The sequence below is a fragment of the Cibotium barometz genome, chromosome 30 (genome assembly GCF_041138505.1).
Source record: "Cibotium barometz isolate CiBa-2024 chromosome 30, ASM4113850v1, whole genome shotgun sequence".
NCBI lineage: Eukaryota > Viridiplantae > Streptophyta > Polypodiopsida > Cyatheales > Cibotiaceae > Cibotium > Cibotium barometz.
Genome location: NC_141075.1, coordinates 25748243 through 25820331, shown reverse-complemented (window position 1 = coordinate 25820331; position 72089 = coordinate 25748243). Strand labels below are relative to the sequence as shown.

Here is a 72089-nt window from a genome sequence, read left to right as displayed (position 1 = left end):
CAAATAGAATCACCACAGCTCAAGTACAGCTTTATCCAACACAAGAACACAATCTCATGACCCTAGAGCTATGGGATTTGTTAGGTCAACCAACACTCACGGCCCATCCTGAAAGAAATAAACTTTACACAAGACTTGAGCATGCCATGTTTGGGGTACTTTGAACATACAGTGTATATTGAAACTAACCCCCTTACTTGCAAGTTTTTTGTGGTTGAGTATGTGTTGGAAGCAGATTTAATCTTGGGGTATAAATAGCATGTTACTGCCCAAGCACCACTGTGCTTTGCTAGCGATAGAGTCATCGATGGTCAATGAGAAAAAGTTTGCAATACCATATTGCCAGGAAGAGGATCCAACTTTGATGGATTTCTATGATGCTGAACGCAAAAGGATACAAGCCTCTTCCACAAAAGCTTCTCTACACAATGACCTACCATCTACGTCAACAACCAGCTCCGATAAAGCCTCTACTCCCTCAACCCCATCCTCACCTACGAAGTTCAATGCCAAAACCTCACAATCAGCAGCTATTCTTGAAGAAGTTCCCAAAGCCAAACCATCTATCTCTAACAGGGAACTCAATGGAAAAGCCCCGGATCCTATGCATCTTCATCGACAAACCTCATCAAAGGAGACAGCCACATACTTAAAGGCCTCGTCATCGATAGCCACTCCACAAGAGAATCTAACCTCGTCATCATCAACAATTCCCATGAGTCTCAAACCCACAGCCTCAGCACTAGCCAAAGTCAAGGAAAGCCCCAAACCTTCCACATAAGCATACAATAGTTTACGCTTGTACATAGATGTGTTTACATTTTTCTTGCAAAAATCTTATATGCCCATTTTTGGGTCTCAATTGCAAGGTCAATCCTCTCAAGAAGAAGGATTACAACACGATATAATCATGAAGGTTTAAAATTTCCATTTGATTTGCTTTGTATGATAAATGTTCCAAACGCTCAAAGAATTACATTCAGGTACTTTTCTATACCTTTTTTTGAGAAATTTTACATTGATTAAGTGAGAATTTGGATTAACTTAGTTCTCTAGATAATTGTTGAAACCTTAGGTTTTATGATACACACAACCAATACTTACCACAAAGTAAATCTTTGTGTTATTGGATCATTTTCATTCTATATTGCAGTGGACAATTATATGCATTTGGCCTTGCTTATCCTCAACTTCTTGTTGTTAAAAGCATTACTTCCATTTGGTTGATATCTCTTGCACTTTACCCCTCCAATTTGTCACTCATGGAGGTGCTTCCCTCCAATATACCGTCCTCTCTCCCTCTTTACCTTGATTTGGTTGATAAATCTACCACTTTACCCCTACAATTTGTCACTGATGTAGGTGCTCCACTCTGATATACATGTCCTCTCTCACTCTCTCACACACACATGGAAGTAAAAATGAAATGCATAGTGCATAGTGTGTAATCACACAATCTCTCTCTCTCTCTCTCTCTCTCTCTCTCTCTCTCTCTCTCTCTCTCTCTCTCTCTCTCTCTCTCTCTCTCTCTCTCTCTCTCTCTCTCTTGCACACACACACACACACGCGCGCGCGCACACCCATACACACACAAGATAGAGCCAAGTGTGTCTTCTACTATGCATATGAGTCCCTCAATACAATACTAAAATTCACTTAATTACTATGGCTAACAATGTTCACATTGGCCACCCAAAAAAGTAAAATACTAATGTACAACAATATTCACATCATGCTCACATTGTGGCCACATTGTGCTCACGTTGTGGCTACCCAACAAAAAAAAAAGTAAAGTATTAATGGACTATGGCCTCATAAACGACTAGCCTCACATCTCTTGGACTTAAAAAGATTGTATGTACAATAATGCATTTACAAAGTAAGCCGTTAACATGCCCCCCTTCTTAGTGGAGGTTCTATCCTCATAAGCACATATGGGTGGCAACAATTGACTTTGCTCCCAAAGACCTCTATAGACATCAATTTGCTTCTAGACATTCCTTGTGGCTATGCAGAAGAAGTAGTACGATGTCCAAAAGTTGGAGTCGAACATGTTTTCAAAAGTAGTAAATTAGTGGGAGGCGCAGTAGCTTGCCGAGGAGCAGTAGCTTGCCCTTTTGAAATATGAAAGTATACCAATAAAGATTCAGGCCATTATTGACATCAAATTTGACATTATTTCATAATTATTCTCATAGTCCTCTTTGAGCCAATTTATGAGAACAATTATAAGCTTGAAGCATCTCTGATGACGGTAGCCACTATGTCACTAGCATGTGACTATCCTCTATGCATGTACTCTATCCTCCACGTATGGTATCCTTAAAGGTTGATAGCTCAAACAAGGGGAAGTTGTAGATAACATGGGGATCCATTTTCTTCATTTCTCGAAATGTCCACCACATAAAAAATCCAATGTTGCTCTAGTTGTTTAAGGAGTTTTTGCTCCCATTTGGCCTCCGATTTAGTGATAGGACTTTATTGTGCACTTGTGCCTTTGAGCGCACAAACTCTTTGGGATCTAGCATGGGAGCTTGCATGGGCTAAGGAGATATGTGTCAGAGTTATGGTACTCTTGCACAGGCTCCTTCTCAAAGAGGGTGTGTGTAGACCAATGGTCCTACCTCCTTTAGCATCGTTAAGGTAGTTGTTGATGTTTCAAAAAGAGGCTTAACAAAAAGAGGTTTGTTAAGCAATCTTGTGCCTTCCATTCATCCTTATGTTTTTCTTGTTGTGCCTGTTCACGAGCTCATCAACATCTAAAACATTATCAAAGTTGTATCCATGGCCTCCAAGGTCGAAAGAATGTTAGTGGGGATATCACTAGAAACATTGAGAGAAGTTGAACTGTTATTGTGTTGTGTTTGGGGGGAAGTAGTGTGTGATGGGGGATTTATTGTGTTGTGTTTTGGGGATCTTGTGTTGGTTATGGTCGTAGTGGGTTGAGGCTGTGCCATGGCCTTGAGTCGATGTAGAGGCTTATTGGGTGTGAGATCTCTTGTCTTCATCATCACTTATCAAAAGGGCTCCACACTTTTAAAACAATGTGCCGCAAGAGTGTCCCTTTTGTCATCACCAAGGTAGGAATCAAGGAAGGCAAACATGTGATGTCTCAACTGAGTAGACCTTCTTCTTGGTGAGGTTGGTTAGGAGTTGCTGATAAATATGATGATACAAGCCCTCAAATCATAGGTTATGCTATTGAAATTTATTAGATGATGCTTGATGCAACTTAAACTTGCTCTCTCAAGAGATCTTCAACAGTGGGCTTCACATTAGTGATTAGCTAAAAGTCCTCGGCTGGTAACATCAAGTAAGGCTTGAAGTGCTTGTACTCAAGACTATGATGTGCACGAAGCTCGTTTGTCCTTTGCACTCAATTTGTGAGTCTTGAACTTGTATGCAATACCTGGCTCCATTCCTTATGGAGTATTGGTCTAGCCTAATCAGGATATGTGAGTTATCTGCTATGATATGCCCTTCTTTTGTATTAGGGTCATATGTAGGCACAAACTCATGGGGATGTCCATCCCTATGGTAATGTGGAACAAGATGGAATAGTCCAATGTGTGTCATCACATCTTATATTTATGGTCTCTATAATATAGAGAAGCACTTCGAGCTATGGTACGATACATTGAAGGTTGGGCTAAATGGTACGGTTAGCTTCGTTTCCTTGTATGTACACCTAAGCTCCTTGATAAGCTTGTCTCTCCTTGTATGTACACCTAAGCTCCTTGATAAACTTGTCTCCAAGGTAGGAGTCAAGTTTTCCTCTCAATATTTTCTTTAACAACTTGAAGGATTTCAAGGGGAGGACTTCCTCATCACTCCACACTTCGTGCTCGTAAGAGTTATACTCTGACATAATGATAAAAGGATGAAGATGATAGAAGTGGTAGATGAGATGTGAAAATGAAAAACCAAGAGGAAAACTAAAAATTATGCTTAATTATCATTAATAAGATAATTGAATGTTATGTACCTAGTGCTAATCCTCAAGATTAGTGGCCTAATCTGACATGTTTAGGAGAGCCCTTGGATTAGGAGAAATCCATGGATACTAGTTGGTTATTTATAGCAGCGCTAGACAATATATAAGCAAAATATAGATTATTGTTGTCATAACCTCACTGTTGGTCTGAGTTCAACCAAGACTGTGGCCACACATGTAGCATAGCAAAGATCCGCATGCCAAAGGCTTCCATGGGGAACATTGGCATGGATCTATGGGGTCAAACCTTAGCCCTTGGATCGGGGTGGTTTGAAGTATTAGAAGGGAGGTGAGCTAGTATGCAGCCCTTTTGTCAAAGGCCTCTATGGAGTAGGGAGTCATATGGCTCGGAGGTGGTTCAAAGCATATGATTGGGAGCCTGCACTCCTCTTAGGGGGTTTGAGATCCACTTGGTATCAGAGCCACCTAAAGGGGAGAGTATCGCGACACACAGGAAAGGAGGTCTCAATAAGCTTTTGCTTTCCATGGATTTGCAAACAAGAACTAGGTATTCTCAACGCTTTTGTGCTAAGGTTGATTTGAGGCAAACTCTCTGAAGGTATCTCTCCATGCCATGCTTAAGTTTTCATCTCAAGAAAAAGCATATGCTTTTTAGGGTTCTGCTAACATGTAGGGTACATGGATTCTATGAGAGGGGAAACAATGTGAGAATCGTGTGTGAAGGAGATGTGGAGAAAGCCACTCATGAAACCCTAGTTTTCCCAAAGGGTTGTGATTTTATACTCATATGATACCCTTGACATGTGTGGTAGGAGAGGGGTTAGGGTTTGAGCCCTGAAATCTATAGGCGAAAGGCTAGTTGCAATCTGTTTCTTTTAAGACAAAAATAATATGGGCATATTTTTCTTGGAAAAAAAGCAAGAGGTTGACTCCTTTATTCAGTTCTCGGATAAAGGCGCTAGGTTTCGCAAACCCCCCTCCCTTTTTCGTCTTGCTCATCCTACTCGTACTTCCCCTCCTCCTACTAGTCCTCTTCTTCTTGCTAGTCCTCCTCGCCCTCCTCCTCTTGATGTTGCTCCTCCTCCTTTTTTCCTCTTCCTATAGCTCCTCCTCCTTTTGCATGTGCTACTATTGTTAGTCCTCCTTCTGCAGGCTTAAGAAAGCCTCGTATGGCCTTAAGCAACCTAGGGCATGGTACAAGAAGATTCACACATACTTAATTGCACATGATTTTGCAACACTCCAACTAAGAATACCCTCTATGTAAAGAGGAGTCGCGATTTATTCTTGGTCATTGTCTTGTATGTTGATGACAGGTCCTAACGTGGATCATATTTCATCGTTTAAGGTTGAGTTACATGTACATTTGAGATGTTAGTCTATTGCACGTTAGTCTATTGCACTATTATTTGGTCATTCAGTTTATCCAGCATGATGTAATGACATTGTTTTATTGCAGTCTAAGTATATACAGAAGTTGTTAAGAAGACTGTAAGCCTATGGCTACACCAGCTGAGACAAGTTCCATGCTTAGTCAAGAACTTAGAGATTTATTTGATGCCACGTTGTATCATTGGATGCTTGATTTATTTGTGTAATACAAGCCTAGATATTCAATTTGGGCTCTTACAATTAAGTAGGTTTATGCCCAGTTTCTAGGCATTAGAAGGCTGTTATGCAATTTTGTTTTGTTGCTACTTATAAAACACTTGGCTTATGCTATTCCAAGGGGGGGTGATTCACAACTGCATGCCTTTTGTGATTCAGATTGGACTGGTTGTTATGACACTAGAGCGTCCACTAGTGGCTTTTGTTTTCGTATTGGTGGATCATGTATATCATGGCTCAACAAGAAGCTGCCATAACAATGACGTGACTTCTAGCTATGACAAAGTTGAGTGTGTTTAGCGCAGACACCTTAAGGATGATTTGGGTGAAGGACAACAGACCTCCACTATTATCTTTACTAACAGTCAAAGCATATTGTGACAGGCAAGGAACGATATGTTTCATGCTCGCACTAAGCATATTGAGGTGCATTATCACTATGTCAGGGAGTAACCCTCTGCAAGAGAGATCAGCTTGGTATATTTTCCTAAACATGCTAACTTGGCAAATTTGTTCACGAAGGCACTTCCTCACACAAAGTTCAATGCTTTTTGCATAACTTTGGGCTTATTGCCTTTCGGGGATTGATCAACTATCCCTGTACATGTTCACTTCATCACTCTAGGAGGGATTTGTTGCCAAATGCAGGGGTAGTGATGGGTGAGCACTAGTAGGACAAACCGAGGTACTTTTTACCCTCTATAAGTGGGGTTTTTTTTCCTCGAGTTGATTTTACCTATAAGATTCACTTATATTATGCTTTCACACTTATCCAATACATTGCAGTTTGTGCCTTGTACTCTCTCACGACGGCTGTACTTCTGTGTGTGTCTATGCAAGTTCTTGTGCTTGTGCTTGTGCTTGTGCTTGTGCTTATGGTTGCACCTTCATTCTAATAGAGTTAGAGTTCCCTCAAAAAGACCAATTATGTGGCTTGCCTTGGTTGACACCAGGGCTAGCCATAGTGTTTTGTCTTAGGAGGCATGGACCTCATCAGTAGGCCACATACCCCTTGCACCATACAACTACCATCACTGAGGTGAACAATTCCCTATAAAGAATCATCGGTTCTTTTGAAGAAATTTTTTTGTTGGAACTAAACCTGTGTCTTGAAAGTTTTATTTTTTTTGTACCTTTGGAAGGGGGGGGAGGCCTTCCGAAGGTACAATAAAAGAGAGCATTATCCTCAAGAGGGGATGGGTTGCAACCATTGATTATGTAATTAATCAGTAGAAAAGAATTGCAACACTCGATCTTTTTGACCGATGTACAATCCATCCACGATGTGCAGCCAAATCAATAATACACCAGATGATAGTCATGTGAGATGTGGCAAAGGTCTCATCAAAATTAATCCCCTTCTTATGTTGGACATAACCCTGTGTGCAACAAGCCTGGATTTGTAGTTATCAATGCTACCATCATCTTTCCGTTTACTTTTGTAAACCCACTTCATACCTATGGCCTTCTTGCTATATAGCAACTCTGCCAATCCCAAGTGTCATTTTTTAGTATGAATCGTGGCCTTCAACAAATGATTACTTTCATATACTTATTCAAAAGAAACAAGTTCCTCTACATTACATGTACTAGCAATAAGAGAATGATCCACAAATAAACTAGATGCATGATGAGAATCTACAAGTGTTTGACTAGACAATGGAACATTTGATTTGTTGTCTCGTAATGTATCCAACAACCATCTAGGCACTCGTCTGGACTCCTATATTGATTGTCAGATAGTAATAGCGATTAACGTGGAAATAAACAAGTGCTAGGTGGTTGAGTAAACTAGCACTCAATGTAGGCCTTAAATAAAAAGGTTCCAATGTGTGTGAACAACCGCTAGTATGTATAAGTCTCTTGTGTGGGAACAGCCTCTTAAAAGGCATACACGGTGGCATCATATTTGGCATATGTGATGGCATTATACTCAACATATGCGGTGGTATCATGTTTAGCATATGTGGTGGCATCATATCTAGCATATGCTTTAGAATATGTAATAAGGTCTCTCTTATAAAAAGGACATACTTTTATAATGAATTTATGCTTTCCACTATATAGTCTACTTCCTCAATCCCTTTAAGCTTGTGCTAATTATCTTGTTAATCATCAACTCTCTCTCCTCCCCATTAATGTGTGGTTACGCTCTAAACATTAGACAACATTTGGTATCAGAGCACAACTACTGTAGCAGCAGCCAGACAAGCTCCATGTGCAAATAGCACCACGGTCTCAAAGCTCATCGCACTGCCGTTCAGAGCCCACCGTCGTCGCCATTGTCTTAGAGCCGTGCGCCATTGTTTAGAACCCGCCACCACTGTGTGCCACCCGCTACAAATCCCATCACACCCTCGGCCAGCAGGGGCGGAGCTAGTGCGCAACCAACCACCATCCTCGGTGGCCAGCCCGCATCTGCCATAGTCGTCGGGTTCTCCAACCAAATGGTGGTGCAACTATAGCACGCACTACCTCAATCGCACTCTGCCACTAGTCTCGCGCTCCGCCTCCAGCTCCGTCCTGCCCGTGCTTGCACCTAGTTTCACATCCGCCCAGCTAGCACACTTCCTTCGCTAGCTGCTCAGCAAGCTCTAAGAGTTTCTCCACCTTCAATCGGCTCTGAGATCCTCAACTCAGTGTCAGCCCTGCTCTCAACTCACACCTCAGCACTGTGTCTTTGAGGGAAAGAGGGAAGAGGCAGATCAACTCACTTCAGCATTCTGTTCACACAGGTTTACACATTTTTGGGGCTTTCTTTCTCATACGCTTTTTGTCAAGGTCAAAACCTTCGTACTATTCATCATCATAAAGGGAAGTTTTGTAAAGTGGAAGCATCCATAGGAATTCATGTTCTTGTGCAATACTCTTGGAGTCTGGTGTTAGCTCATTCAAGTATACACCCTGTATTTGGTATACTTCGACGGATCGCACCTTCAATCCCATCATAACCCGGTGCCTTATATGCACACTCCCTTAACTCTCTCTTTCTCTTATTTTCCCAAGAGGTCACATCAAGGGATGGCTTTCCTGCTCCTGAGTTCTCTCTCTAGCTTTGGGGGATCCCATACTACTACTGTGAGGATGTTGTAAAAGAGTTGCTTCCCACTGAACTTTTTGGGTTTATGACAACTGAAGATCGGCTTGATGGTCCCAACTACTCATTATGGAGTTTCATACTAAAGAGTCTATTAATTACGAAGGGGCTAGATTGTCACAAGGCAAGAGCCTCATTCTCCAAGCACACTCCTCGCACCTCCTCGGAAGACTAGGCCGATTTTGCCTCCCCAAGAAAAGGCTTTTCCTTTACCTTTTTGAATGGGAACGAATACATGATCTCCCACATATATACTACTCTTCTTACAAGAGCATTGCCGCCCTTCATCATGAGCCAAAGTGTTGTGGATATGAAATCCTGTGAATCCGGTAAAGCCGTGAGAACAATAAACACTAATAAGCTGTCCAGATAGGCCTCATCAATACATGCAAGCTGCTCTGTGAGATCTCTAATCCTTATGAGAGGAACTCATCCATTACATCTCCCTAATTCATATGCTTGGATTATAACTACTTATCTAAGTAGGCCACCTGTGCCTCATTACACATCTAGTAAAGTGCAACAAGCGCATCCCACGCCTGCTTGGCAGTTTTACATGAGCAAATCACCTGGCTTGTTCCACTGTGGGAGGTATGGGAGCCAGGTATACATTGGATACAATTACCTAGTTTTGTACTTTAGCTTAGTTTGGGGTTGATAATGTGGATTGACAGGTTGGACTTTCCACAACTAGGTAACCAAGTTAGATAAAGGAGAATACTTCTTGAAATTTATGAAGATTTTCTTAAAATACAACTAAGCAAGCATCATCCTTAATTTTAAGGTTAAAAAAGGACTCAATGGAGTTTGATATTGCTGCATGTGAAATATCCCTAGTGAATATATGAGCCACAATGACAAAATTAAGCCCAAAACTAGACTTTACCCTTGCCCGCACGTTATGTGCCTCTACAAAAGTTGTAAACAAAGGTTTAAGAAATAAGAGGATAGATATGTATTATATTGTGCTTCATTTCCAAGGAGAAATTTCCCCTTGATGGCACCATGCCCAACATGGTTAGAGCAATAAAGACCAAATATTTAGGGTGCTACACTATAAAAGGCCTTGGACTAGGTAGCCATAGTCATTAAAAGGCCTAGGACTAGGTAGCCATAATGATTAAAAGATTTTAGAATGCATTATAGTGTGTTTTTTGTTTTTCGAGCTGGGTCAACTAGGCACATATGTGCCTTGTTAAGTTTGAAAGGCCAAACGCTTTTGTCACTAGTTTCTACATATATAAATCTGCTTATTCCTGCTTTCTTAAGGAGGCAATTACCCCCATGAGACCCTATCTAGGCATGACAGGGACCAAGTAGCCCGAGTAGGGGTCCAGGTACTGTTGGATTTGCTATGAGGCTCTCCCAACAGAAAGCATTCAAACCAAGCAAGCTTTCGAATAGAAAATACTATTATTATTCCTTGGGGCATCATCTCATGGATGTATCCCTATCTGGCATGGGGATTCTTGCACGTCATCCCCACTTTATAGCATAGGTCACAAGAACGAGAATTTTCTTCATTTCCCATTATAACAAGCATGCTCATGACTTGAAGAATCTTATTACACATGCTACATGCCTTCTTTCACATAACTACATGTGTTTTGTCATGCCACCCTTGAACTTACCTTTTATTGGACTATTTTTTACATCTATTTTGGAAGCAATGATTCAATTGCTTTACTTTAGTTTACCATGTTTTCATGCCAATTTGCATAATGATGGATACATGCATGTATGAGGAGTGACCATGTTGAAAAAAAATATGCCACGCTAACTTAACCATGGTGATCGGTAGGAGTTGCCCATGCACTGGCTGACCAACTTATAGACTAAGGTGGTGTCTTCCACAAGGATTGAACAAAAGAGGGTAAGAGCTGGAGGTCTACTTCAAAAAACACATGGTGGCTTCCACAACAATTGATCCACATATTGAAAAAAAATAGGCTTGTGCAATGATTGAACAGAAAGACGCTTGCACAACGATTGAACAGAAGAGGCTAAGAGCTATGATCGAACAGAAAAGGCTAAGAGTGGCCTCTCCATAGCAGCAGAGTATATGCCATGGATTTGCAACTGAGAGAGAGAGAGAGAGAGAGAGAGAGAGAGAGAGACCTAAAATGAAAATCTATGGCAGCTAGAAACCAAATCCACATAAGGAACTACTTGACCATGAAAGAAAAGACTAAATTCATGAATGAAATTAGTGAGTTAATTACACATTGCATCAGTATCAATGGGACACTTTAGTAGGAATGCATAAGGCATAGAGTGATGGAAATTAGAGCACTCCAATAATGGCACCTAAAATGCTACTTCTACAAGCACAAGAAGAGGAGTAGTGGCTTGCTTGTGAGAAGAAGTTATGAATGAAATTAGTGAGCCAATCTCCACTTCATGCTTAGGCAACATTAGGTAGTTAAAGCCATAAGCCATGACCTCCTCTCAACTCATTAATAGCATGGCAACATGTAACACTGTTCAGTAAAATACTCTCTCGACTCATTAATAACATGGCAACATGTAACACTGCTAAGTAAAGTACTCTCTCTTTCTCATTCCTCTCTCTCTCTCTCTCTCTCTCTCTCTCTCTCTCTCTCTCTCTCTCTCTCTCTCTCTCTCTCTCTCTCTCTCTCTCTCTCTCTCTCTCTCTCTCTCTCTCTCTCTCTTTTGTTGATTCTCCTCTCTCTCTCATCGTGCGTCTCTTCTATCCTATGCACTACTTTTTTTCTATCTCCACTCATTCGGGTACTACTCGTTAACAAAAGGTTAAACAATCAAAAGCTATCGGCTCATGATGAATCCATTACATGTGTGAGGCCACCATACGTTCAAAGAATTTTGGATCCAAAGAGTTATCTAAAAACAGTCGTGTCTAGTCCCATCCCTTCTTGCTCGGGTCAGCTAGTACATTAGTGTTTCCAGATGTAAATCATATTTTTGTTTTGTGAAATATATTTGGGCTTATACTAGCATGCATGAGTCTTGCCTTCTCTTCCGGCCTCCTCTGTTCCACTTCTATCACTTTGGCATGTAAAAAAATAATGTTCATGGTTGACACTGCCATCTTGACAGTAAAAGCATGTGGCTCTATAAATTCTAGAGTAATTGCATCATCATAGTAAAGCTATTGTTCTAACTCCTTGGCTCTTCTCCTACCACCAATGCTCCATATTCGTACAGGAGAGCCGTTCAAATTTTGGCACCCTGCCGATTCTCTCTTACCCCTTTTTGCTAACATGAGTGGCACTAGCATTGTCACTCTATGCATGTGCTTTTGCCTCCTCACCCAAGACCGCAAGTCATGACATCCCACCACTCCCCCCACAATGCTCTAGATTGAGTGTTGCAGCTTTCATTGAGGGTTGTGGGTGAGGTAAGGTATGCGATGGACTTTTTCAGCCCTTGATTTAACCACTTCTTGCTCTTGGATTTGGGGGAATGTCTCCTCTACATGTTCTTTTATAAAATTTATTATATCCACCTAGCCTAATGGCTGAGGGCATCCATTGTGCATTGCATGGGTGGCTATGTGTTGCAGGTACTGGCATGCTTACCTTAGCAATGCTTTTTTTTCCTTGATTTCCTACGTTGTTACACTCGGCTCCTTGATTTCATTAACTTTCCTAATTTTGTCAACTTCTAGGCTCTGATACCATGTCAAATGCTAGAGCAGAAGCGCCGCAGCAGGGAAACACGCGCAAGGAGACGACCAACGTGAGGCAGCAGGGCAACACGCGAGGAGATGGCCAACCTAAAGCGGGGCCTCAGGTTGGTCGTCTCCTCGCATGTTGGCCGTCTCCTCGTGTGTTGTTGTTTTGTGCAGCTTCTGCTCTAGCTTCTGACATGGTATCAGAGCCTCTCCGGCCTCAGGTTCGTCGTCTCCTCGCGTGTTGCTCCAATGCGCTACTTGTACTCTAGCTTTTGACATGGTATCAGAGCCTGGTTGTGGGTTTGGTTCTACTCACCATTAACATCATCTTCATGTACAATTTCTCTTGCCTTGGTGGACAAGCCGTAATCATGATGCTTCTTGGGTTTTTGCCGCTGGGTTGAGGTCGTCATGCCTGTGTCCTAGCCTGGAGGAGCTGGTATCAAATAAATGGGGGATGTTTGCGAGTCTTTATCCTCCAGTTGCCACGTGTATGCTTAATCCCATAGGGTGTTATATCGTATTCTCAACCTTAGTATAAAGGGTGAAATGACCCTTGGTCTCTCTCATCCCTCCAACACACCTTTGGTGTGAGTGGGTGCATGGGATAGCAGGGAGAGAGAGGCCCGACCTTAGGTTGGGTTGTCTCCTCATGTGTTGCTCTGCTGTGCTGCTTCTCTGACAACTCAGATCCTTGATTTCGTTAACTTCCCATGTCAACTTCTCATGGGCCGGGACAGTTCCACTAAACTTCCTTAATTTTGCGAGCATCTATCTCTTTTCTGCCTACAATGCTTCCTGGGCTCCTTGCTCCCGCTTGGCATAGTTTTGGAAGTCGATTTGTTTGGAAGGCCCCGTTTCTCTAGTGGTCATTGCCACATTCAGCTTTTCCTTTATCATCTTTGACCCTTCCACGTCTTCCTCGAAGTCTTTCTTTCTCATACCTCCTTCAATGCTTGTATCATTTTTCCATCCTACTTATGTTGTTCTTTTTGAACTCTTAAACCAACCCTTCCAGTCCCTCCACTTGCGCCTTGAGTGCAGATTCATCATTTACTTTCACTTCAAGCTACTTGGTGGTAGCTTATTTAGAGGTATATTGTCTATGGATGTGCTGGTCCACATCATTATTTCCTTTACGCTTTTTATTAGTTCCTCTTGGATCATTGTCTTCTTCCCTTCTACTTTCAAATTTGTAAAATTCTTTTTCCAAACTTCTAGCTCTCAGATCACTTTTACATTCGGTGTTTGAAGTTCCTCCATTACCTGCTGTTACTCTTGCCCATCCAGCCTCATTCCTTTCCTGCCCTCCAGCTATCTTTCTATATTCTAATCAGGTTTTGCAATCCTCCCTTGTATTTCTTTCCCCCCATCCAAATTCTGTTCCTTTTTTCCATGGAGGACTAGTTGCTTGAAGGTGGTTGTGGAAGCCTCCTTGATAGCTTTAAACTTCTACAAATACTCCTTCCACACCCCCTTTAACTCGTCCATCTTTTCAGCATCGAGCCCGAAGACTTCTGGGCACTCATCTACATCTAGTACTGCAAGTTGTGCTTCGTCTTTCCTTAATTCCACCTTGTCTCTGTCTGTTCCAAAGAAGTAAGAGGACGGAAGAAAATCTGGAACCTTGAGATGAAGGCTAGATGTAGATTATTCCATTCCTTTTGTTCTCGAGCTCAAGGGGGAGAGTGTTGAGATATCAAGCTCAACTTGGATATGAGACGCTAGGATGATAGCTCCACACTTACACCACTAGCATGGCTGGTGAGATTATGGTTGATATGATGTCATGGTTTATAAGTTATAAAACACTCACTTTGATATACTAAAGTTATGGCATAGTTATAGTGCCAACTCCTATAGTCGAGTTCACACTATGGACCGACCTTGTATGTTTTACTATGAGAGTACTTTCCCTTATAGCATGTACCCTTATCTTTATGTTATGGAACCTTGAGATGAAGGCTAGATGTAGATTATTCCATTTCTTTTGAGGTGGCTGGAAAATCCTCATACCAATCATAAGTTGTACTTGTAAGCTAATAAATTGGGAATGTCCTCTCTCTCCTTTGTGCTAGAGTGAGTACATCATTGAATCCATCTAGCAATTGGATGAGAAATGCTCTTAACCTGGTACTCGAGTGGCCTTAACCACACAATGACAGTGATTCTTACTGCGTGAACTCATACTTGACAACTCTATTTAGGTGATCTACTAAGGTGGATTGGGTAAGGCACAAGGCAACCTACTCTACCCATTTCTCCCTTTCTTAACTATCACATAGGAGAGCTAGCACCAGATTTGCAAGGGGAGAGGGAAGAGAGGATGCTAACACCAAGATTCTACTTACCTTGCTCTTACAATTTCGCCCCCATTCTTGTTCCTCTTTTCTCCAACTAATGTCCTTCAAATATTCTTGCATAAGTCCTCTTACCACCTTAAGAAATGCAAGTGTTAAGTTCCATTGTACTCTTTGCTTACAACTTAGATGATGGGTATGTGTGTCTATGTGGGTGCAAGGTGAAATCAAAATATATGAAAGAGGCGTGTGTATGTTAAACATTGTTCAAGTGTTCTAGTGATGTGCTATGACATGGCACACACTTTTGTGGGGTATGTCGGTGATGACATGGTGCACAATTTGTGTGATGATGTATCACACAAATTGTGTGAAGGGTGGGTGATGATGTGGCACCAATTTTGAGTGATGAAGTATCACTCAGTTTTGAGTGATGATGTGTCACACAGTTTTAAGTGAGTGTCATACAATTTTTAAGTGATGATGTGTCGCTCAATTTTATGTGGTGGTTGTGTGTGGTATGTGAATGATAATGTGTTACGCACTTTTGTAGAGTGTGTGAGAGATACAAGTTTGTGTGGAGAGCAAACCAAGCATCTTCCACTCTCCTCCCTCTTCGCACCCTTAAGGCTATGCCTCCTAATGCTTTCTCTACTCCATGCTACACAACAATGGAGATTTCTCTACAATTGGACTCCTCTCACTTCTCATCTTCCTCTTCAGTGCACATCTTCCTTTCATCTCCCTAGCTCCACTCCTTTCCCATTCCCATGCATCACTCCACTCTAATCTTGTGATTTCATTCCCAAGCATTGCTCCTTCACTCAAGAGAAGTCAATGTGAACTTCTCCTACTCACACACACACCTCGAATCTCAAACAAATTCTTAAGTTAATGCTCAAGTTCAAGCTAAAACAAACAAGACAAGTTAATGCTCAAGTTCAAGCTAAAACAAACAAGACAAGAGCTCATATGAGAGCTAGAACACTCACCAATACCATAAAAGCTAAAAATTCCAAAGCAGCACCATATACATAGAGAGTAGTGAGAAGCACCCATAAGAGGGAAAGGGAACAAGAGAGCTCCCACAATTAAAATGAGCATGTAAAAGTGCATTGAGTTGTAAAAGATTGACTTATATACAACTTATGGGCATTCTTACTTCCCAATACTCATAACTCACTTATTATGTAGTCTAGTCTCTTTATTCTCTAAGCTTTCAATTTAGAAAATAAGGCCAAAGCATATTCTGGGTGTATTGTGGTGTCATCATGAGTGTCTACTAATGGTACATTTACCTATTTTAATGAAGCTCCAAGCCAAAAATGGCTTCCCATCATGTCATCGAGTTCCAATCTTTGGCATTGGAAACTCATCCTCCTTGGTGGATGTAGACCTTCAAATCCACCTCCACTCATCATATTTGGCATTGGTATCACAAGGACTCATCTTGAACGTCCGCCCATACGTTAAAGATTATTTCCTTTGCTAAAGCCTTGTAGCTTGCACACATACTCATGTGGCTAACACCTCTTCCTTTCTTTTCGTCTATTTGTGTGTTTTTCTTACTCCTTGTCAATTTTAACTTCTTGGAGTCTATGTCCAAGCTATTACAACTCTAATGCTTTTTCTTTCTTTCTTTCTTTCTTCGAGATCTGATGTTCTTCATTCCTGTTTCTTGCTTACTTGGTGCTTTAAGACACTTGGTTTTACATATACTCACATTCTTAGACCCTTCAGTACTTTATGCCATTTTCATGAACCATGATTTTTTGTCCTGTGTGTGTCATCTCACACACACATGCACCCACGCACACATTTAATAGAAAGGAACAAGTAAGAGATGGTCCAACAGTCTCGATTACAAAACCAAACCAATGTTACCAATGGATCTTCAGCCCCCACTTAACAAATATTTGCAGACTTTTAAGGGTCCAGAAGTAGTAGGGTTTTGCTCATGTGGAAGGAGAACCATCTTACCCTGTGTACTTTGTATCGGACGTATAGATGGTCTCCACAAACTATCTATCACATGTGCAGGTGGTGGGGGATTGCATTCACAGTAATGTCACACACATACCAAGTCCTTTTTTGACTTGATTGAGTTAGCAACCATGTTCCATGATTAAATGATATGAAACACTGCACTCCCAAAAATAATACCACTAATCCAGCACCTCTTCAAAAAATAAAGTAGCACTTGGAAGAAATGATATATATATTTCATTTCATAGTTGTGAAATGGGAATCAGAAATCGCATTTTTGGATGGGAATGGCAGCTGGCTGAAATACTTCCAGCCGCCCATAGAACATTCACAACAATGTTTGGTGGGCCTGGAGACCTCACCTTTCAGCCATTTCCAAACTCGAGAATTTGCAATGATTGATTGAAACATGTGCCCCAATCAAAATTGAATGTCTTAACTAATTCATCTTTAGCCTCAAGCCAAGAAAAGCATCCACCGTTTTAAGGAATGCATTCCATGGTCATATACTAATACTTCGAGAAATGAATAGTACAGCAGTATTCATAATATGTCTCATCCATCTATTACAAAAGTACTCCAATTTTTGCCTGGTCATTGGCAACCTTACTTCTCAAAGCAACAGCTGCCTTGGAGGTGTTCTCACGCCCTATCTGTTGACAGATGTACTCCCCAGTAGCGATCACTTTCTTCATATCCACATTTGTCTGCACTCCAAGGCCATTAAGCATGTACAGAACATCCTCTGTCGCCACATTCCCAGTGGCGCCTTTCGCATACGGGCATCCCCCGAGGCCTGCAACGGATGAGTCCACGACTTTGATGCCCATCTGAAGAAAAGCCATCAGAAGTCATGAGATAAATTGACAGAAGAAAGTGTGTATATACTGTCACAAGACTTCGATCAAGAAAACTGGCGTACAACAGACAGAGAGAAACAGAGAGAGAAAACAATGAAAAGGAAAGCCTCTGGGTAAGCAAAATATTACTTTTGTTCTCAATGCTAATCAGCACCCAAGCATAAGAAGTACTCCCTGGGTTTTTTAGTGAAAGCGTGAGTGAATAAACCCCATACCTGAAGAGCCAGAAGAATATTGGCCAATGCTTGGCCATATGTATCATGAAAATGCACAGCAATTTTCTCGATAGGTGCAACCTCCATCACAGTTTCCAACATAGGCAATATGTTCCCTGTAGTAAGACTTTCTTTCATGAGAAACCTTGGGGAGAATCAGAAACTGGCACTTATTGGTAAAAGCTAACAGAATATACCTTGGACCTCAAATGCACTTAAACCAGTAAGATTTTCAATGTCTAGAACATACCAGGAGTTCCAGCACCAATGGTATCACCAAGGGAGACCTCATAGCAGCCCATGTCCAACAGCTTCTTTGCAACAAATGCCACCTTCGATGGGGAGATGGGCCCTTCATCAGGACATGCCACAACACAAGAAACATACCTGTTTCACAGCGAAGAAAATTATAAACTTGTAACATTCAATATACCATTGGTCACTTTGACCTCCGGCAAACATTGATAAATCTCTCTCTCTCTCTCTCTCTCTCTCGCCTCCAGTTCGCCTCTGTGTCCCCTTTCGCCTCAGTTCGCTGCCCAGTTCGCCTCTGTGTTCCCTTCCCCACCAACCCTTGCTCAGGCCCCCAAGGCAGCAACATAACTCTCTCTCTCTCTCTCTCTCTCTCCTCCCTGCCTGTGGGAAGGACTGCAGAGTGATTTGGAGGAATGGCCCCGAGTCTCCAAGAGAAACTCGAGGCCCTCGAGATGGCAATGAAGGCATTAATCAAGGAGAACAAGAAGACATCCGATTCCAACCTCAATGAGGTGGAAAACAAACTACACAAGCACATCATAGCTCTCGAAGCACGGGTCACGAACCTCGAACAAGAGAACACGGCACTCAAGGAGGAGGTGAGTGCATTGAAAGTGGAAATGGTAGCCATCAAGAATGCTGAGAAGGAAGAAGGGGAGATCAATGACAACACTCTCACGGCCATCAAAGAAGAGATCTCCAAGGAGATCACAAAGGACATGGAGGGAAAGCTCGAAGCCAAGCAGTCAGGATGGGTCGAGGTGGTGAAGAAGAACATCCGTAAAGAAGTGAGGGAGGAAACTCAAAGGGAAGAAAACCAAATCATTCACACCACCATTGAGGAGGAGAAGATGAGGCATGCCCGCCGCCTCAACATTCGAGTCATAGGTATAGCCGAGACACCCGACTCCACTCCCGAGAAAGATGGACAGCTTCTATGCATGAAGCTCGGCTACAAGGAAGAGCACCCTCTCCCCTTCACCAAAGCATGGAGAGCCGGGAAAGACTCAACACGCAAGCGAGCCCTCATCCTACAGTTTGCAGGAGAGACGGAGAGGGTCACCTTCATGAGGAAGAGGGTCATACTACGGGGTTTAGAGGGAGCTCCTATTTTCTTGGATGATGATCTCACGAGGATGCAGCTTGAGCATAGAAGAACTTGCATTCCACGAGTCTTACACGCGAGGAGAGAAGGCAAGAAGGCCTTCTATCGAGATGGTCGGGTCATCATTGATGGCCGGCCCATGGATTAGCGGTTTGGGGCCTATGGGACACAGACCAGGCCACTGACAGAGATACACATAGCAGTATGGAACTGTAATGGTTCACTATGGGTGCAGCCTGGACGACTGGAGCATGTTATGGTGGGGAGAGACATCATACTTCTGACAGAGACACATCAGAGCCCAGAGAGAGGGCTACCTCGAGTAGAGGGATTCCAGTGGAAGTCAGCATACAGGAGGACCACACGCCAGGGTACCTCGAGAGGGTCGGGGGGAGTAGCAGTCCTATTCAGACGGGAGCTACAGGGGAGACTGAGAGTGGTAGCACAGGATCTAGAGGCCAGATACATGTGGATCAGCTTACAGCTCTCACAGGACAGGGTTATATACATAGCTCTATGTTACTTTTCTCCATCAGGATCCTCCTATGTCATTACAGAGGACATGCCACAGGAGGAGGAGATAGGAGCCTCGCCATACACTTGTCTGTCAGAGGAGATTATGCATTATTCTACACTAGGGGAAGTATTTCTTACGGGCGACTTCAATGCCCACACACAGAGCAGACAGTGTGAGGTGTATGACTATGATGACATGGAGATCCTCCACCCTGTGGATCCAGAGGAGATAGGGGCTAGTCGGGCATCAGAGGACACTGGACCAGACAGAGGACATTATGGGGACCACTTACTAGAGTTGGGAGCCAGGCATCGTCTCGTTATTTATAACGGGATGCTACAGTGGCCGGGATCACAGGGCACTAGCAGAGGGTTTGCCTGCGGAGTGGACGATGCACACCATTGTGCCGATTCACAAAACAGGGGATATGCTCGATCCGAGCAACTACAGGACGGTTATGGTTGGCCACGTGCTGGCCAAACTCTATGGTGCAATGCTGGAGCAGGAGCTTAGCTTATATGCTGAGCGAGCAGGTTTACGCTCATCAGGGCAGGCAGGCTTCAGGAGAGCTTTCTCTACCACTGACCATGTATTCACTTTGAGATGTATGATTGATCAGGCCAGAGTGAGGAAGAGAAAGCTCTATTGCTGCTTTGTGGATTTCCGCAAGGCATTTGACACAGTACCACGAGAGAGGCTCTTTCGGCGCCTGCAGTCTCTTGGCATACCAGCAGATATGACATGGGGCATCTATGCATTATATGAGCAGGTTTTTGGGCGAGTCAGATGTCCAGGAGGTATGTCCGAGACTATTGCTAGCACCATTGGTGTGAAGCAAGGATGCCCACTTTCCCCCACGCTATTTGGGTTATACATTGATGAGGTGACTGACTTCATTACACGGGGAGGCGGAGATGGAGTTGATTTAGCAGGTACCTCAGTACATATTATGCTCTATGCTGATGATATTGTATTAGTGTCTGAGTCCCCAGGTGGTCTACAGCAGCATCTACATGCACTCCATGATTTCTGCACACAGAGGGGTCTTACTGTGAACCTTGGGAAAACCAAGGTTATGGTCTTTCATACATCGAGACAGGGCAGGAGTCAGCTAACATTCACTCTCGCCGGATGCCAGGTGGAGGTGGTGACATCATACGTGTACCTAGGGGTTACCTTCTCTGCAGCAGCCACACGCTTTACCATGGGTTCAGCAGCCAGAGCTAGATTGACACGGGGATATGCAGCATTGGCTATGCTAGAGAGACAGTGCCACCAAGCGCATTTTCAGGAGCCCCGGACGAAGGGGTGGCTATTTGACACATTAGTCACACCGGCATTGATGTATGGAGCAGCAGTATGGGCGCCAGGCCTTGCTACCCATTGGTGGACACAGATAGAGAGACCACAGGCCCTCATGATGGCACGCATGATACGCAGCAAACCGTCAGTACCTCATGACATTATCCGAGCAGAGTTTGCTACGCCTCCTATGATGGTAGAGGCCATATTTCAGACTATATGCCTGCTAGACAGATTCAGAGAGATGCCACAGGACAGATTATCATACAGAGCTTTTCAGGCATCTAGACAGTTTGCTGAGGCAGGAGACAGAGGATCATGGTATGCACAGGTCACACATTGGTTCTCACAGCATGGCCTAGACATGGATCATCTACCACCATTCCAGTATGACAGGGATGCACCACATATCCGTCTCTCTCATAGTGAGAGGAACAGAGTATTGAGACAGGATCTATGGCAGCTCTATACACGAGAGACATGGATATCGCCTACACAGCCTCTTCCACCGAAGATGCTATACTACAGAGATCACTTCATGAGTATCACTGATGATGGATTTATAGAGAGGCCTAGATACATGGAGGGCTTTTTACCACACGGCTCCCGAGTGGCTATTGGTCAGCTCAGAGTTTCATCACACCGATTGGAGATTGAGACTGGCAGAGCAGCACGGATCCCTCGAGAGGAGAGGGTATGCAGATTGTGCAGAGAGGAGGTGGAGAGTGAGGAGCATTATGTATGCAGATGCAGAGCATATACAGCCATCAGAGAGAGATATCCCATTTTATTCAGAGAGCCACATTCCCTACGCCAGATCTTTGAGACAGCAGACCAGCGCATACTGGGGAGATACATTCTAGACATACAGCGCCACAGAGAGACATTATTACAGGCTCAGACAGCTCCAGAGGGGGGGCGACAGACACAGATTACTACATTTTTTCAGAGATCCATACCCCTCCCAGCCCCTACACGGCAGGGAATTACTCTCCAGAGAGCAGAGACACTTAGAGCCCGCAGGAGACAGAGGACACCTGGCTTTCGGACACCACGCCTATACCAGAGAGAGATGACAGAGATCAGAGCTCAGTTTCACAGAGAGGGTGCGGAGCGACTGGCTCGCTTCAGAGCACACCCAGGCATGTTCTTCAGGGAGCTGTGGACACCCCCTTCACTGATGTATACCATTTTATACCCCCAGTATGGTACAGGATGGAGCTAGCTAGGTTGCATATCATGATTGTATACTCCATGCATATAGCTTTGCATTCTCCTAGTAATAGAGCTCCATCCCCTCCACACCCAGATTCAGCTTTTTTATTCAGTACTTTTTCATTTTGTTGGGATGACAGAGGATACCCCATACAGGTACTCCGATTTGTCTCATAGGCCGAGTTCGGTCTTTTGGAAGACGTTAATAAAATCTTTCTTTCTTTCTTTCTTTCTCTCTCTCTCTCTCTCTAGAGGGACTACCCGGGAGTCCACACAGAGAGAGATTACTGACTTCTTTAGAGGGACTACCCGGGAGGACACACAGCCGACAGCCCAGCAGTGGGCACCCCGTGGGACTCTAGTTGAGAGAGCTATACAGTTGGGCAGATCCAGACACCCGAGGGTTCGCGGATCCCCACATCGGAGACGGTGCCTACACCGAAGGATTTAGAGCATCATTGCGAGGCATCGGGCTCGTCCGACCAGGCATCTCACTATGGCAGATATCCAGGCCAGAGACCCATGCTAGAGCTCCTAGGATGATTACCACTCCAGCCATATACTGTTGTACTCAGTCACATTTGTACTCCCCCATATTCATGTATTCATGTATCCATGTACTCGTACTCCATTTTCACTAGTAGCATTAACTTCCCACTCTCCCTAGTTGCTGCTTCCGGATGCTCCCTACTGATGTATTGTAGGGCTAGATACTTACCTTCAGTTCTTTCTTTTCTTTTCCAGACAGTGTATCAAATGTCACATGGTTGTAACTTTGGTCTCATAGGTCACTTTGGCCTTTTGAAGACGTTAATATAACATTTCATTTCTCTCTCTCTCTCTCTCTCTCTCTCTCTCTCTCTCTCTCTCTACACACACACACACACACACATTACATACATGTCTTTGTGGGTACACGTGTAGCCAGATCAGATTATTAGACATCTCGGCTATCCTTTCCCTTAAGGATGAGACATGCTGGGTTTTACCAAAATTGAATCACAAACTGGATTATTGGAAGCTTTCCACATGGCCTCTGCATGTTCGACTCCGGATTGTTCAATCCATTCTTATGGCCTATGTTCAGTTTTACTTGCCTCTTTTAGTTTAGACCAAAAAAGATAGACATTTTCATGTCAAGAGCTTTGGAATGTCTACGTAGAACCACAACTAATAAAAAGGCACTGAGGCTATTGAAATATGCACTTGTTTGTACACCTACGCTGCATGGTGGTTTGAATATTCTCACCATACATTATCATGTGTTGGCCAAACACCTTCGCTCCGAAGGGGGGTTGGTTGGCATCTGGAGTCGAATGTGTGCGTGTCCATCTCCCGTGTCCACTGTGTGTGAACACCAAAGTATAGGTGTGAACACCCCTTAGATGTAAGTTTGCTTATATGTGTGTGAACCTACTCTTATGAGTAGAAAATGTCACCGTAGGTGACATCACTGAATTACATGTGTCACCACTGACTTATGGTTTGTGAGTCAAAAGATAAGGCTGCTTGCCTACAAAAGCATGTAAGTTATACATCAGTCATAATCAACATCATTGTACGTGCAAATACTCTCTCTCTCTCTCTCTCTCTCTCTCTCTCTCTCTCCTTTCCCATCACATCATGGACATCTTTCATCCCCCTTAGCTTTGCAGAAAACCTAATCCTAACCCAATTCTACCAACAGTGACTAGGGTGTCAAAAAGCCAAACAGTGACTAGGGTGTCAAAAGGCCAACTCTTCATCTCCTTATCATGAAAATGCGTCTGCAAACATTGCCTCTCCAATAGAGGTAGAGCTGCATATCCTCTAGTGAGTATGTAAGACAATCGTGAGGTGTCTGACATGATCCTCAAGAGTACGACTATATATCAAAATATCATCCAGGAACACCACCACAAATTTCCCCAAATGTTCACGAAAAAGATCGTTCATCATTTGCTGAAAAGTGACTGGAGCATTGGTTAACCCAAAAGGTAATACGAGAAACTCGTAATGGCCATACCTAGTCCGAAAGGCGGTTCTTTCAACATGCCTTTCATGAATACGTATCTGGTGATAGCCAGTACGTAAATCTATCTTCGTGAAATATTTCGCTCTTGCTAACCGGTCAATCAGGTCATCTGATCTAGGAAGAGGATAATGGTTCTTAATGGTCAGCTTGTTCAATCTCTTGAAATCTATACACATTCTCCACGTATTGTCTTTCTTTCTCCTAAGCAACACAGGTGCACCCCAAGGTGATTTACTTGGACGGATCTGGTCCATCCTCAAATAATCTTCGAGTTGTTTAGCCAACTTATCTTCCTCAGCTTGGCTCATCCTGTAAGGTGGAATACTGACAGGATGAGCACCAGAGATCAAGTCAATACAATGAATCAAGTCAATACAATGAATCAAGTCAATACAATGATCTACTGCACGTTCAGGTGGCAAACCCGATGGCAGTTCCTTAGGAAATACATCTTGAAACGATTAGTATCTTCTGTAATTCTTTGCTTTCAAACACACTTAATTCATTTACATCCAAGGAAGGGATGAGAAAGGAAGAAAGTGGAATCAATACACAATGGAAAGCGGTATACAAAGAAGAATCCATTATATTTTCAAAATCAATTGTATTTACAAGAGGTCCCTGAGAGGGATGAATACAATCACCTAAAATACTATACTCGGTATCCCTATGCTGAAAAGAAAAAATATGACTAGACCAATCTATCTGGACTTGAAGAGTCTTAAACCACTCAATCTCTAATAACAAGTCTACATTTTCTAGATGCATTACATAGCATTCCAGAGTATCTTTGTAGTCCTAAATCTGGATTGGAAGCATCTCCACCTTTCGATCCCATACTTGCCTTCCCGCAGGTAGACGTACCTCATAGGTATGATCGACCCCGCGTTTCGTGGAGTTCTGGATGCACGGGCCCGTCTCATCATCATCCATTGTCTCATCCATATGCCCCAAGATAGTTGATATGACGATGAGTGCCGGACCACACCTTCTAACCTTGAGCACAAGAGAGTAGGCAGACGAATCACAAAGCGCAAAGCCTAGCATATCTTTCACTCTCTTACTCGTTTGCAAGAAGCGGCAACATATAAGACAACGCGAGGATGACTTATACCAACTCTTTATGGAATTGAATTGCAAGGAGGCTTGGCTTAAACTCCACGAGCGTTGTCCACCCACACCTATTACTAACCTCGCCATCTGTTTTTCCAACGCCCATGCCCTATACCACATACCTAACCAACCCCTACTCCCCTCACCACCATAACCCCGACCCACCACATCCACCCTTCTTACCCTAATGTAACCAAGGCCATCCGCAAGTTGAATAATGGGCGAGCGCATGACAATGAGGAATTGCTTGCTCAGCATCTATCGTACACTTGTGACACACTGGCGCCCCTCCTGGCCCATATGTTTAATCGGGCTCTCTGGGATGGCTTTCCGCCTTCGTAGACCACTAATACCATTTTCCTCTCAAAGCCGGAGATCCCCTAGATCCAAGGAATTACAGGACTATCATGATTGGCCATACAATGGCCAAGCTTTATGAATCAGTTTTGGAGATGGAGCTCAATACATTAGGAAAGAGACATGGATACTGAGCCCTAGGTCAGACAAGATTTCAAAGAAATTTCTCTACCCTTGACCACATCTTCGCTCTTCGGACATCATTGAGGATGGCTAAGGCACAGCGCCATCGTGTTTACTACTGCTTTGTGGACTTCCAAAAAGCCTTCGACATGGTGTCTCGGGATTCTCCACCGCCTCCAAACTCTAGAGGTACCAACAGACATGATTTGGGACATCACTGCTCTTTATGAATCCGTCATAAGACGGGTCCAAGCGCCAAGACGCGTGTCAAAGGAGATCTAAAGCACCCTTGTGATGAAACAGTTGTCCCCTCTCCCCTACTCTATTCGGCATTTACAAGGCATGTCAAAGGAGATCTAAAGCACCCTTGGGATGAAGCAGTTGTCCCCTCTCCCCTACTCTATTCGGCATTTACATAGATGAGATCATGGATTTTATTGCACAAATAGGTGGGATTGGTACCCTCAAGGCAGACATTATGACTCACATCCTCCTCTATGGTGATGATATTGTTCTTCTCTCTGACTCGACAAAGGGATTTTAGAGACACTTAGATGCATTCCAACAATTCTGTTTACGAGGCCTCTCAGTTAATCTTGGAAAAACCAAGTTCATGATCTTTAATACCTCACGTCCTGCAGCTGCTGGTAGAGAGTTTCACATACATGGGTGATTTAGTAGACATTGTCTCTTCCTACACTTACCTAGGGGTCATTTTCACTGGCCCAATCTTTGCCATGCATCTAGCAAAAAAGACCAGACTGACCCGGGGGTCATTTTCATTGGCCCAATCTTTGCCATGCATCTAGCAAAAAAGACCAGACTGACCCGGGGGTACGCACCTTTAGCCATGCTAGACAGTGCTTCCAGGCTCACTGCCTCTGCACTCATCTGTAGAGGGACTGATGGAGTATACACTGCAGAGATCTACATCTTGTTGAGTGCAGAGGATCCACAGAGGCCATTAGCAGAGCTCACACAGATCCTGACACAGGCTTTACATACAGTTGCAGCGACGGCCTTCCCACACACGCAGCCCACAGTATGACCACGTCCTGGGAGCATGCCCCAAAATAGTTGGTATGATGATGACTGTAGGGAGCTCAGAGCCCGCCGGCTACAGAGAGAGGTGGCCACAGGTGTTACTACATATAGACAGTCACGCATCATCTTCCGATGCCTCATTCGGTGGAAGAAGAGAGCATTCTTAGCTCGGCTGGAGAGAGACATGTATCAGCTGTTTTTGAGTCAGGATTCTGGGGAGGCCTGGGGATTGCTTAGAGAGCACCCCCCGCCTCCGGCCATTACCTCTCCAGATACATGGGACGAGTATGCAACCTCCCTCTACACAGTACCAGAGCAGCCACTACCGAACCCTCGAGAGCCTTGTCCACCCACTTCTAGAGGAGATTCTCTACTTTGGATCATATCTTTACCCTCAGGGCTATCATTAAGGAGGGCACAGCACATGGGAGGAGGATCTACTACGGCTTTGTGGATTTCCGCAAGGCCTTTGACACGGTGCCCAGAGCTAGACTGATGCGCAGGCTACAAGACTTGGGGGTTCCATGTGGACTCATTTGGGGTATTATGGCACTTTATGAGACAGTAGTTGGGCAGGTGCGGACTTCATAGGGTCTCTCTCAGACAGTACACTCCACTATAGGGGTGAAACAAGGCTGCCCGCTCTCTCCGACTCTATTTGGACTATACATTGATGAGATCTCTGATTATATTGGGACATGAGGGGACAGAGGAGCCCAGTTGGCTGGCACTTGGATACCTCTGCTGTTATATGCTGATGATATTGTGCTTATAGCAAACTCACCAGAGGGTATGCAGAGGCACTTGGATACTTTACATGCTTATGCACAGGACAGTGGGCTCTCAGTTAACCTTGGTAAGACCAAGGTTATGGTGTTTAACACTACAGCTCAGTGGGTCTGGAGATCAACGCCTATTTTCACATATGGACAGGAGACAGAAGAGTATGTTGACTCGTACACATATCTTGGAGTATGTTGACTCGTACACATATCTTGGAGTGGTGTTCATTGGGCCCACATTTTCCACAAGGGGGGCAGCAAAGGCCAGATTGACTAGACGATATGCAGCACTAGGAGGTCTAGAGAGAATGTGCTCACAGGTACAGTTTCAAGAGCCACGCACTAAGCTGTGGCTTTTTGACACGCTGGTCAAATCGGCTATGCTATATGGAGTACAGATCTGGGGGCCTAGCCTAGATCGTCACAGTCGATCAGCACGCACATACCATGGATGGACATCGATGGAGAGACCACTTGTGTCCATGATCTCCAGGATAATTCGAGCTAAGGCCTCAGTACCCCATGAGATTATCAGAGCCGAGATGGGAGCACCACCGATCGTAGTCGAGGCTCTTGCCAAATCAGTGTCCTTCATTCATAGCACCTGGGAGCTTCCCCAACACCGGTATGCACGACTTGCTTTAGAGTCCTCTCATCATCAGCTAGCCATGGAGGGAGACACTTCATGTTGGTATGCGCAGATGGCATCCTGGTTTGAGCTCCATGGGTTCAGTTTAGACAGACTTCCACCCTTCCAGTACTCTCTGGAGGCACCCTCTCTCACCTTGACACATTCTGAGATTAGTAGAGTCATCAGACAAGACCTCATTCAGTTGGACACTAGGACATGGCTAGAGCCCTCACAGGAGTTGGGGACGAAGATGGCTTTCTATAGAGACCATCTTCTCCGCACCACTGAGGATGGCTTCATACGTAGACCGAGCTACATGGATACCCATGTGTCTCATGGATTGAGGTGCGCCATTGGGCAGATCCGCACCTCTTCACATCAATTAGAGATAGAGCCTGTAGGCAGATTTAGAGGCATACCTCCAGGGGCCAAGATTTGTCAAATTTGTTGGATAGAGGCAAAGACGGAGGAGCACTACATCTGTCGCTACACAGCATATTATGAGATTTGAGGGCACTACCATTGCCTTTTCAGAGAGGGATTTGGACCACTAGCTAGAGTCATGGACTATTGTGATCAGCGATGCTTGGGTTTTTATCTCCTGGAGATCCGCAAGCTCAGAGTCCATTATCAGGAGCAGACGCCCGACTGGCGAGTCCACACAGAGACAGATTACTGACTTCTTTAGAGGGACTACCCGGGAGGACACACAGCCGACAACCAAGCAATGGGCACCCCATGGGACTCTAGTTGAGAGAGCTATCCAGTTGGGCAGATCCACACACCCGAGGGCTCGCGGATCCTCACATCGGAGATGGTGCCTACACCGGAGGATTCAGAGCATCATTGCACGGCATCGGGCAGGCATCTCACTATGGCAGATATCCAGGCCATCCGACAGAGACCCATACTAGAGCTCCTAGGATGATTACCACTCTAGCCATATACTGATGTACTCACTGTCACTTTTGTACTCCCCCATATTCATGTATTCATGTATCCATGTACTCATGTACCCCATTTTGACTAGTAGCATTAGCTTCCCACTCTCCCTAGTTGCTGCTTCCGGATGCTCCCTACTGATGTATTGTAGGGCTAGATACTTACCTTTGTTAGAAGTCATCTCCTGTCTATTTGTATACACCAGGGCCTCTGTTGTGGGTGTGCCCGCCCGTATATCATTTTTCCACACTCCCCGTATTTTTTCCCTATTTTTTCCTAGTGGTTGGAGGGCTGCCAGGTGATGCCAGGAGCACCCTATTGCTGGCCGACTGGATCTACATCAGTCGTGGGCTGTAGGAGTGTTGGCCGACTTGCTTTGCTCAGGCGTAGGCATCTGTAGCTGGCCGACTGCTATTTTCAGCAGTCGTGGGTATTTTCTCAGTCGTGGGCACCTTCTGTAGCTGGCCGACTGCTCACATGGAGATGTATATATTGCCCCTCAGCCCCCACCACTTTCTCATTCAGTTTTTCCGGGATCTTGTGTATAGAGAAGAGTTTACACACCTATCTCTGTGTTTCTTGTGCTGTTTATTTTCTGCAGTCTACTTGCTCTAGTCTACCCAAGTTTGGTTATCATTTCCGCTGCATATTCTGACATGGTATCAGAGCCCTAGGCTCTAGGAGATCTTGGGCGTTTTTCTGAGCAAGAGGGGGAGCAACAGGTTGCTGATTGGTGGACTGTTACGGGCTGAACGGGAAGAGAAGGTGCAAGAGGAAGGCGGGCAAAGGGGCTGGACAGCCACTTGCATATTTTCTGATTTTCAGATTTTTTCCCACCCACCCACCCTTTCAGGTTACTCTCCGAGATGGCAGATTTACTAGAGATGGCCGAGAAGCACGTGAAGATTCCGACTCTCCCCACGTTCCCAGTGGATCGTCAGTTGGACGGGTCCAATTACGGCATCTGGAAGGTCATGATGGAGTCAGTTCTGGAGTCATATGACCTTGCTGATTTTATTATCATAGTGGTGCCACGGCCGGAAGCTGAGGAAGGGGAGTTATTATCGACGAGGAAGGACCGAGAGGCACAGGCACACATGTGGGACCGTGTCAACGCCAGGGTCCGATCGTTTACATTCCTCAATTGCACACCACAGGTGATTAACCATGTGAAGCACATGACGCTGGCGAGAGGCATATGGGAGCACTTGGCTTCTTTGTACAACAGGGTGTCACCCATGAAGCGGATATCCTTGGAAGTGCAGATGCGGGTTATGAACCCTGCAAAGTCTTCGACGATGCGGGAACACATTAACAAGCTGCAGGCCCTTCAGCAGGAAGTCCTTCAAGCTGGGAAAGAGATATCATCCGAAGATATGGCCATCACGTTACTTTCCCACTTGCCTGGTCAGTATTCTGCTTTCTATTCCTCGTTGATCACTAGTGGCAAGCTCAGCACCATTACTTGGGAGGAGCTTGTGCCAATGGTCTTGGACCAGGAGGAACGTTTCACGAACCCTCCTCACGGCGGAGGTTCGGAGGCCTTAACTGGCCAACGGTCGAAAGGCCGTAATACCAACAAGGACAAAGGGAAGGCTTCACCGGAGAAGTCTTCTGAGAAGAAGCCTGATCCAGAACGAGAGAAGCTGAAGGCCGAAAGATCTTGTAATGATTGTGGCGAGAAAGGCCACTACTGGAGGAAGTGTCCTAAGTGGACAGGGAAGAGTGCTGATTCCTCAGCCTCAGCTGCGAAGACTCCGGCATTTGTGCACTTAGTGATGGTGGACTCCAATGATTCATCATCTTCGAGCGAGGAGGCAGTTGGCTTCACCGCGAAGGATACCCGAGAATGGATTCTCGACAGTGGTGCTTCCAGGCACATGACTCCATCCCGTGACTTCTTTCTGGATCTGAAACGACAGTCAGGTCGTATTTTTATTGACGATAACTCCACTATTCCGATACATAGTGAGGGCCGGATGGAGATTATTCCCGACGGCAAGGGGGGCAAGCATGCTTCCCGTGTTCTTTATGTCCCTGCTCTGGGCTTTCATCTTTTGTCAGTGCATGAGGTATGCAAGACTGGCTTTCGGGTGGAATTTGAGGAGCATTCAGTTGCTCTAAGGGACCGTGAGACAGGCAAAGTTGTTTGGGAAGGCGGTGTGGAGAACGACATCTACAAGCTCTCTGCACTCTCCTCTTTGACAGGCTCTCAGGTCGGAGACTTGTGGCACTTTCGTTTTGGCCACTTAAATGTGGATGCTTTGAGGCACGCCTTCCGGGACCAAATGGTGGTTGGCTTGCCAGATGTTGGTAGTAGGCAAGGACGCTGCAGTTCTTGCATACGTGGTAAGCAGCACAGGGAATCCTTTCCGAAGCAGGCTTCCAGGCGGGCTTCGAAACCTTTGGAGTTGATTCACACTAACTTGTGTGGACCACAGCAGATACCATCCTTGGGAGGATCTCTCTACTTCATGCTGCTTGTTGATGATTGTACCAGATTCACGTGGGTCTACTTTCTTTCACAGAAGGACCAGGCTTTTGCTCGGTTCAAGGATTGGCACGTGATGGTGGAGAAAGAGTCTGGATTTCAGGTCAAGACTCTCAGGGCTGACAAAGGAGGTGAATTCTCCTCGATTGTATTTTTTCGGTTTTGTGCAGATCATGGGATCAAGAGGGAATTGGCCAATACTGGATCGCCTTCGGAGAATGGAGTTGTTGAACGTAAGAACAAGACTGTGGTAGAGATGGCGAGGACCCTGCTGGAGCATCGTGATCTTCCTCGTCCACTTTGGGGTGAGGCTGTGGCAACAGCTGTCCATACCATTAACCGCTCTCCGACGACTTCTGTACCCCATATGACTCCATTTGAGGCATATTTTGGCAGGAAACCCGATGTCTCGCACTTCCGTGTCTTTGGGAGTGACGTGTATGTACATGTTCCGAAGAAGCAGAGGGGAAAGCTTGACTCCAAGTCCCGCAAGCTGGTATTTGTGGGGTATAACACTCTTTCCAAGGGATACAGGTTGTATGATCCAGAGAGGAACGAGATTGTTGTCAGCCGGGATGTGGTCTTTGACGAACATGTTCCAGCATCCACTGTCGAGGAGCCGCCACTTCTTGGAGATCCAGAGGAGTCTAATGATGATTCCCAGTCTACCACTCCAGTTGATCCACCTCAGTCATCACAGGAGGTTGAGCCCGCAGCTGGAGTTGAGCCCCCGCGATCACAGGAGGCTCCACGATCTGTTCGAGTACCTAGGTGGTTATTAGACACCCTTCGGGAGTCGGGTGTCACGGAGTTACCCTCCGAGTGGACCACAGAGGACGGCCCTCGAAGATCACATCGAGTTCGAGATAAAAGCAACACGGCGGAGCTTCTTCAGGTGAACTATGCTCTGATGTCTCGTATCATGCGGGATAAAGAGCCCACTTCCGTAAAGGAAGCCCTTTCACAGGATACTTGGAGGGAAGCCATGCAGGTGGAACTTGACGCCATCGAGAAGAACAACACTTGGGAGTTGGTACCGAGGCCGTCGAAGCGGTCAGTCATTGGTGTCAAATGGGTCTTTAAGACCAAGTACGCGGCTGATGGGTCGGTGGACAAACACAAAGCCAGGCTCGTGGCTAAGGGTTATGCTTAGCGGCCAGGCATCGACTACGAGGATACCTTTGCACCAACAGCGCGGATGACCACGATTCGGACCGTTCTTGCCCTTGCTTCTTCTCAGAGGTGGCCCGTGTACCAGATGGATGTAAAATCTGCGTTCCTTAATGGTGACCTGCAGGAGGAGGTGTACGTTGAGCAGCCTCCAGGCTTTATTGTTCCAGCATCGGAAGGGATGGTTTACAGGTTACGTAAGGCCTTGTATGGTCTTAAGCAGGCTCCCAGGGCTTGGAATCAGAAGATTGATTCCTTCTTTATTTGGACTGGATTTCATAGATCGGTTGCAGATCCGAACCTATATCTCTTTCGGGAACGCGGCATGGTCACACTTATCATCCTTTATGTGGATGATCTCATTCTCACCGGCGGTCATGTGGAGCACATCGGAGTGACGAAGGCTGCCTTGTCAAAGGAGTTTGAGATGACCGACTTAGGCTTACTCCACTTCTTCTTGGGATTGGAGATCTGGCAGACCCAGAGGGGGTTTTTTGTTTCTCAGCAGCGGTATGTTCATGAGTTGCTTGAGGCCTTTGGGATGGAGAACTGCAAGCCTATTACTTCGCCGATGGACCCGAACACAAAGTTAACCGTTACAGATCCTTGTGAGCCAGTTGATGCCTCGCAATACCGAAAGTTGGTTGGTTTATTGATCTGGTTGCTGAACACCAGATTGGACTTGAGCTTCTCCGTGGGGCTGTTGAGCTCTTTTATGCAGACGCCATTGAAGACTCATTGGGACGCAGGATTGCGGATCTTGCGGTATCTGCAGAGTACGAAGGATCTGGGACTCTTTTACACAGGAGGGAATGGAGTCAAGCTCCAAGGTTGGAGTGACTCAGATTGGGGAGGAGATCCAGACACGAGGAGGTCTACTTCAGGATACACTTTTACCCTCGGCTCAGGAGCAGTTTCTTGGAGCAGCAACAAGCAGCCAACTATTGCCCTTTCTTCGACAGAGGCAGAGTATCAGGCTGCTTGTGGTGCTGCTTGTGAGGTTGTATGGCTGCGGAGGCTGCTAGGCGAGATGGGGTTTCCACAGAGGGAGCCCACAGTCATCCAGTGTGATAACCAGAGTTGTATAGCTATTGCTCGGAACCCGGTTTTCCATGCCCAGACCAAGCATATAGAGATACAGTATCACTTTGTACGTGAGAAGATCTTGGCGGGTGACATCTTGCTACTTTATTGTTCGACGGAGGACAATGCGACAGACCTCTTCACGAAGTCTCTACCTCAGGCTACGCTCAGGCGGCACTCCAGCTCCCTGGGGTTGGTTTCACAGCCAAGAGCTGAGAGGGGGTGTTAGAAGTCATCTCCTGTCTATTTGTATACACCAGGGCCTCTGTTGTGGGTGTGCCCGCCCGTATATCATTTTTTCACACTCCCCGTATTTTTTCTCTATTTTTTCCATTTTTTCCTAGTGGTTGGAGGGCTGCCAGGTGATGCCAGGAGCACCCTATTGCTGGCCGACTGGATCTACATCAGTCGTGGGCTGTAGGAGTGCTGGCCGACTTGCTTTGCTCAGGCGTAGGCATCTGTAGCTGGCCGACTGCTATTTTCAGCAGTCATGGGTATTTTCTCAGTCGTGGACACCTTCTGTAGCTGGCCGACTGCTCACATGGAGATGTATATATTGCCCCTCAGCCCCCACCACTTTCTCATTCAGTTTTTCCGGGATCTTGTGTATAGAGAAGAGTTTACACACCTATCTCTCTGTGTTTCTTGTGCTGTTTATTTTCTGCAGTCTACTTGCTCTTGTCTACCCAAGTTTGGTTATCATTTCCGCTGCATATTCTGACAACCTTCAGTTCTTTCTTTTCTGTTCCAGACAATGTACCAAATGTCACATGGTTGTAACTTTGGTCTCATAGGTCACTTTGGCTTTTTGAAGACGTTAATATAACATTTCATTTCATTTCTCTCTCTCTCCAGAGAGCAGATGACAGAGATCAGAGCTCAGTTTCACAGAGAGAGTGCGGAACGACTGGCTCGCTTCAGAGCACACCCAGGCATGTTCTTCAGGGAGCTGTGGACACCCTCTTCACTGATGTATACCATTTTATACCCCCAGTATGGTACAGGATGGAGCTAGCTAGGTTGCATATCATGATTGTATACTCCATGCATATAGCTTGCATTCTCCTAGTAGTAGAGCTCCATCCCCTGCACACCCAGATTCAGCTTTTTTATTCAGTACTTTTTCATTTTGTTGGGATGACAGAGGATACCCCATACATGTACTCCGATTTGTCTCATAGGCCGAGTTCGGTCTTTTGGAAGACGTTAATAAAATCTTTCTTTCTTTTCTCTCTCTCTCTCTCTCTCTCTCTCTCTCTCTCTCTCTCTCTCTCTCTCTTCTTGTACAAGGTTGAAAAGAGTCTCAGTACCCTCTGACTGGTAGCAAGTGTCTCTTCGCTGCATTCATGACATCCTCATACCGTTTCAGGCTATCTTGAATACTGCAGTTTATATTCTTCTTAGAGAAAGCCTCAGAGGCAGAAGCAAATATAGCAACTTCTTGTGCACCAGAAGAAATAGCAGCTTCAAAGCCCTGCAGGACATTTAAAAAAATAATCCATAAAGCAGCATGGTAGTAGAAGCTTTTTGTGCTGGTGTCACAGTTACATAATAATACAGAATAATAGAAACAGATGGTGTGAGCAGTTACTCTAAGATTGGGGGTGAGAACAGGGAACCGGGCACCCTTAAGTGTCCTAACCCCAGCCATGACCTCCTTGGCATCTGCAAGCTGTAGCAAGTGGCACACATTAGAAAAATATCATAATTACAGCCAAACTTCACCTACAATTGCATACATAATTTACTGCTTACAAGACATGAACAATAAAAAGATGATTTTGAACAATCATTCACAATAAACCCTTGCAACCGAACATCTACAACTATCTAATATAAGACACGTTTACTGAGCCTAGCCCTGAAGCAACATGGTGCTTCGGGGATAGGTTTGAAAACAGTTCGATGTGAGGCAAAGGGCACGAGAACAGTTAGAACAGTTTATTCTAAAAATTGACAGAATGAACCAGAATAGTTTTGGTGGCAGGCAAAGGACACGAGAATGTCTGGAATAGCTTCATTCTCGATTTCTTAATTAAACAAATGATTCATCCCCTTGTGCCTCCCTATCGTCGATGCCTAACTCATCCACTGGTCGGTTGTGGCACCCCCAGCCATTAGCTCCTCCTGTGGCCTGCTCTGATTTCACGCTGATGCCCCGCTTCATGGGCTGTAGTGATGTTGCTCTATGTGGCAAGCAACTCTTCCCACCTAAATCACACACATGTCCATCCAAGGGGCCCTTACCACACCATCCAGGATCAGACGTCCTTGGAGCTTTGGATGTTTCACCAGTAACGGTATTTTACTATGATATTGTTTGGCTTTGAAATTTGTGGGGCATTCAAAGACACTTTCATGTCAGCTTTCAAGTTCGCACTCTGATGAGCTTTAACACAATGCCAACAATGGCAATATGTATATCAGTGATCTATCTCTGAAAATGTGAATGTTGTCACAGTGCTGGCTAGCTTGATGGAAATGGTGCCAACATTATCTTTTGTTTTTGATAGCTTTGTCTTATAAGTCAAAATTCATGTGGTGTTGGCTGACTACATGTGAAGTTGTATCTCTAGAATTTTAGATACTTGTAAAGCTGTATATCATCCCCTTCTTGCTTCTCTTTTGGTCACAACTTTCTGTTTTCCAATCTCTTTGGTCTTTTTCTAAAAGGCTCGGGTTTCTGTCTGCCAAAAACACAAACCCATGCTTTGCTTGCAGAGAGGTCAGTGCACACAAATAATCCAACACATAGCAGGACCCATTTACCAACCTCCCCCACCATGGAGCTCAAAAAAGAAAGAAAGGGAGCTTTGTGTTGGAAGGGTGCAGGACCATAAATGTGCGGAGTCTGGAACCACCATCTTGCGGAAAAAGCAGCTGATGGGGAGACCACCGGAGGCACCAGAGGGGGGGGGGGGGGGTTCAAATTGTTGAATCTCTCTTTTTTACCCGTGCATTGCACAGGTTGCCCCACTAGTATATAATAAAAGCAGGGTAGGTAAGATCGAAACTTAAATCCCTACTGTTGGATAGTGATCAAAAACAAGATCCAATTTTAATCAAAGCATGGTAGATGAGAAAAACATACTTAGAATAGTCATAGAAATTCAAAGCAAGATAGGTGCAACCACATATTTGGTCCCTACCCTTGAATGGTGGTCAAAAAACAAGTAGGTGAAAATAGTATATTTAATATAATTATAAACATTCCTGCATAATTAAAGTAGGGCAGGTGAGACGGCAAATGTTGGTTCGTGTTAGTCAAGAAGCAAGATCTGATAATGATTGTTGGATGGTAGGTAAAGAAGGCGTATTTAGGAGAAAGCAAGGTTGCATCTTGATTGTTGGATGGTGGGTGTAAAAAGCATATTTAGTAAAGATTATAAAAAGAATATTTCGCAATGATTATAAGAAAATTAATGCAAATGCACAGATTGTTGCACCAGCTTACGGCAATAAGTGTGCAGAAACAAATTCCAAATTTATATAACTAAAAGACAAGTAACGGTGTGGTCACTTTAGCTACCTGAGGAACCCATTTGGGTGACACAAAACTCGTTGCCTCTACCACCATCAAGCCTGCATCGGCTAGTCTTCTGATGAGCTCAACCTTCACATGAGTGGGAACTGTAGCCTTCTCATTTTGTAAACCATCTCTTGGCCCAACCTCCACAATCTTTACAAATTGAGGAATACCCCTCATGACCTGCCCACAATGATACACGCTTTAAGTTATCATTGCTGAATTATAACCTCATTCACTAGCATGTATCATTGTGACCTTGTATCAAAGACAACCTTCCGAGTTAGATGTTTCCTCCTGGCTTCTTTGACCCCTGGCACGTCAGATAAACCATTGTAATTGTCCCACATATGCGCAGATTCTTGCTCCAAACAGTTCCTTTTCCCTTGATACAATGTTCTTGGACTTGTACAGATGAAAGAAGACTTCCATGTTTGTTGCCTCCCATTCTCCACTTTTGAAGACAAACAACTACCAATTGCAACAGCACACAAGTTTTACCATTAGGCATTCCACATTTCCATCAATTTATTGTGACTATTCATGTGCCTATAAAGAAATATGACATGGATTCCCAAATGTGAAGAAATATGACATGGATTCCCAGATGAAAGCTTACTTGTGATGCACTTCAATTGTCACAAATTTCTATTAATGAAATATAAGAACTTAATTAACACCCAAACACAATGTTTCATATGGGAATACAGGACTTTTAATGTGCCTATACAGTCCTCATACCATATAGGCCACAGCATAGGCACAAACATATATTCAGTGGTCAGAATCCTCTCTCTCTCTCTCTCTCTCTCTCTCTCTCTCTCTCTCTCTCTCTCTCCAACGGGATGTCCCATTGGGAGCTAATGGTTTACACATCAACACAGAAACACGCCAATTCCTTATACTATTGACACATAGCCCCTTTCACTTGACTTAACGGTCTTTTAACTACGTGAAAGTTCTTCGGCTGCCTTTGTTCATTCTCCTGGACTTTGGCTGTGACTTGTGATTTGATGTGTTCTCTTTCTAGGGTTGTGAGGTGCTCTAAAAGTGTATGAAGCCGCTCCTTGAGTGCGGTGTTTTCTTCTTGGAGTTTATTGATTTGTTAGAGCAGTTTTACCTAAAGGGTAGTAATGGTAGAGAGGAGGAGGGATACTTAGATAGTCAATTAATTGAGGTTGTGTGAGGTGATCGATTGGAGCTAGTATTTGTCAAAGTTTCACTTCAATTTTGCCTTTTGCAGATGTTAACATGATTGATTCTCTCTCTCTCTCTCTCTCTCTCTCTCTCTCTCTCTCTCTCTCTCTCTCTCTCTGTGCACACACGTGTGCCATTTAAACATGTACATAATACCCACCCATCCACAAAATGTATAAAACACACTCGCGCAGCCACGGAGAAAAATATATCACCAACCTGTCATCCAGGCCTTCGCATGAGCTGCCGCAGTTCCTTTCAACCATAACAAAATTGGTACAATCCCTATCATTGTGGCTTGAAGTGCACTTGTTGACAGATTGCCGAGCTAATCTGCCATCATCTACTCTTCTTTCAACTGCTTCCACTGTCCCATTGTTAAATTTGTCAAGGTTTAAGGTCTTCCTCGAATGTGAGGTCCTTGACATGCACTCGAATGTCATTGGTTCCTCTAGGCTCGACATCTTTGAGCTCTGCAGCAGGTTCGGGGCTTTGGGAACCTTTGCTGCCAAGCCAAGATGCAACCTTTGTCTGCAAGTCTTTGCAATGAGCATTCACTTCAAATCGACGGTTTGAGTGGATCTTTTAACCCTCTGTTACGTACAACACGGTGGGGTTTGAATTACAAGGCAGGCTTGGTGTGAGTACTTAGAGGACAGAACAGCTACGGAAATGTAAGTCTGAGCTTGATCAAACTTGTGTTAACAGTAACAAAGCAACACACCTCACACACACGTGCGTTTGACTGTACTTCCAAGGAGATATATTACACAAAACACAGGTAGAGCTTGAATTAATACAGATACTGAGTTCGAGATTAGGCCTGAGCCAAGATAAACTTACATGAATAGGGTTCAAAGATCTCCACGTTCTTCTTTCATTTCAACATAAAAGATCCAGCGCGCACAAGCAAGAAATTACTAAGGAGGGCAGCAGCGTGCACAATAACCGATTTGCGTTAGGCACAAAAACCCTTGATTAACACATATTAATCAAAGAAAAGAAGAGCAGGAAGAGCAGCAGAGATTGTTACGTTTGCGGGTGCGGCGGCTGGCGAAGGTGGGAGCCGGGAGCCTGGAGGATTGAAAGAGGGAAGCTGTCTTCTCCACGTGAGATGGGAGCAAGTGAGTTAAGTCTGTGGTTGAAGCGCAACGATGATCGCCCTCTGCTTGCCTTCTCTCGCGTTCACTTCAATGGCGTGGCGCTTACAATTCAACTACCCAAATAAATACACACACGCGCCACCACCACCCCCATGTGTGTTGAATAAGTCCACACGAGTTCCTCATTCCACTTCTTCTCTCAAATTTTGCCACCCCCTCCTCCTCCTCCTTTTTGGCCCTCCCTTGTGTGGTCACCATCTTGATTGATTCAATTTTCAATATTCTCATGGATTTGCTTGTTTACTCTTCTGCTAGCCGTTTTTAATTCAGAATTTTGTCCTTTTTGACATCAAAATCTCACATTTTCGAGTCAATTTTATGGACTCGTCAAACAAGTTTACAAGTGGCAAAGGTTCAGAATACCCTAGCCCCTCCTCCTCCCTACATGGTTTGCTCCCAACTCCATTCCTCCCATAGTCATACCCCGAACGCTCCTCTTTCTTATGTCTCCTTAAATGAAAGCTTTCTCTGTTTTTTCTTCTTCCCCTCGCAGTCATTACCTACTCTTCCACATCCTTAAGTAGCTTCCCAGACGCAGGGTGATTATTGTTAGTCATCTCACATGAGTAGATGTTATTCTTGCTAGACTATTGTCACTACAATTGCCCATGAGACATTTTAAATTGTGGTCAGTGGCTCTTGTGCTTTGGGGCACAAAATAAATTCCTAAAGTGATGTAGCATCTTATATGAATGCTCGAATGATTTACACCCATTGTTTGGCCATTCATATTCACCACATATCTCATAGTTGCAACACCCTGCCACCACATAGAGCCAAAGAGGATATGTTCCTTGCCTGAGTCCTCCAACAGCACTAGGCCAAAGAGAGCCAAAGAGGATCTGTTCCCTACCCGAGGCCTCCAACACAGAACCAAAAAGAGCTAGACAGGATCCCTACATGAATCGTCCTCCCACAACACCCTAGGCTCGACTCCTCCACATGCTACCCCCCTCTTTCACCTTCCCTTCAGTGTAACTGATGTAGTGTACGAGAGAGAGAGAGAGAGAGAGAGAGAGAGAGAGAGAGAGAGAGAGAGAGAGCTATGAAAAAGGTATGTAAGACATAATTGACCAAACTATTCTAGAATAAACTATATGAAATAAAATCGAATGAAATGAGGTAAGATGAAACTAAATTTCTTGGAAAAAAGCTAAGTGAGGTGAGTTTTGTAGGTCTGAAGGTTGTGGCTTATACTTGTCACCATCACACATCATTAGCAAAGAGTTGGTGATGTTGAGAAGATGTGTGAAGGATGCAAACATATTAAAAGATGAAGGACTTATGTCATGTCCATTCAAAAGGTTTTAAGCTAATTGATTAGTTTAAATCTAAAACAAAAAGCAATTAAATCTTTCGTGTTATAATTTGAAACTTTCATTAGGATAATCCATAACAATAAGAAAATAAGAAGGGGATGATGAAGAGATAATGGAACAATCTAACATAATGGAATGTGAGGATGTAAAGTGTGGCATAGGTGGAGGATAAAAAGTTATTTTATGTATCCATAGGAGTAATGAGTAAATGTGATTTGAGCATGCATTAAATTCTTAGTAGGGGGAATAAATCTTAAGGTCATAAATGATTAAAAGACCCATTTTAAAAAATGTTGTTCATCATATTAAATTGGTTAATGATAGTAGGAATTTAAGGGTGAATTTAAAAGACTACAAAAAATAGGAATGAGTAAAAGTGAGAAAGTAAAAAAGATACTAGTATCTTTTTATTTAACCAGCAAAAAAGATACTAGTATGTTTTATGTAACTGAGTATCCCTATTATGAGTAAAAGGGAGATGGCAAAAAAGATACTAGTATCTTTTTATTTAACTAAGTATCCCTGTTATGATGTTAAAGATTTATTTTGATGTCTAGGCATAAAGATACGTTGTAGAGGGTTAATTAAAGCACAAAAAGGAAAAACAGTTTACACAATATAGGTAAAGGGAACTTCAATTTAAAATTAGATAAATAGATAAAGAATAGGGTGAGAAATAATTAAAATATGTAGGTTCAAAGTTCATTTATAGTAAAACAATAAAGAGGAATAAAAGCTTACATAAAAAACTATGTGTTGGTAATGAAGAGAGGGTAATTGCAAGAGATAGAAGCAATAAAGGTTTGATTGAACAAACAAAGTTTGTACCTAAGAAAAAGTTGTTAGAGGTACTGAAGAGAGGGTAATTGCAAGAGAGAAAAGCAATAAAGGTTTGATTGAACCAACAAAGTTTATACCTAAGAAAAAGTTGTTAGAGGGTGACCAGAATAACCAAGAAATTGTAGAGAGGGCTTCTACAAATGAGCACAAGACCCCAAAGGAGAAAAGGTGTATATGGAGAGCAATAAATCTACTGTGTGGAGATATGTGTGATGAATTGGATGTGGTCAATTGAGGAGTCACAAGGATCAAAATTATACCATTGTTATAGAAAGCATTGTTGAGGTGTGATGGTACAATTGGACTTCTAATTCAAGTGCAAGGCTTGAGCAAGTTAAAGGGTGACTAAAACAAGGACAAGAAAAATTAAGAGGGTGAGTGGTTATGGGAGATCAAAGCAATACACGTTACTTTATGAGTACAATCATGGAGAGGGAAAGCATAATAGGAGTTATATGAGTCTAGTAGGAAAAAACACGTAGTTTGCTAAAGACCCAAAGGGCTTAAGAGACTAAAAAGGAATACATGTGATATATGTGTGTAAACTAAAACTCGTAAACATGATAAGGGAAAAAATACACGTATTTGTCTAAAATAACGCCCACATACTACATGGATCTTGCATATGTTTTAACATGTGGCATCCTCTCCACCTCTTATGTCACAGTTGCTATGTGTCGTTAGACTACTATGTCCTTGATCGTTGGACTACCATGTCCTTGATCTAAAGCAGCGGACAAGAAGAGGCCTTTGGGGGTAACCACCCTGCCTTCATAGGCATTGGGGTGTTTGTTACATCCCTAAAGGTGTGACCGAGGGTTAGATGTCATATGTGTGACCAAGCATTAGTAGTCATATGTGTGAAGAGGGATTGTTATCCCATAAAGATGTTAGGCTAATAATAGGGCAAATCACTACCATAAAGACCTTGGGCTAATAACAGGGTAAAGCACTCTATAAGGGAACCAAAAGGTTAATAATAGGGCAAAGCATTCTATAAGTGAACCAAGAGGCTCGTAACCCACAACAGATGTCATGTGTGCCACCTAGGATCTAGAGATCTAGTCCAAAGGTAGGCCAAATGGACTAGCTTTGTAGGTTGGTACCAAGTGTTATGGGACGGGTGTGTGGTGGTGACCTGGGATCTAGAGATCTCGTCCAAAGGTAGGTCAAATGGACTAGCTTTGTAGCTAAGTACCACATTTTATGGGATGCATGTGGTGGTGACCTAGTTGTGAAGTGGTTTAGAGATTTGAAGGCCTTGTATCTATGTGTTTGCTTCTCTCTATATGCTTGGGGGGGTGGTTGGATCTATGGTTAGGATGGAGAAGCTACGAATGTGAGTCTCAAGGGCAACCATGTTTGTTCCGAGTCTCAAGGGCAACCATGCTTGGGTGTCATAAAAGACTGATCCACTTCTTTCAGTGTACGAATGATTCTAGCAAAGCTTCAGCTCTCCACCACCCTTATGCGAATGCGAATTGGACAACAAGGCTAGATCACCCACTTTGAAGATCCAAAATTTAGTATTTTGATCCACCCAATAGAGCTTCTGACGACATTGGATGATGTCAATCGTCCAAACACTCTAGAGCCACTATTCCCCAAGAGCAAATAATTGTTGAATCTAGTGCTCTTTAGTTCCCAATAGAGCTTCCGACAATGTTAGATGATGTCAGCTGTCCAAACACTTTGGAGCCGCTTTTCCCAAGAGAAAATAATTGTTGGATCCGATGCTCTTTAGTTCCTAATAGAGCTTTCGACGATGTTGGTTGACATCAGCTATCCAAACACTGTGGAGCTACTTTTCCCCAAGAGAAAACAATTGTTGGATCCAGTGCTCTTCAGCTCCCTCTAGAGATGATCTTTCAAAAATTGCTACTCAGAGACTAGGGATCATAAGCTCCATGGGAACTTCTTCTTCCAGATCGTAAGCTACTTAGAGATTAGGGATCATAAGCTCCATGGGAATAACTACTTCTAGATCTTACACCATGCAAAATGGCATCTACCCTGTCACATGTGCTCTTTGGAATACTGAGAGAGCATAATGAAAATTTTGGTCCCAATTTGTCCAGTTCTCATTAATGATATTCTTCAGGATCTTCGACAAGATTTTATCGGAAGACTGAGCATACTGACCATTTGCTTGCGGATAATACACTATATATTTTTTATGAATAATCATATATGATGGTGAGGCAAACTCTAAATGAGCTCATTTAGGAAATAACCTCCTTGATCACTCGCTCATTCAATAAGACAACAAAATCTGGTCATAATTGTTGGAATTCATGGTGGCTCAAAGAAGGTGATGATGTTCATGTGGTGAAGACAACATTAGTGGCTAAGCAAAGGTGATTAGTATTAATCACATGATTAAGCTAATGAGAGGCATAATGAAAATGTGGACAGCATATAGATGAGAATTTAAGATGTGTTGCATCTCTTCCATCAGGTATGTGCCTTTATATAGGCAAGAGTACAAAAGGATTAGCCAAATGATTAAGCCATAATCCCAATTAACATTCTCCTAGATTTGAGCACCCATCTCCTAGAAGTGTGCACCCAAAGCCTAGAGTAGAGAGCAAGAAGTAGAGATTCTCCACTAAGGCATATAAAAAAGCTGAAAATAGGACCATCCAAAAGGAGCTACTAACCCTTAGAGAAATAATCTGCTAAGGTCCAAATCTAAAGCCAAGCTACTAAACCTTAGAGAAATAATCTACTAAGGTCCACTACTAAAGCCATGTAGAGGGGCCATAAATTCCAATACCCTCCCTGGACCTCAACATGGCCTGAAAATAAGGCAAGAGCGTCCAAGAAGTGTGAAGGAATACCAAAATACCCTCCCATGTTCCAAACACTAACTATGGGACTAACCAAAAAGATTTGCCCTCCCAGGAGGCAAATGTCTAAAACGTTACATGAGCTACATCATGTGGTGCTCAAAGGTAACATACTTCAAAAAGCCCAATCAAAATCAATAGAAGCAAAATTTGCTTCTTCTTCCTTTGTCAAAACTCCTCCTTAATCCTGTGACTTTGAGTATTTAGAATGATCCCCCCTTGATTATATGTGTGTATGCAAGGTGGATTTTGAGTCGAGTATAGAAATCCCATTGTCCCAAACAATGCTGATACAGATTTATACCCGATTTTGGATTAACAAATTGACCACTCAAATCAAGGGGAAAAACTGATTTGAGGTTTAGCAACACTCAAATGTGAGATATGAACTATCAATGGCCCTAAAAACCTCAGATAATTAGCACTAATCAAGGTATTAGTGAATGTAATTTTTTGGTTTTTGAGCAGAAAATACCCTGATTTGTAGAGCACCGTCGGAGGGGCGAATCAAGGGGCTTTCTTGATACGAACCTTTGGCAAGCTATAGCAAGTCCTCAATGGTAGGTTTGAACCCTTAATGGTCCAAAATCACCTCAATGATTAGCATTAATCTCTTGATTAACAGAGGTAAAAAACTCACAAGAAGGGGTAACTTGGAGTGTTTAATTGAAGCCCTTCCACAATTCTTCTTCAAAACATCTTCAAGGGGTACTTATAGCAAAAGATCTAGTTGTGTTTGAAGCCCATAAACATGAGATTCACCAAAGTGAATTACAAGACACTGATGAACAAGCCAGATCTAGTGGGTAAATTGGCAAGGTGGATGCCAATTTACCTACTAAATTGGCAAGGTGGATGCTATTATTATAGGAATTCACCTTCATCACATCAACAAGGAAGGAATGTGATGTGGCAGGTTTCCTATCTAGACTGGAGTCTAGTGAAGTCGGCCCCTATGGGAGTAGAAGAAGCTGATTTCCCAGATACACATCTATTCTTGGAAGATCAAGATAGGAGAAATTGACATGATGAGATGCTATAGTTCTTGACAAATCTCTCTTCTTTAAAAAATATTAATAGAGATCACACAAAAACTATGGTCATGAGGAGCAAGTCATTCATGAGGATAGTAGGGTACCTGTATAAAATGGGGCATAGATCAAATATTAAGAAGATATGTCATGGATCATGAACATCAAGCTGTCTTGGCCAAAGCACATCACGATGTAACGGAGGTCACTTCTCCAGAGACAACATGAAAGAAGGTATTTGAAAGCCAAATTGTGCTGGCCTAGTGTGCTTAAGGATGTTTGTTAATTTGTAAAGGAGTGTGACATGTGTCAAAGAGTGGGATAGCCCAATGCAATAGACATGATGCCCCACTAGCCCATATTGCCTCTAGAACTATTCCAGAAGTGGGGCTTAGACTTTGTAGGACCTTTCAAGCCGATGACCCAAAAAACAAGAAACAAGTACATCTTAGTTGTAACAGATTATTACACTAAATGGATGGAGGAAAAGGTAACGAGGGATTGCAAGGTAGACTCAGTCTTGCCAAATTCTGTATGAGGCTCTCATGACAAGGTTTGGGTGCCCAATTGAGCTCGTAAGTGATCAACCACTTCCTAAATGAGGTGATTAGGAAACTAATGGAACAACATAAGGCCATACAGAAAAAGGTCTATAATATCCTATCCCCAGGAAAATGGCCAAGTTGAGTTAACCAACAAGATCTTGAAAGGAATTCTGATCAAAACGGTGACTGAGAACAAGATTGACTAAGACAAGAAATTGCACTATGCATTATGGGCTCCCCACATAGCCTACAAGAACATAACTGGCCTCATAACTTTTAGCATGGTGTATGGTTTGGAGGTAGTAGTACCCATGGAATTCTTAGTGCCTAGTCTCCGAATAGCTGTCACATAAAGGTTAAGCCCATAAGATTCAAAGAACTATGGAACTTAGTAGTTTGCATGAATTAGATGAAGAAAGCGTCTGGATCACTATGATACTACAAACAAGAAGGAAATTGCAAGTGGATAAGAACATCAAGTTCAGATTCTTTGAAGAAGGAGATGCAATCCTCTTATTCAATTCAAGAATGGGGCCACATCTTGGCAAGCCAAAAAATAAGGTGGACTCGACCATGTAGAATCTAGACAAAGTTAGGGACTATAACCTTTAAGCTAGAACCATTGGATGGGGTAAACAAACCAGATAATGGAAAAAGGCTCAAGCCATATCGTGGTCTTATACCAGGCAAGAGCATTGGAAACCCCAATCTAAATGTTACCAAAATTGGTGAATTTCCAGAAGAAGGGATAGTCCAAAATGGGAACGGGTGTGTTGATGGTTGAGGTATGCTAGGAAAATTAAGAGCTAGATATCGGACTCCCAAACACTAATAATAGGGGGAAGAAAGGGCCACGTGGAATTTCTCAAATGACGGGATGCAAATAATGGTATTAAATGCCTATCCCTATCCACTCATTATTTCCATAACTTTTTGTGCTATTTATATAGCCACCGCCACCGTCATGAGAGGAAAGTAAAGATCATGGGCTATCAGAAAAAAGCTCAATTCCATACCCTGCACTCTAAGTAAACTTCTAAACCTACAAAAAGCTTCTATGTACCCAATGCCTTTGTGACGATGGTAGGCCAATTGGTTCTTTGTGCTGACATAAATCAAATCCACATCACCTACTAGAATCTTCTCCCTCACAAAATGATAATGTACCTCAATGTGCTTTGTCCTAGCTTGACATTGCCCACTGTGGGTTACTACCCAATGCTCATGTTGTCATAATAAGTAATACCTTCCCTATCCATGGGCTCACCCATATCTACAAGTAGCTTCTAACAAGGACCAATGGGTAGAAACATCAAGGAACCTCTCTTAGTCTGGGTGAACAACCCTATCCTCGTAGTGATATAACTTTTGGCCAACATAGATGATGGGGCTAGACCTTCCTGCTTCGTGGTGATGTAGTTCTATTCAAATGGAGTGAGGAGGCAACTTGCATAGTAGTTATGCTAGTCCATTTTGTACTCCACACTTGGTTGGGTGATGATTGGCACCAACACCAGCGAGGGTTGCATCTATGTGGACATGAAAAATGATTAAACGAGTGTGGTGGGATGAGGATGGGTGCTTTGATGAGGTGCTTTTTAAGGTAGGTAAAGGCATGGGACACCAGGTCAAATGTGAAAGGTTTAACTGGATGGGTCAAGGGAAGAGCTACATCAACATACATATATTATAAAGTGATGATGCTAGCCGGTGCCTGAGAAAGACTTGGGTTCCTTTGGAGCTCATGGGGGGAGGTAATCAAAGGATGGTGATGATCTTATCAGCACGTCAAGTGCCAAACCTTCATAAGAGACAATGTGACCTAAGAGTGTGCCTTGGACCACCAAGGCATGACACTTAAAGGAAACATAATGGAGAAGAACGACACTTGGCAAAAACTAAAGCTAATTGTGTAAGGTGTTTCAAAAAAACTTATATATGTGGGATACTAGTTGAGTGCCTTTGAAGTTATAAAAATCATCAATGAAAGTACGGAGAAAATTGAGAAGGTAATCCTTGAAGATATTGGTGATGGTCTATTGGAATGTTATTGGGGTGTTGCATAGCCCAAAAAGGGCATCTTGTTATAGATGTATGTAACCCATTGGGTGAGATTGTTGTCTTGGAGTGGTCTGCTAGTGGATGGCAATCCATCCTTGATGGTAGATTTATTAAGGGAATAAAACACCACATAGACACTTTTCTTGTTGGTTTTCTTCTTAGGGGAGATGATCATAGGTGAAAGCCATTTGGAGTCTTCCACAGGGTACATGATGTGGGCTTCCTCCATTTTTTCTAGCTCCCCTTTGACTACCTCTCCATAATCTGGGTTAAGCTTGTATGCCCTCCCATGGATTGGTCAAATTACTTCGTGAAGGGACATGGTGTGAACACTAATGTTAGGTGAGACACCATCAAGTCTTTGTATGTCTAGCCAAATACATCCTTGTAAGACTAGAAGAAGGTGGTGGCTTGCTCATGTAGGGTTGGGTGGTCCCATAGCCAAGAGGCTAATAGAATGGGTCATGGCTCCTCTTTAGTACCAAGGTTGAATTCCTAGACAGGGTCTTGGTAGGAGGGAAGGGAGAGGGGTTACCTATTTTGGAGAGGAGAGTGGAATTGTGAGCTAGCTATTGATAAATTGGAAAAGTATCGTATTGTTCTTCCCTTCGAGACTTAGGAAACTCCCCTAAGGGGATGGTAGGTTCTTTTAAGGGTACTTGTGTAGATTCTTTTTGCTAGGGCATTAGGTGGTCAGTCGGGCTCATGGGGCTAGGTACTTGTTGTCGACCTTATTCAAGAGGGGTTTAATAACCCTACGCTCTTTGTGGGCGGCCCATGTGACAGGTTTCCTTAGACCTACTACCTCATAGTGCTCTGATTGAGAGTTGGTGGAGTTGCTTAGTACCTTTGTGACATCCACCATGTAAGATGCCATGCCTTTTACCATGGTTGTAGCCAATTAAGTATTTCCAAGTCATCACCATGAGGGACAAGGCCTTCTTTAGACATGAGCTAAGGCATGGTCTCAGATGAGGAAGTGGGGGCTACTATGGCACCACGAAACCCTTGGTCCAGACTTTCTTCCAAATTTCGTCTCCCATGGTCCATTCTCCTAGCCCACAAACAATCAAAACATTAGTTGTGTAGTACTCTTGTACTTCTAACCCATGGTTAACTAATTAATTATGGCATCAGGTTCATCCTAGAGCCACCATCAACAATTGCCCTAGAAAGTGGGGTGCCATTGGTAGTTAGTAATGGAAGGGTTGGTGTGGTTGATACCCATGCAACCGACAATGCATGCACCAATTATGGAACTTCCCACCACTAGAATTGATTGCCTTACCATTAAGCTTCTCGAGGAGTGCATGGACACTGGGGATAATCTCGAGGAAGCTCAAGGAGATTCACTGACATCTTTTTCTACCAGAGGAGATCTTCCAACGAAGGAAGGTGGAAGACCTTGTTTGCATTGTGAGAGGGGAGAGCTAGGTGGCTTATTTGAGATAGAGGGATGGTTGTGAAGGAAGGTGGAAGACCTTGTTTGCATTGTGAGAGGGGAGAGCTAGGTGGCTTATTTGAGATAGAGGGATGGTTGTGAAGGTCCTTGAAGGCAAGAAGGATTGGTCTATGACTATGTGGAGAAGTAGAAGATTGGTATCATTAGGCTCATGTCTTGCATGGGTTGGTTCTTATCGCATGGCCTTCTTTTGTGCAAAGGTGACCACTATGGTTGATGCTAGATCCATTTGAATGGTTGGGGTAGGTGTGACCGATACACCAAGGATGGGAAAGGAAGGGTTATGTGTAGTAGAGCACATAGATACACCAAGGGTGGGAAAGGAGGGGTTGTGTTGTGTAGTAGAGCACATAGATAGTGTTGTTCCTACCGAAACTAAGTGGGTTGCTGAAACTATTTGAAGTTAGAATTTAAGGTTAGTTGAAGTCGATGCTCGTTGATCCCATGTGTAAGGATCCTTTGATTCATGGTAATCTACAAGGAAGTGCACCTTAAAGAAGGGGGCAGTAGCTTTGGTAGTGGCCAAACTCCCCACATCTATAGTAGAGGATGGGGCAATCAGAGGGTGGCCAAGGGCGTGTCGAATGGCAGTTCATGGGCGCTACCACCATAGTGGTTGGTGCAAAGGGGTTGGGAATAAGTGGTGGAATCTTGGTCACTTAAGGAGTAGGCTGGCAAAGGGGAGGTGTGGAAGTGTGGAATGATAAGAGAAGCAACATCATAATGGGCAAGGTTAATGGCTATTGAGGCACAGTGAGGGGTTAAGGGTTGTTGGGGGTGGAACAATAAGAGAAGCAACAACATAATGGGTAGGGTTAAGGGTTCTTGAGGCATTGTGAGGCTTGTTTCTCATGAAGTTGATGGTGTAATCCCTTCATATAGTAACAACCTTTATTTTCATGTCTCCCCTTTTCACAAGAGGGGCTTGTTGCTCATGAAGTTGACGGATAAATCCCTTCAGATAGTAACAACTGTTAGCTTCATGTCTCCCCTTTTCAGAGGAGGAACAATACCTCCTCTTTGGGGGCATTCGTTGGATAGTGTGTCCAAGAGACTAGCATATGGCATACCACAACCCCTTCTTTCCTTCTTATTGGGTATTTAGTTCCTCGATCTCCTTCCTCGGTTGGAGTAGAGTGCTTTCCTCACTTTGAGTGCCTCCAACTCCTGCTAGCTCAGCCACTAGGTCATCTAGAGGGGTGTTGACATTGACTATATAGAGCCCACATCATGTTCAAACATGCGACGTGCATTTTCAAGTTGGGAGAAAAGCTCTTCAAATTCCATCAAAGTTGTTGGTGTTGTCCTAGCCAACTCTCCTAAATCTTCTATTGGGTGGTCTTGGGCAAGGCCTGTGTCACCCATTGCCCCACCATGAAGTCCCCAGTGTAAGTTGGTGGTAGGCGGGCCACTAACACTATGGTCCCTATCATGAGTTTTGACATACTCTCCCATGGTAGTAGTTATAGTTTCCCTAGCTTTACAGAAGGTGGTCTAGGTTGGAAGGTGCAAAGGGCGGTGTTCTTCAGGGTGGCCCAGTCCACAACGTGGTCAATTGAGAACTGCTTGAACCATTTGTCTATAGGGAACTTAGCTGAACCATTTGTCTATAGGGAACTTAGCTGAATCATTTGTCTATAGAGACTTCTAGAGTGGATGGAAAGAGTACCCAAAAAGCATCCTCTTGCTCTCAAGACCTTGGCTATTGCACATAGAAAGGAACCACTCGATGTGGTCATCTACATCTTCAGCACTGGCTCCTTTAAAAGTGGGAAGCTTAAGATTTACCCGAGGAGTTCTGTGGTATGAGGGTTAACTAGACCAAGAGGGTTGGGCCTTAAACATTGTTACCAAAGGTAGTATTACCAAGATTGGCTACCATAGGGAAGGGTGGAAGGGGGTCCTTTTGTGAGGTACGTGATTGAACATCCTCGATTAGAGCAGCGTATAAAGAGGGGACTCGTAGGCTCACCGAACTACCATGAGAGCATGTATTAGTTTAGAGGACACATAAGGGGTGAGCTAATAGGAATCCAATTTTTGAGTGTCCCTCCCATCGGGCATGCCAAATTTTTAGTGTACTTATAGCATGGTTGATTGCATGGCACACTAAAGTGGTGGCTCTAGACAATATGTCCGGAGTCCTTATAGCATGGTTGATTGCATGGCACACTAAAGTGGTGGCTCTAGACAATATGTCCGGAGTCCTTATAGCATGGTTGATTGCATGGCACACTAAAGTGGTGGCTCTAGACAATATGTCCGGAGTCCTTAATACTCTCACGACACAATGCACACATGAATAGACTAAGAGAGATTAGAGTACGAGCATACCACAATCACAATAATATTATAAACATCACTTGCATTACTCCCAAGACATTGTTATATTCCCTTCACTGTACCATGCACACCCAATAGTGGTCATAGTGAGTAGGTTGACATACAAACACAATGATAAGCGACTACAACACTAAATAAACAAGACTTAATGAATATAACTAAATGGAAAGGATGTCCCCAAGGATGAGCTGAGGGTCATTCAAATGATCTTGCAAGGCATGGTGGAGTCAGTGGGGAGGCGATGGCATCTCCTATCTTTGGTAGATGCACATCGGAGTGACAAGCCTTTGGTGGAATCTCCTACCTCTAGTAGATGCCATCGCAAAATAACAAAGTGATGCCTTCAATGCTAGTTTGTATCCATTTTATGGTGGTGCACTTCTATTTCTTGATTGCTCTAGGATAGTCCAACATCGGGGTGATTTAGTGTGGCACCTAAACGGATGGTCGAGTGTGGCAATCCAAGTTTGGGATGATCTAATGTGACACCTTGGGATGGTCCAATTGGAATAGTCTAGTGTTAATGGCTACAATGATTGTTTTACACTTTGTCATTCCATACTTAGTCATCCCCCTTAGTGGCCACAACGATTGGGTTATACTTTCTCATTCCATACTTGGACATCATGTCCATGTCCAAATCATACTACCTCTAAAAAATTCAAATCCCATCATGTGATCTAATCACCTTTGTACCCAAGAAGTATTATAGCTCACCCAAACCTTTTATTTCAAACTTCTCCTTAAGTCTAAGCATCTTTATCTCATGAATGTCATTATCACCTTCACCTATGACAATTAAGTCTCAACATAGATGACCACTAGCATAATCCCCTTGTTAGTCTTTCTCACATAAAGTCAGAAATCAGCTAGATTTTTTAAATCCAATAGTGAAAAAATACTCCCCTATCTTGTCTGACCATGCTCTAGGTGCTTGTTTCAAGTAATACAAGGCTTTGCACAACCTGTAAACAAAATTTGGGCATGCATAATCTTGGTGGTTTTGTGCCACCATGTAAACTTCCTCTCATGAGTCACCATATAAAAATTCATTCTTTGCATCAGCATGCTCTGTAAAGACCATCAGCATGCTCTCTAAAGACCATCTAGCCATAATAATGACTGCTCTCACCATTTCCATTCAAGCAACCATGCTTAATGTCTCCTCATAGTAGTTGATGGCATATGTCTGCATAAACCAATCTAACCTTGTGCATGCTAATAGAACCATCTGAATTATGCTTCACTTTCTCTACCATATTGTTGAAACACTTCACTTTTCTCTTTCATGAGATGCAGTCACACTTTCGTAGTGTGGTCACATCAATGAAAGATACATAAAAATGGCATTCTTTACTCCTTGATACCACCTTTTCTGGTCCCCAAACATTAGCATGCACCACATCCAAAGGTTTTTGTCTTGCATGCTTATCATGTGAAGTGAAAATGCATGCTTAGCCTTTTGCCCCATTGGCACACTTCACATACTCTATGCATTTTATCCCTTTTGAATGTTAGCAAACATGTAAAATAATACTTTAGGCCTACATACTCTTTTGTCACTGAATATTGATAGCTCTAATGCGTTTATGTCAAGTATTAATGTCTACAATCACACATGTACCATATTCTTCAACCATTGAATCACATCCATACTACCATCCTCCATGAACGTTGACACGTCCAATGTGTTTATGCCAAATATCAATGTTTGTAATCACATGTGCCATATTTTGTTGAATATTGATATGTCCAATGTGTTTATGCCAAATATCAATGTCTGCAATCACACATAAACCATATGCAGATATTGTAACCTTCACTTCAGGCATTTAATGTAAACATTCTACCAACTCTATTTCCCTTTGTAACTAAGTGGCCTTGGTTATTGAGATCTTGCACATAAATATATATGAGGGTTAAAGAGCGTGTGGTAGCAAGTTAGGATGAAGTCCCAAGTGATGTACTTAATGGGTATATTATGAGAGTAGTCATTTTAATAGCATTAGGTCTCTTATGAGCCTAAAGTGCCCGGCCAGCCATAGTTTGAGTGTGAATACTTATGGTCATGTATATAAGTGAATATCTCTCATAATACAAAGAACTCTCCCATTGTGCAATAGAGTCTTTCTCTTGTTAATCCTCTTGCTAATCTCTCTCTGATCCATGTGTGTGTGTGTGTGTGTGTGTGAGTAAAGTGAGGTGAGAGGAGGGACGAGTACACGTAGTGTAACGTGGCAATGTGGCAACGCTCACAGGAGGCATGGTGGAATTTCTTCTCAAGGAGTTGTGGAATTTGGAGACCTCAAGGGTTACGAGCTTAGCCAATGGAAAGATCCCCACGACAGTTGTGGTTCACTAAGTAATCTTATTGTTGGATGTGTTTCGAAGGTGGTTTTGGTGAGCCATAACATTTATGCCGCCTACTGCCAACAAGGAGCCATCCCTTGGCTTTTTCCACTGTTTACTCTCTAATCTATGCATACCCATTGCCCATTGTCTTGATCAGTGGTTTACCATGAAAGAGATGTGGTTTTGATGGAGATTTGTGTGTGATAAAACAACCCATTTCACGTTTTTGTAAAACACTTGTTTCACGTCGTGAAATAGGTCCACATAAAAAAAAATATGTGAAATACTCATTTCACATTTTCGTGAAACACTTATTTCACATCGTGAAACAGGTCCGCGTGACAAAAAAAAATAAAAATCCGTGAAATACCCATTTCACGTTCGTGAAAAGGTCCTCTATGTGATTTTTTTAGGTGAAATATCTATTTCACATTTTCATGAAACCCTCTGTTTCACGACGTGAAACAGGTTCCCGAGGGGGGGGTATGGAAAACATCCTTGTTTAGAGGCTCATATCTCTTAACTGTGAAATCGATAAAACATGCTTGAGTGCTTATCGAAAAGCCTGCATCGAGCTCTTCGAAATTGGTCGTGAGCATCTGAGGGCAAAATCCATTGTTTTGGCCTCCGATCAGCAGCCTTAAAATTTGACTTGGAAATTGAGGCAAAAAACGGGTCTTAAAGTACTAAAAATCACCCTAAATAGCCCAAAAAAGATCGTGTACCATATTCACGCTACTTTTGGAGTGTCTGAATGACAAAATTATGAAAAGTTAGAGAGACAAAGTTGTAGTACTCTAAAAATACTACAACTCTCTCATACAACGTTTTTCCATATTCATTTTAGAACACATTCGAAAACGGGTTGCAAAAAAGGAAAAATCTCTCTAATTTTTTTTTTTCCATCTTGAGACAGTGATGGAAAATAGGTTTTGAGATCCCCTCTTCCATCTGGGATGCTACTGGCATACACTAATTCTGGAAAAGTTCATCATAAGAGGGCGTTCACATGCGCTTTTGAGACTTGGCTTCTATCAAGGATACCAGTGGCACACACTTTTTTCGTAAAAATATCTCTAAGAGGTTGTTTACATGCGATTAAGCAAATTAAGGCAAAACGAACCCTCGTTTGACCTAGAGAAGGGTGCGCTAGGCCTCTTGAGGCTATAACAGGTTGTAAGAAACCTTTAAAAAAAACACGTGTGCTTGCTCATTTAGGAGAAATTGGCAACGTCAAGATATGGCAATGATAGAGGGATTATGTGAGCCCACACCCAAGCTGAACCCAATGGTTGAAATCTTCGAGCCATTGAGATCCATGTCCCAATTGCACCTCCCAATTCCGTTTGCCATGCCGACAACAAGTGTATCATTGGGTTTTACACCCCCTGTCCCCACAACAATCCCTCCAAGATTTGGTCCCTTGCCTAGCAATACCACAAGACCTAAACCTTTAGAAGTGCTAGATACCAACTCTTTGCAACCCCCAAATGCCCAAACTTTGGACATATTGACCAATCTAGGAAGGGGGGTTGACCAAGGACTAAATGAGATCCTAATCACAAGGGCACCCACACACGGCCTCAGCGACTCATCCAAAAACACAGCCTCAACGACTCATCCAAAAACACAGCCGTATTTTCAAAATCATTTGCAAGTACAATGAAACAACTAATCCTGTTTAATTCATACAAATATTTAAACAGAGATGTGAAGCCTTTGGAAATCCAAACTGCCCCACCAAGGTACATGCGTTGATGAACCTTTGCTTAGTGGGAAAGGCTAGTCGATGGTTCATCACATTGATGCGTGTGATTAAGATAAATTTTAGGACCTTTAAAATAGCCTTTATCCACAGCTTTTCAAGACAAGGTGATTGGTGGAGTGCAGCAAGATAACTCTATTTGATTAAGCAAAACAAAATGAAACCATTAGAGAATTTATCCTTCGGATAAAAATATTGGACTCCTGATGTGAGCCATGGGAGAAACTAAATGATGCTCATTTGAAGAGATGTTTCATGATGGCATAAAGAATAACAGGTTACACAACTTGATCATTGTATCCAATCCGGAAACATTCAATCAATGCTATAAAGAAGCAATATGTTTCGATGGCATCATGATGGAGGATGATGACAATATAATATTTTTTTCATCTAAACCAAGTGAAGCACATGCTCAAGAACAATTTCTCTCGAAATTGTCATTCCCTGAGTTCTACACAGCCTTGCTTAAAAACTTTGAACCGAAACTCCAAGAGAGGATGAGCTCCCTCAAAACCAAACATCCTTAATGCCTCTCAAAGTGATGGGCGAAGTGCCTTGTGTTCATTTCCATCACTATGTCCATCCCAATCCCCAATGTGCGTACTCGAAGCCTACCTTTCTGTGCATTCATTGCAAAACCTTGGGTCATGACACATGTCAATTTCCTAATTCACCCCTAGGGATTCAACAATCTTTGCCTTAAACAGAAGCAGCCCAAAGGGTGGAAAGTGCTTAGGAAGTAGTTAAGTGAACATTTTAGTGTTTGTATTATCATGGACCACACAAAGTGACAAACTACACAGTTTGGAATACTTCCATGCCCATAGTCATTGACACCCATATGTGAATGGTGTGGCATCAATCATATATTCCAAGATACCCAAGGCGAGTTGCTTCAATGATGCACCCTGCCTCGCATAATATAACTCTTAACATCTTGAGTGTGCAAAACAGGCAATTGTCCATGGTACCCTTGAATGTGCTTGCAAGCTAAGGCATGAGAAACAATAAAAAAGAATGCAAAAGAACACACTTCAAAATGGGTAGAGGAATATGTTTTAAAAAAGATACCAAATGAGGATGCAAAACATTCTAAATCCAAGAAGAACAGGGACCAACAAACTGTCAAAACCAAGGTTGAAATAAAGGAAAAGGGAAAGGAGCTTGTGGCGGAACTAACCCCAAAAGAGCCAAAAGATACACATGATTCAAATGCATCCACCTCAAAGGCTACCCCTGGAACCACAAAACCCACATGGGTGACACATGATACAAAAGCCCAAAAGCAAGTTTGTTCTCGTCACATAGGCAAACATAATGAAAAATTGACGATCCAAAGAAAATCAGAAGATGAAAAAAATTCTAGCATGTCACTTAGTGAGAATGAAACAAGTTTTGCCTCGTCCCTCAATACATCTAACAGTTCAATCAAGAAACTAGAACCCTCCCACCCAACCCAAATTGAAAATCATCATCACATGACATATGATGAATGTAAAAAGCAAGCTCAGGAGAGCATGCTTAGCATTGTTGAGTGTCATACAAAATAACCGGTTATGATTGAACCTCACAATGTCAAACCTAAAAATAACCGGTTATGATTGAACCTCACAATGTCAAACCTAAAAAAGCAACCAAAATACAAAAGTTAGAAGAGTATCACTTCCTGTTTTAAGAGGAAGACGTACTCTCTACTGAAATAATCTCATCAAGACAAGAAGAGTCATCAGAGAAAGATTGCACGAATGATGTAGTTGAAAAAGCACATGAGGAATTTGATGAATCTCTTAACGAAATTAAAGTAGTCTCTCAAATCCTCATTTATAGGAGTGCTCTTCTCTCAAGGTGAGGCTAGCATAGCTTTAGCCCTTGCACCTTTAAAGGCTAATGATGAGTTATACTAAGATATCAAGAGCTACATAGAACAAGACTGTAAAACGATTCATAGGTTTCCAAACAGACCTGAGTTAAAGTTATCAAAGGATCGAGTGTGCCATTGCACACATTGGGCACTCTTGAAAAAGCTGAGAGCCAAGAAGAGGATGAAAGTGAATGGGAATATGAAACCAAAACCGGAACTGAAGCTAAAACACAAATTGAAACTTCCATAGCTCCACTTGAAGATTCTATCATGGTATGGTTAGATTTCCTTATGGGATAATGATGTTAAGCGCAAACGCGCATTGATTAGCCATCAAGCTAGTCATAACATCTTGACAATAGACACTTGGGTGTCATTAGGATAACCTAAAATCATCCCTAATGACAATGGTCTTGCAAGAGGTGCCAATGGACAAAACATTGAAGTTCCGGGTTGCTTCATTAGCTACGCTACTCAAATAATCGGTGGAAATGTGGAATTTAGGTTCCATGTTACCCCAGATCCCCTTGAGTATGATGTCATCCTAGGTGAAACTTGGGTACGTGACTCGTGGTATTCAATTGATAAATCCATGCAAACAGTCACCTTGAACACTCCTACATGCATTGTGAAATTGCTCTTACTGGAGGAGGAGACCTTGGAGGAGCTGGAACTTCCAACATTTCTTACTCATAATATCCCAAGAGTTAAGGTTGGATTTGAACTTTAGAATAAAATCACCACACTCCAAGCACAACTTTATCCCCACAATGATAACATAATCTCATGATCCTTAAAATATGGGATTTGTTAGGTCAACCAACACTCAAGGCTCATCCTAAAAGAATTCTATTCACACAAGACATCAACGTGCTATGTTTGGGGTACTTTGAAAAAATAATGTATATAGAATCTAACCCCCTTACTTGTTGCGAGTTTTTTGTAGTGTGAGTATGTGTTGGAAGGAGATTTGATCTTGGGGCATAAATGGACTATTGTTACCCAAACACCACTGTGCTTTGCTAGTGTTAGGGTCATCATGAAAGTCAACGACATAAAGTTGACAATACCATACTGCAAGGAAGAGGATCCAACCCTAATGGATTTCTATGATGCTGAACACAAAAAGCTACAAGCCTCTTCCTCTCGGAAGCCCCTCTATGTGTCCTCTCTTTCTCCGAGCGAGAAAAAAATCGAGCGACACATTTTAAGTAATGTGTTATGACAGTAGTGTTCCAGAGGTAATAAGAAATGAGAACACCAAAGGCAATGAGAAAAAAGTGAGTAACAATATTTTAGTGAACACCAAAGGTGTGCAACATAAAGCCACCACAAAATGACAATAACACAAGCACAAGTAATATGAAAAAATCGAGCGACACATTTCAAGGAACATGCACACAAGAAGGCTAGTGGATCACAAGTGGCAACTTTTTAAAATACATTAACTCTAGTGGATTACAAAAAAAATAATGCGGACACGAAGGCATAGCCCCCTTAAATAACGTAGGTGTAATGGCAAGGATGAATATCAGTAGAGCCCCAAAATGCGGCACATAAATACTAAGATGGATCAGGATGACAATATTAAACAATATCAAGGAGCAATGTTATGGTGTCTCCCACCTAGTGCTTGATACAACTCCACCTTAGTGACTACAGCTTGGTGCATAAACTCATGTGCCGTAGGCTCCAAGCCAAGCACCTAGATGATGTAAATAAAGCAAATATGCTTGCATGGGACATATGTTAGCTTTTTGCTCTCTGTTTTCTATAATCCTTCACATGAGCACTTAGGGAACTTAGCAATTTTCACTGATTAGTTCAATCCCAAGGCCCTTGACCCTTCTATGTTGCCATAAAATACATGAGACTCATTTCAAACTGTAGGTGCTTCTCTAATGACCTGCGCATCCATTATTCTTCCTTTCTGAATATTGTCATGAAAGTCCTTGTTCAATTTGTTCCCCCACTTGACAATCTTTCCATCCTTGAATTTGGATCAAAATGATGAAGGAACCTTTCTCGTATTCTTGGTGGTACCTTGCAAAGGAGAGGCACGAGGAGTAATACCCTCCAACACAAACCCATTCAAAGTGAGCATTTCTATCTTCTTGGGTTGAAGATATGTACCCTCCTCCACTGGCCAAACTCCTGGAGTAGGTCTTGGGGTCCCAATAACTTTATTCTCATCTAAAATCCAAGAATGCTCTGGTGTAATGTTACAAAACCAAAGAAGTCCTCCCATTGTTCCACTAGGGTATTGCCAACGCCCCCAAAAACAAGGTGCTAGTGCTTCTACTTCTTTAGCCCCTTGATTAATATATCTTCCACATCTTGCATTATGTCCAGGTGGAATCCCAAAGCAAGTCATCTCTTTTCCTGGCCCAGCCTGATGAATTTCCCACATTGTCTTTGCCACCTTGGCTTCAACAACAGTTTGGTTTTGTCATCCTTTCTCCTCTTTTGACCCCAAATCTACTTATGTCATCAGTTTGACAGTAACATACTCAGGCCTATGGCTATCATCTTCTAAATCCACACCTCGATTTGCCAAAGGAGGTTGCTTTCTATGAACAATCCTCTTGCTTGCATGGTCTCTAGAGAATGCACCCCCATCTCCTGCATGGAAGAGTGTGTGAGATCAACTAGTCTTTTAGCAGTTGACATACTTGAAGTTTTTGTACTTTGAAATCTATCCACAAAATCTTGCATGCTTGGTCTAGTCCTGGAATGAGTCCCTTTCAAGTATGCATTGTACTTGACACTTTATAGCACTGTCATTGGCATGTCTGCAGTTGTTGCATCAAAAAGGGAGATTCTTGACTTGCAACCCACACCAGCATGCATGCTTGCTCTCAGACAAATTTGTTGTTGGCACAAATACACCAGAGTAATCCTGTGTTAGAATCCAAGAAAAATCAAACTCTCTAACCTCTAACCAAGCTAGCCATGTTTTCAATAGTATTATATGAAAGCCTTATCGACCTTGTAAAAATTAAACATGGTCATGTGTAGAAGATAACAAACATAAAAGCAACATAATCTGATTGACAATATATTATCCACACTGACCTCTTTGCTCCTTGGCCTCAAATAAGTCATTTTCCTTTGATCAAACATGTTCCTTTGCCATGTCAAGCCACCTAGGACAATTTGCTATTTCCCACTCTGTGAGATTTTCCATCTCTTGAGGGTACATACAAGTAGCCTCCTCTGCAACATCTGTCCACTTCCTAGCCATCACTAGGATCGATGCAATATATCAAGTTGAAAAATACCTAAAGGAAAGAGCACACATATAACATCGCATCATGCACAATAGTGAGGTATTTTGTTGTCATAGGTTTGTTGAAACTAACTCTCGTTTTCGTCAAACCATCCAAAAGATTCTCAATATCATTGACCCTCGACTTGGGGATGCATGGCGCGACAAAGTATTATCATTAAAATGGGATTACAAGAGCTTTGCAAATTGGAGAAATTGAATCTCCTCGCAATATGTGAAGCCCCTGTGGAAGCAAAGGTGTTATGGTTGTCTTTATTGGAGGCAAGTAGGGCTACTAAAGCCATATATCACCTTGCCCATGGTGATCATTTGTATAGACAATGAGTGATTTTGTATAGACAGTGAGTGCTTTTGTCCTTGACTTGTTTCTCGTATGTATTGATCATTGTGGATAATGTGCTAATCTTTTGTTCTCTTGTAGTTGGATACGCAGGGAAGTCTTGCTCCGTTAATATCTTGCATTTGGCAAGAGACATCTTGAAGTACTTCGTTGATATTTCGGGGGGCTTGGTGTTGCCTGGCGGATTTGACCTTGTCAGAATACTATGAGGAAATCAAATTGGAGAGGAGAAAGGCCATGTTTCCTCTAGAAACACCCATGGAGAAAAAGGAGAAGGGAGTAATCGACAAGGCCAGGAAGAAGAAGCAATTAGTGCCGTTGGCCGCTCAGAGATTGGTATTTAGGTAACTTCAATTCTCAGCTAATTATACACTATTCCTTCAATGACTCAATAAAAGTGTGATGGCTCAAGCGGCGATTTGTACAAACTATTTGTGCGAGAAATCATGCTGCCCCAAGTGGCGATTTACATAAACTGTTTAGGTGTTGCCTAAAGCAACAAATCTACACCATAGTGAGAGCTATATGTTGCCTCAAGCAGTAAATCTACACACGATAATGAGAATTGGGTGTTACCTCAAGTGGCAAATCTACACACCATGTATTGCCTCATGCAACAAATCGGTATACAACTAATGAAGTTAGGGTCGATAGTTTCTTCAATTATGCTTTACTAAATAAGCTAAATAAACATGATAGAATGAATAGAAATCAACCAAATGATATGTTAGAGATTGACAACATCATAGAGTTTTAACTTTTGCCTCTAGACAATGTAATATTTGTGTACCCTTTGAAGCAGTGTCATAGAAGTAGAAAATGTCACAAGATTGATATCAAGATGTTGTACAGCTCCATGTTGATTGCATACCACATTATATTTGTGTATTAAATTTGAATTTACATGCAATTGATCACTTTTTACATGACTATTAAGTCATTGAACTAGTTCACCCAAGACTTTGTTGAGGGTTTTTGGACTTAGAATATAAAATAAAATTGTCGACTAGGCAACTAATAGTTAGTCTTGACAATAGGGCAACTTGGCAAGGTCATAATAGTCAAACTATCAGGAGTTAAAAAAACTTGAAACTACAAAGTTTAAGACTATAGAAATTACTGCAAAAAGTATCTAAGTGATGGACCTCCAAAAATGAGTGAAAGAGGCTTAACTTAACCCCCAAAATAGAAAAAATGCTGATTTTTGCATAAAATTGTCAAAAAAACAGCAAGTGCGCATTTTACTCTCACATATCTTTAAAACTGGGCAGAATTTATCTATTATCTAGTTTTGTCTCACAAGATTTTTTTGAACTTTTTAAGAGTTGAAACTCTTCTTTTGAAAGAAAATCCAAAGTTTTCTGGCATGTTTTGCAACAATAATAGCACTCTTTGATATTTCTTGCTTTACCATCAACCTCGGTCTCTCTAGCTCCCCCTACTTCCAAAGTGGCTTCTCCCATCTATTGGCAAATAAGAATCTTGTTGTTTGTCATCTACGATTCCTATTTCCATATTTGGCTAAAATTCGGTCTCTAGATAAAGATATGCCTATACCTTTAGAAAAAGATTTGCCTCTAAATAAAGATATGCCTCTAAAAAAAGATTGGCATATTATTGAAGGATGATTTACTCTTAACGTTCATCTCCTCATTGATCAGAAGGGCTACAAGTTTTTGAAATTTTGGGAATTTTTCATGAGTTTGGATAGATATCTGAAACTGATCATAGTCTTTTCCAAGTCCATTCAAATTGACCAACACTAAGTCATGATCGTCAAAAACTAGTGCTCCAATAGAGGCAAGGGCATTTGCAAGCCCTTTAATCTTCAATGAGTAGTCATTGATATATAGCATATTCTTTTGCACATTATGTAGCTCTTGCTTTAAGTGCATCTTCCTAACCTTGGTACTTGTGCTATATACAGTTTAACCAAGGTATCTTTAGGTGTTATTTTGCATCTTGTATATGACCAATCATAAAATCAAACACACCAATACATAACCTTGTTGGTCCTCATGCTTGGGATTTTCTTTTGAAGTCTCGGGCTCCTTCTCATCACCTATAATAAACCCTCAAGATTCTTTTCCTATGAGGAAAGTTTGTCATCCTCGTGAACTTCCATTCTTGAAAGTTGTTCTTATCAAGATTCTTGCGCACAATCTAGGATAGATCATTGGATTTTGTCACGTACAATAACTTTCACTTGCACCAAATATGGTATTATGTAGGCCAAAGAGAGCTTTCACTCATCACAATGATTCTGCAAATCTCTAATATCTAATACATACATAATTATCAACGGCATTGTAAACAACCACTTCATGCCATACATGTGTAGATAACCAATCACTTTATCACATCACCATCCCATAAGTACATGTGTAGATCCCAAAATCTATGTAGGCAGTTCAAATCAATCATCTATTTGAAATATGCACAGAAACAATGCATGACTAAAAACTACCATTGTTGACACTTATGTAGGGTGTCAGGGAAGTCCTTGAAGGGTCAAAACAAGGTTCAAAAATTACTTCCTAAGGAGGTATCATCCTGGTGTGTCATCATGGCATGCCATCCATATTTGCACTACTTAAGCTCAATATCTCAGCAATAGTGATCACAACTAGGTCCTTTATATGCATCTTTGACTAGATGTGGCACCTCATGAGAGGAGGGATGGCACATCGCTATTAGAACAACACTATGACCAACCTTATAGAACTAACCGACCATGAGTTGGAGGGGACAACTTTTCCCAAATTTTGACATTTGTCTTTGGGTCTTGTGCCAATTGGGAATTGTCCTTTAGATACTAAGGCAAGAACATCCCCATACCAATCTGGGGCAACATCAACTTAAAGAAGAACGCTATTAGGAAGGTCCTAATTAATATCCGTTGGGTGGTAGGTTCAATAGTGTCAATGTGGGAGAGATGGTCCCCCATGATGTGATGTTTTGCCAAGCCATAGTAGAATTTTAAAATCAAATTCTTGGAATAGGAGAGCATTTGCTTAGTGGAAAAATTTGAAATAACAATAGTTAAAATTTCACTTCAAGTAAGAATTTGCAAGAAAATAAAGCATAGAGACCTAAACACCATATTGGGTCCAATTTGCCCCCCGTGTGTGAGACCCGGTCTGACACATGACTATTTCAATGATTTATTAAGATATGAAGTAATTTGGTACAATCAATCTCTTTGATAGAGAGGAGACATCATCTCATCAGAGGAGAAAAAAGGTTATAGAAAGAAAGGAGATCTTCATCCAAGAAACCTCCTATCTCAATCTATCCTAGCTCTTTGTATGTAGGTTCAGGTCTGCAACTTGCAGCGAACTGTAAGTCTCTATTCTTTCGCTGGAATATAGTCGAGTTCATACTTAATTTATAGAAAATAGTGTCCATCTACAACCCATCGTGGGATGTTTTATTAAATTCAATTGTATGTAGAAATAGACTACTTTGGAGAGGTCTATTTTATGAAAAGTTTACCTTTTCCCTTAAGAATAGGAAGGTTCCATGGTGCATTTAATTATTGACCTCGTATTTCACTCGGCTAAAGTATTAAAATGAATTAAGTAAATTGACTACTCTAAAAATGATCCAATTGAATTTACCTAAAGAGGTCATCTAAGGAAAATAATTGATGGTTGCAATACCATCATATGGTTGATAAGATCAAACAAAGTAAACAAAGCCTCACCATCGATTTCAAAACTTCACCTAAAGTTTGACAAAAGAATGGAGGCCCAAGCAACACCAAGCAAGCCACTCAATCCCTCTCGTGCATAGAACACATACACAAGAGCTTGCTTGTTCAGTCAACACCAATGGCAACCAACCAAAAGCTATACCTACTGCCTCAACAACACTTGAGTCATAAATTCAAGAATCTGCACAAACTATTGATGTGAGCAATCGTGTTGCCTCAAGCAGCGAATCGACACAAAATAAAAGTGTGCTACCTTAAGCGGCGATTTGCATAAACTATTGATGTGAGCAATCATGTTGCCTCAAGTGGCGAAACGACATAAAATAAACGTGTGATAGCTCAAGCGACGATTTGCACAAACTATTTGTGCGAGAAATCATGCTGCCCCAAGTGGCAATTTACATAAACTGCTTAGGTGTCACCTAAACCAACAAATCTACACCATAGTGAGAACTATATGTTACCTCAAGCAGTAAATCTACACACAATAATGAGAATTGGGTGTTGCCTCAAGTGGCAAATCTACACACCATGTATTGCCTCATGCAACAAATTGGTATACAACAATGAAGTTAGGGTCGACATTTTCTTCAATTATGCTTTACTAAAATAAGCTAAATAAACATGATAGAATGAATACAAATCAACCAAATGATACAACATCATAGAGTTTTAACTTTTGACTCTAGACAATGTAGTATTTGTGTACCCTTTGAAGCAGTGTCATAGAACTAGAAAATGTCATAGGATTAATATCAAGAAGTTGTACAGCTCCATGTTGATTGCATACCACATTATATTTATGTATTAAATTTGAATTTACATGCAATTGATCACTTTTTACATGACTATTAAGTCATTGAACTAGTTCACCCAAGACTTTGTTGAGGGTTTTTGGACTTAGAATATAAAATAAAATTGTCGACTAGGCGACTAATAGTTAGTCTTGACAATAAGGCAACTTGGCAAGGTCATAATAGTCAAACTATCAGGAGTCAAAAAAAAACTTAAAACTACAAAGTTTAAGACTATAGAAATTACTACAAAAAGTATCTAAGTGATAGATCTTCAAAAATGAGTGAAAGAGGCTTAACTTAACCCTCTAAAATAGTAAAAATGCTGTTTTTTGCATAAAATTGTCAAAAAACAGCAAGTGCACATTTTAACTCTCACATATCTTTAAAACTGGGCAGAATTTATCTAGTTATCTAGTTTTGTCTCACAAGGTTTTTTTGAACTTTTTAAGAGTTGAAACTCTTCTTTTGAAAGAAAATCCAAATTCTGAAGAGTTTCAAAAGAAGAGCCATATGGCATCAAGAGTTCAACAAAAGAAGAGTATTCTTAGGATTTTCAAGTATGGGGAATCTAAATCTAGCATTAGATCTCTCTAATTATGAATAAAAAAGGGTTTTTCAAGTAACAATAAAAATTGTGCATAAGAAAAACTCCTAAAAATCAACATCTCATTTCTCCCTCTCTGGGTGTGGAAATCGAGTAAGATGAAAGTCAATTTGGGGGGTTTTAGGAGTGAGGAATCCGATTTTGAGATTGGATTTATCTAATTATGCTTCTAAAATAATTTTTTAGCAACACATAAAAATGAAATTATTAAAAGAAAACCTAATTAAGAAAAGCAAATGAAAACCTTGTACCTATTCTGAAAACCATCAATTGGAGCATAGCTAGCACTGTGATACCACTGTTGGCGAAGTGGAATAAGTTGAAATCAAAATAATCAAATTTTCACTTCAAATAATGATTTGCAGGAAAATAAAACATAGAGACATAAACACCATATTGGGTCCAATTTGCCCCCCATGTCCAAGTCTCACACATGAGTATTTCAACGATTTATCAAGATATGAAGTAATTTGGTACAATTAATCTCTTTGATAAAGAGGAGACATCATCTCATTGGAGTATAAAAAAGATATATATAAAGAAAGGAGATTTTCATCCAAGAAACTTATCTCAGCCTATCCTCTCTCCCTATATGTAGGTATAAGCCTGCAACTTGCAACGGTGTGTTTCACTAGAATATAGTTGAGTTCATACTTTCATACTTAAAATTATAGGAATAGTGTTTGTCTACAACCCATCACAGGCCATTTTGTTAAATTCGATCGTATGTAAAAGTACAATCCATCGCAGGCCATTTTGTTAAATTCGATCATATGTAAAAGTACACTACTTTAGAGAGGTCTATTTTATGAAAAGTTCACTTTTTTCCTTAAGAATAGGAAAGTTGCATCCTCATGCACGCATTCAAGTATTAACCACATATTTCACTAGGCTAAAGTATTACAATGAATTAAAAAAATTGACTACTCTATAATGATCCATTAAACTAAAGAGGTAGTCTGTCGTCTAAGGAAATAGTCAAAATAATTGATGGCCACCCGTAATGCCAAAATGGGTGTAGCCATTACGCAAAAATTGGAGGAGAGTCATCCAATGCCAATGCTAGTCCTACCAACCACTAATGTGCTTATAAACAACCATTACATGAATTATATGCACATAACATTCACCATTTAAATAATCATTTAAATATTATTCTCATAACATAGCAACCACCTCCACACACGATCAGCCTTTTGATGTTTGTTGAGAAGGTATTTGAGGGCATGGTCGGCCGAGGTGACAATGAAGTAGATGCCCAAATGATAGTGATGAAACTTTTGGCAAGCATAGCGTGAACTTACTGAAGTAAGCTCTCAGCCACCATAAGGATCATCCATGCTGTTGTGTCACGAGCGATGACGTCCAGTTTGAGCCATTTACATGTTGAAGGTAAATTTTGGTGGCTAGGTAGCTTACCACCTAATGAAGGCCAGGTGTAGCGTGATCGTGTGTGCTTGCCAGTTGATCAAATCTGTACAGATCGTGGTGATCCCCATGGCCTTGTTAAGTGAGTCTTTGATCAAAATTGGATAATATTATTTTTTACTAAATCCAAAAAGCTTTTACTTTTTTGCTTTGTTCTTGTCGAGGAAGTAGCCAACAAAGTCATAATTGATTTCTTATCTTTTCCCTTGAGTATTTTTTAGCAAAAAATTGTCATATGAGACCTTCTCTCTAGATAGTGGGAAGATAATCTTAACAAGATTACTTTTCATACCAAGTTAGTGGCCAATAAACGTGATAAGGAGTAAGGAGCTCTGAGGAAGCCAGCAAGCTCTATGGAGTTGTGAACCGTAAGCTCAAGAAAATCAAGGCTGAGGCAGAAAAGGAAGCCAAACTCGAAGAGCTTGCTAAGCCTCAAGAGGAAGATCTGAGGCAAGTGCTAGGGTACTTTAAGCCCTACAACATTGGGATAGAGTGGTACACAATGTGAAGGCTCAAAGAAGCCCCCAGCAAAGAGCGTCATGCCTTATATGATGGCCCCGTCAAGGTCAAAGAAGTAAATCTTACACACTTTCACATAATTAAACAATTTGTGTACTCTCATTTTCAACTAGCTTGGTGTCAATTATATCGCCATTAACAATTCTCGACCTCCATTGTTCTCACACAAGAGCATGCAAATAGCTTGTCAAGTACCCATATAGATTAGAAATACCCTTAAAATTTGATACACAAAGGGTTATGTTTAACCTAGAGAATATAAAACCTTAATATAGGTCTTCTTTAAGCATTCTCTCTCTCTCTCTCTCTCTCTCTCTCTCTCTCTCTCTCTCTCTCTCTCTCTCTCTCCAATATCATGCTAAGGACTATAATCTCAACAAATAGAGGCTCTCTTCTATGGTTATTAATTGGAAAATCATCATGCATCAGGGGACTTCTTTACTAAAAGGCCATGCAATTTCAATGCACAAATCTAACATAAAATATGTAGCTCTCTCTCTCTCTCTCTCTCTCTCTCTGGTTTGTAAATTGAAGAAACTATCCCTTTCTTTCTCTACAAAATAAGAGAGTCTCTCTCTCTCTCTCTCTCTCTCTCTCTCTCTCTCTCTCTCTCACTGATGTGTAACAAAGAGAGACTCTCTCTGTTATGAGGAGTTAATTCATGGAATATATAATCCCATGTTTTCTATTATTTATGATTGGAGTTAATCCATGGAGTATATATTCCCACGTTTTTCACTTTTATGAATTCTCTTAGACAGGTTTAGATTGGAACGCCTTTCTAAATCCGCAATGTTAGCTTACTTTACGCGTATGTAGGTGAATCCGTACATGCGTGGGATTATTGGTTGCATCATCGTGTTGATATGAAGCTTCATATGGTTGTTTATATTTTTAATCAATTAATTTATTACTTGATTGGCTTAGTTGATGTAAGTGCAGATCATTGGATTAGATAATGGAGGTAAGCTAGTGGTGATTGGGAATATATTTTATGAAACTCAACTTTGGGTGTCGACAGACACACATACCCAAAATGACTGTTATGAATAATTTAAGGTTGATTATAATTATCTTTATTCAAATTAAAATAATATAAAAGATTAAAAGAAAAAATAAATATACTTTAATATCATATAATAATAACATATGTATACTAAAAAGCTAATTGATAGAAAAATCAAACTTTTCTTAAAATAGACCTCTCCAAAAGAGTCTATTTTTCATACAACAACAAAATTTAGCAAAATCGTCCATGCGGGGTTGTAGACTGACACTATTCCCATAATTTTAAGTATGAATTCGATTATATTGGGGAAAGACCAGAGAGTTACAATTGTTGCAAGTTGCAGGCTTATATCTACATACACGAAGTAAGGACATGCCAGTATACGCTGGTCTGCTGCCTCAAAGATCTGGCGTAGGGAATGTGGCTCTCTGAATAAAATGGGATATCTCTCTCTGATGGATGTATATGCTCTGCATCTGCATACATAATGCTCCTCACTCTCCACCTCCTCTCTGCACAATCTGCATACCCTCTCCTCTCTCGGGGGATCCGTGCTGCTCTGTTAGTCTCGATCTTTAATCGATGTGATGAAACTCTAAGTTGACCAATAGCCACTCGAGAGCAGTGTGGTAAAAAACCCTCCATGTATCTAGGCCTCTCTATAAATCCATCATCAGTGATACTCATGAAGTGATCTCTGTAGTGTATAGCATTTTTAGTGGAAGAGGCTATGTAGGCGATATCCATGTAGAGCTACCATAGAAGTGCAATACTGTGATGGTAGAGCTGCCCATAGGTCCTGTCTCAATACTTTGTTCCTCTCACTATGAGAGAGACGAATATGTGGTGCATCCTTGTCATACTAGAATGGTGGTAGATGATCCATGTCTAGGCCATGCTGGGAGAACCAATGTGTGACCTGTGCATACCATGATCCTCTGTCTCCTGCCTCAGCCAGCTGTCTAGATGCCTCAAAAGCTTTGTATGACAATCTGTCCCTGTGGCATCTCTTTGAATCTGTCTCGCAGGCATATAGTTTGGAATATGGCCTCTACTATCATAGGAGGCGCATCAAACTCTACTCGGATAATGTCACGAGGTACTGATGGTTTGCTGCGTATCATGCATGCCATCATGAGGGCATGTGGCCTCTCTATCTGTGTCCACTAATAGGTAGCAAGGCCTGGCGCCCATACCGCTGCTTCATACATCAGTGCCGGTGTGACTAATGTGTCAAATAGCCACTCCTTCGTCCGGGGCTCCTGAAAATGCACTTGGTGGCACTGTCTCTCTAGCCTAGCCAATGCTGCATATCCCCGTGTCAATCTAGCTCTGGCTGCTGAACCCATGGTGAAGCGCGTGGCTGTAGAGAAGGTAACCCCTAGGTACACGTATGATGTCACCACCTCCACCTGGCGTCCTGCGAGAGTGAATGTTAGCTGACTTTTGCCCTGTCTCGATGTATGAAAGACCATAACCTTGGTTTTCCCAAGGTTCACAGTAAGACCCCTCTGTGTGCAGAAATCATCGAGTGCATGTATATGCTGCTGTAGACCTCATGGAGACTCAGACACTAATACAATATCATCAGCATAAAGCATAATATGTACTAAGGTACCTGCTAAATCAACTTCATCTCCGCCTCCCCGTGTAATGAAGTCAGCCATTTCATCAATGTATAACCCAAATAGCATGGGGAAAAGTGGGCATCCTTGCTTCACACCAATGGTGCTAGCAATAGTCTCGGACATACCTCCTGGGCATCTGACTCGCCCAAAAACCTTCTCATATAATGCATAGATGCCCCATGTCATATCTGCTGGTATGCCAAAGACTGCAGGCGCTGAAAAGGCCTCTCTCGTGGTACTGTGCCCTGTTAAACAAGTGTGCAAGAAAAGGAGCCAAAGAATCTATTGCATATTTGAGATGCTCACCCTGTAGTCCCATATGGTCGGCGGCCCATCGTCCATGCTGTAGTAGGCGGCGGATAGCTTCCTTTACCATCGAGTGGGTAAAGAAGCTAGCTATGGTAGGTCGAGGCTCCTATGGCTGAGGTATAGGTGGCTACGATGGGCTGTGGTATAGGCCCTCTGCATATGTGTGCCATGTGTGTGGGTCTGCAATAGGTGTTGGTGTCCAGGGATCTCTGAAGTGCCGCCATGAGATAGGGCTATCTCTACTCATGAAGAAATGGAAGATCTCTAGCTCCTGTATCTCTGCGAAGGCCTGCCTTTTGCGGCGGCGAGTAAGT

The 72089-nt window shown here is 42.4% G+C and overlaps 1 protein-coding gene across 1 annotated transcript; it reads right to left on the bottom strand.

Annotated features, from left to right (window-relative positions):
- Nucleotides 1-16815: 16815 nt before the first annotated feature.
- On the bottom strand, nucleotides 16816-39748 carry LOC147621318 (uncharacterized). Its single transcript, XM_086824048.1, has 10 exons — nucleotides 39577-39748; nucleotides 39387-39463; nucleotides 38763-39136; nucleotides 37622-37817; nucleotides 37350-37529; nucleotides 35412-35492; nucleotides 35131-35294; nucleotides 17927-18063; nucleotides 17677-17792; nucleotides 16816-17431 (listed from the first exon to the last, which is right to left on the bottom strand). The coding sequence occupies exons 3-10, from the start codon at nucleotides 39095-39097 to the stop codon at nucleotides 17168-17170; spliced, it is 1473 nt and encodes a 490-aa protein (XP_086680174.1). The 5' UTR covers nucleotides 39098-39136; nucleotides 39387-39463; nucleotides 39577-39748; the 3' UTR covers nucleotides 16816-17167.
- Nucleotides 39749-72089: the final 32341 nt, after the last annotated feature.

Bases quoted from the DNA above. Each gene is read 5' to 3' on its own strand.
- LOC147621318 (XM_086824048.1), bottom strand. From the start codon at position 39,097: ATGCTCATTGCAAAGACTTGCAGACAAAGGTTGCATCTTGGCTTGGCA. The intron at 17,793-17,926 runs GTATGTTCTAGA...GTCTTACTACAG, and splicing joins CATTGGTGCTGGAACTCCTG to GGAACATATTGCCTATGTTG. The intron at 17,432-17,676 runs GTATGGGGTTTA...GCTTTTCTTCAG, and splicing joins ATATTCTTCTGGCTCTTCAG to ATGGGCATCAAAGTCGTGGA.